Source organism: Ranitomeya variabilis, chromosome 5, assembly GCF_051348905.1.
Source record: "Ranitomeya variabilis isolate aRanVar5 chromosome 5, aRanVar5.hap1, whole genome shotgun sequence".
Lineage (NCBI taxonomy): Eukaryota > Metazoa > Chordata > Amphibia > Anura > Dendrobatidae > Ranitomeya > Ranitomeya variabilis.
Genome location: NC_135236.1, coordinates 15,431,717 through 15,503,805, shown reverse-complemented (window position 1 = coordinate 15,503,805; position 72,089 = coordinate 15,431,717). Strand labels below are relative to the sequence as shown.

At 44.1% G+C, this 72,089-nt stretch overlaps 1 protein-coding gene across 1 annotated transcript; it reads left to right on the top strand.

Moving 5' to 3' along the window:
* Positions 1-39,538: 39,538 nt before the first annotated feature.
* On the top strand, positions 39,539-70,358 carry LOC143774629 (olfactory receptor 10A7-like). Its single transcript, XM_077262382.1, has 3 exons — positions 39,539-40,014; positions 41,777-41,924; positions 69,420-70,358. The coding sequence occupies exons 1-3, from the start codon at positions 39,539-39,541 to the stop codon at positions 70,356-70,358; spliced, it is 1,563 nt and encodes a 520-aa protein (XP_077118497.1).
* The last annotated feature ends 1,731 nt before the right edge of the window (positions 70,359-72,089 follow it).

Below are 72,089 nucleotides of genomic sequence, written 5' to 3'. Positions count from 1 at the left end.
TCCTCACAGCTGCTCCCACAACCTTCCTGTACCTCATGCCATGATGGGTCAAGAACCTCATCATATACACTACCCTTTTCCAACACCTGCTTCTCCTAGGTAGTCTCGGCACCAGAAAGTGGCACCTGAGTCTCATTATCAGATGCGTACTGAGGTGTGGTGACCGAAGGCTCTGGCCTACCTGCCTCTTCAGATTCAGAGAGACAAAGCAGTTAGGCATCACTGCATACTGCCTCTTCTTCCATTTCTCGAATGCTGCTTGGCTGGCCCCCTCTTTCCAAGCCAAGAGATTCAGAGAACAGAAGTAGAGATGGCTCCTGTCCAGGGCTCTCTGACTGTATGGGTAATTTGGCAGGTGGTGAAGAGACAGATGGGTGCTCTCCAGTGCTCTGGACCTGAGATAATGTGGCACTAATTGAAGTCGATGCATTAGCTGCCATCCATCTGACAACAGCTTTAATTTGTTCGTCCCGCAGCAGTGGAGTACGGCGAGCTCCAACAAAGCTGTGCATAAAGGACTGTTCCCTGGTAAAACTGGGGGATGCTGAGTCACCGGTGCCCGCAGCAGGCACAGAATCCCCACGTCCTCTCCCTGCAGAAACTCCATGCCCACGACCACGTGCCTTACTGCCTGCCTTCTTCATCTTGGTAGACTGATAAAGATAGGTAGAAAAGTACTAAGGGCTTAGTGTGTTTATTCCTGAACAGCTGCTAACAGGCATAAGAAACACTAATTTTATACAGTGTGGACTAGAATTTAATATGAGCTAATGTGGCCGACACAACTGTAAAGCGGTGTGTTCGGTGAACTTCATTTAGGGGTTTTTTTGACAAAAAAAATGGATGTGCCCAAATATGTAAAACCGATAGTATAACAAATTTTTGTAGCTATTACAATGCAGGAAGGTAACCTACAATGTAATAGATGAGACTCCAAAAAATAGGCTAATACTAATCTGGCTGGGGCTGCAGGGCACAAGGCTGCAGAAAGGCTCCTCTATCTACTCCTATATAGTGCATGCAATCTAGCTGGATACGGATGGAAACACACCACTAATAGGAGAAATGAGAAAAATGGGCTGCACTAATGAAAAAAAGGACAATGTATTGAGGCAGTGATGTACACTGAGCGGACTTCAGCCAGATGTGGCTGCAGAACACACTGCAGCGAGAGCTGCACTCACACACACAGACCTTGCAGACAGCTGTGAACGGTGCTTGAAGGCTGCAGAAAAGCTCCTCTGTCCACTCCTATATAGTGTTTACATGCTATCTAGCTGAATACGGATGGAAACACACTAATTGGAGAAATCAGGAAAAATGTGCAGCAGCACAAATGCAAAAAAAGACAATGTAACAGTATGAGGCAGTAACGCACGCTGAGGGAACTACAACCAGATGTGGCTGCAGAACACACTGCAGCGAGAGCTGCACTCACACACACAGAGACCTTGCAGACAGCCATGGACAGCGCTGCAAGGCAAAAACAAGGTTCTCACACAGCGGTTGCTATATTAGCCTGGGTAAAGCACAATGAAGCAATTCGCTAGCTCAACCTGGCCCTCAGTCAGAACACAGCGTCCTGTCCCTAACTGAATTCACAGCAGAGTGAACCAAAACTGGCGGCGGCGGCTTTTATAGTGCATCATGATCACTTCAGCAGCCAATCACAGCCATGCCAGTAGTTATATGCCTAACATGCATAACAGGATATGCCCACACTTCTTAGGATTCCCCATTGGCTGAATTAAATCAAACTGGCTCATAGCATTATGGGAACTTCCGATTCCGGTATTCGATACTGCAAAAGTATCGGAACTCAGTATCGGAACTCCGATACCACAAATATCAGCCGATACCCGATATTTGCAGTATCAAAATGCGTCAACACTACTCACAAAGCCTAGCGAACAATGCAAGAACTGCCAAGAATTAGAATGTCTTCTTTTAGACATAAAGGAGGCCTCATACACATTATGTTACAATTGTAAGGTAGTGGGATTCTTAGACTCATACAATCTATGAACTAAGTGCAACAACTGCCAAAAATAAGTTAGAGAGACTGCAATACCATGGAAGACATTTAGAGGAGGGCTTAAGAAAACTTTTTTTTCCCATTTTAAGGAGAAGGACGCAAAGTCTGATAAAGGCTATGCACTAAGTACAAAGGCTGAAGAACATTTACCACTTAGGGGTATACATACATACAGTGGTATGTGAAAGTGGTCAAAATTACTGTTATTGTGAACAGTTAAGTAAGTTGAAAATGAAATGATCTTTAAAAGGTCTAAAGTGAAAGATGACACATTTCCTTTTTGTTTTAGGCAAAAAAAAATTTTTACATTTTAATTTTTTTTTTTTTTAAATGGGCTGATGCAGTTTGAACATTCTGCATGGTAGTACCTAAAAGCACCACCTTTTGCAAGTATAACAGCTTGTAAATGCTTTGTGTAGCCAGTCAAAAGTCTTTCAGTTCTTGTTTGAGGGATTTTCATCCATTCTTCCAAGGAAAATTCCTCCAGTGTTGTGAATTTCCTGTGACGTCTTGCATGCACTGCTATTTTGAGATCTAGCCACAGATTTTTAACGATGTTCAAATCACAGGACTGTGAGGCCATTATACAACCTCCAGCTAGTGCCTTTTGAGGTTGTGTATTTTGGATTTTGACGTGTGTTTAGGACCATTCTCCTTTTGTAGAAGCCATCCTCATTTCAACATTAGCTTTTTTACAAATGGTGTTATGTTTGCATCAAGAATTTGACAAAATTTCATTGAATCCATTCTTTCCTCTACCTAAATAAATCTAAATGTTCCCAGTGCTATTGGCTGCAACACAGCCCCAAAGCAAGATTGATCCAAGCTCCATACTTAATCGTTGACAAAATGTTCTTTTCCTGAAATTAGGTGCCTTTTTCTCCACACCTACCTTTGATCATTGTGGCTAAAGAGGTCTATTTTAACCTCATTTGTACACAAAACTTGTTTCCAAAATGCATAAGGCTTGTTTAGACATTCCTTTGCATACATCTGACTGAATTTTATTGTGAGGATGCAGGGGAGGTTTTCTTCTGATGACTCTTCCATGAAGACCATATTTATGCAGGTGAAGGTCTTGAAGGTATGAAGGTCTTTTGCAGTCAAGCTGGGGTTCTGATTTTCCTCTCTAGTAATCCTATGAGCAGCTCTCACTGAAATTGTGCTCACTCTTCCAGACCTTATTTTGACCCTCACTGTTCCTGTCAGCTACCATTTCTTAATTACATTTCAAACTGTGGAATGGGCAATTTAAACTCTTTGCTGTTTTCTCATAGCCTTCATCTGCTTACTGAGCCTCCACTATTTTAATTTTTCAGAGAGCTAGGCAGCTGTGTGGAAGAACATATGTGTGCTGTTTTTTGATACAAGATTAGAGGAGGCTGGGTTTTTATAAAGCTGGGAATTTTGCATCACCTGACCTTTCCTAATGATGATAGTGAACAAGCCATAACCTTAACGGACTAACTAAGATGAACTAAGATAAAGTGTTAACGTCCCTGCACACTTCCCATCCTCCTCTTGTCTGACAGTGATGCCGACTCAATGACCTCCCCGCCCACGTTTCCTTATCCTGATCCTGCCAGGGACTGCGTACACCTGGTAGATCTCTGAGCATTGCACTTAGGGTGCGTGTGTGCATTTCAGGTCTCTTAAAGAGACAATGCATGCCATCCTAAATTGTCCCCTGCCAATGGCTGGGAAGCACTTAAAATTTAAGGCACCTTCACCTGTTGCCTGATTGACGTGTTCACTCTGCTATTTTGCATGCTTGCTTGCTAATTCTGAGGTCCTCTGTTTCAGTATATCTTCCAGTACCAGCCAAGTTTACTCACACCTTCAGGGGCTCTATCGAAGAGTGAGGCAGTCACATAGTTATGCCATACAGGCTCTCATCGGTCCACGGCACAGTGGTTCCACCATCGTTTCCATTACATAAGGTCTGAAGCCTTTGTCAAATTTATCTGACCACACAAATGTCTAAGGGTGCTAAAACTTTTGCATTGGCTCTTTTTCCTGCTTGTTAAACAATATTTTTCTTTTTTTGCCTAAAATACAAAGGGGTATCCAAACTGTTACATAATACTGTATATGTAAGATAATTGTAGAAGTCAGCCTCATGCACATCCTGTAGAAATTATGAAGGAGGACATCATACATACCCTGGAAAAATTGAGAGACAGTAGCATGATGACCCTCTAAAAAATTTGATTAAGGACCAAATTGTTGTGAACTGTGTTTCTGGGCTCCCTCTGGTGGTCACTAACGGTACTGTGTTAGGCATGTCTTGTTGCAGGCCTGGGCTCCAGCTGGGTCATTAAGCAGCGGGTGTTCCCTATTTAGGTCTCCTCTGGACTCAGTCTCTTGCCTGGCATCGTTGTATCCAGTCCTATATGGTTTCCTCTGGATTCCTTTCTGTCTGTCTCATGCAAGAAAAGCTAAGTCCGTTTTGAATCTTGGATCATTTGCATTTTTTTGTGTTTTTGTCCAGCTTGCTTAATTTGTGATTTTCTGCTCGCTGGAAGCTCTAGGGTGCTGATATTCTCCCTCCGCACCGTCAGTCAGTGTGGGGGTTCTTGAATATTCAGCGTGGATGTTTTTGCAGGGTTTTTTGCTGACCGCATAGTTCACTATCTATTTCTGCCTATCTAGACTAGTGGGCCTCACTTTGCTGAATCTAGTTCATCTCTACGTTTGTGTTTTCCTCTTGCCTCACCGTTATTATTTGTTGGGGGCTTTCTATACCTTTGGAGTTCAATTTCTCTGGAGGCAAGTGAGGTCTTATTTTCCCTCTAGGGGTAGTCAGTTCTCCGGCTGGCTCGAGACGTCTAGAACCAACGTAGGCACGTTCACCGGCTGCTTTTAGTTGTGTGTTAGGATCAGGTTTGCGGTTAGCCCAGTTTCCACCTCCCTACAGCAGTTTTTATGTTTTTGCTATCTTGCCGGAATACCAGAGATCCTCTGCCACTGGGATCATAACAGAATGCCAGGCCAAAAGAAAATGTTTATTGCATCGCAGAAGCGGGATTAAAAAGAAGTTCTGAGTTTTTTGTTTTTTTTGTGTTGCTGCAGTTTGCCTAGCTTCTTCCATCCCCTTTTACTCTGAGTGGCTGGAGCTCTGCTGCAGATATGAATGTCCAGACTCTGACTTCTAGTGTGGATCAGCTTGCTGCTAGGGTGCAAAGCATTCAGGATTTTGTTATCCATAGCCCTATGTCTGAACCAAAAATACCTATTCCTGAGCCGTTTTTTGGAGATAGATCTAAGTTCCTGAATTATAGGAATAATTGCAAATTGTTTCTGTCTCTGAAACCTCGTTCCTCTGGTGATTCCGCTCAGCAAGTTAAGATTGTTATCTCCTTCTTGCGCGGCGACCCTCAAGATTGGGCCTTCTCTCTGGCGCCAGGAGATCCTGCATTGGTGAATGTTGATGCGTTTTTTCTGGCACTTGGTTTGCTTTATGAGGAGCCTAATCTTGAAAGTCAGGCTGAAAAGATGTTGCTGGCTATCTCTCAAGGTCAGGACGAAGCTGAGGTGTATTGTCAAAAATTTCGGAAATGGTCCGTGCTTACTCAATGGAATGAGTGTGCCCTGGCCGTAAATTTCAGAAATGGTCTTTCTGAAGCCATTAAGAATGTGATGGTGGGGTTTCCTATCCCTACAGGTCTGAATGATTCAATGGCTCTGGCCATTCAAATTGATCGACGTTTGCGGGAGCGCAAATCTGTTAATCCTTTGGCGGTGCTGTCTGAACGGTCACCTGATTCTATGCAATGTGACAGAATTCTGACCAGAGCCGAGCGGCAAAATCATAGACGTCAAAATGGGTTGTGTTTTTACTGTGGTGATTCAACACATGTTATCTCAGCATGCTCTAAACGCTTAAAAAAAATGTTGTTAATCCTGTCGCCATTAGTACTTTTCAGCCTAAGTTTATTTTGTCTGTGACTTTAATTTGTTCATTATCTTCTTACTCAGTTATGGCTTTTGTAGATTCTGGTGCTGCTCTGAGTCTTATGGATTTATCGTTTGCCAGGCGCTGTGGTTTTGTCCTGGAGCCTTTGGAAAATCCTATTCCTCTTAGAGGAATTGATGCTACGCCATTGGCAGAGAATAAACCTCAGTATTGGACGCAAGTGACCATGTGCATGACTCCTGTACATCAGGAGGTGATTCATTTTCTGGTACTGCATAAAATGCATGATGTTGTTGTTTTGGGTCTGCCATGGTTACAGGCCCATAATCCAGTTTTAGATTGGAAAGCTATGACTGTGTCTAGTTGGGGTTGTCAGGGGATTCATGGCAATTCTCCATTGGTGTCTATTGCTTCTTCTACTCCTTCTGAGATCCCTGAGTTTTTGTCAGACTATCAGGATGTATTTAATGAACCCAGGTCCAGTGCCCTTCCTCCTCATAGGGACAGTGATTGTGCTATAGATTTGATTCCTGGTAGTAAATTTCCTAAGGGACGACTCTTTAATTTATCTGTGCCAGAGCATGCCGCGATGCGGAGTTATATAAAGGAGTCTTTGGAGAAGGGACATATTCACCCATCCTCTTCTCCTCTTGGTGCGGGATTCTTTTTTGTGGGCAAGAAAGACGGGTCTTTGAGACCTTGTATAGATTATCGTCTTCTGAATAAGATCACGGTGAAATTTCAGTATCCTTTGCCATTGTTGTCTGATTTGTTTGCTTGGATTAAGGGTGCCAGTTGGTTCACCAAGATAGATCTTCGCGGTGCGTATAACCTTGTGCGCATAAAGCAGGGAGATGAATGGAAAACAGCATTTAATACGCCCGAGGGTCATTTTGAGTACCTGGTGATGCCTTTTGGACTCTCTAATGCTCCTTCTGTGTTTCAGTCCTTCATGCATGACATCTTCCAGAAATATCTGGATAAATTTATGATTATTTATCTGGATGATATTTTGGTTTTTTCTGATGATCGGGAGTCCCATGTGAACCAGGTCAGGATGGTGTTTCAGGTTCTGCGTGAGAATGCTTTATTTGTGAAAGGCTCAAAATGTATCTTTGGGGTACAGAAGGTTTCTTTTTTGGGTTTTATTTTTTCCCCTTCTACTGTGGAGATGGACCCAGTCAAGGTCCGTGCCATTCATGACTGGACTCAGCCCACATCTGTTAAGAGCCTGCAGAAGTTCTTGGGCTTTGCTAATTTTTACCGTCGTTTTATCGCTAATTTTTCTAGCGTGGTTAAACCTTTGACGGATATGACCAAGAAGGGTTCTGATGTTGCTAATTGGTCTCCTGCGGCCGTGGAGGCCTTTCGGGAGCTGAAGCGTCGGTTTACTTCAGCGCCAGTCTTGTGCCAGCCGGATGTCTCTCTTCCCTTCCAGGTTGAAGTTGATGCTTCTGAGATTGGTGCAGGTGCCGTTTTGTCGCAAAAAAGTTCTGATGGCTCCGTGATGAAGCCATGCGCCTTCTTTTCAAGAAAATTTTCGCCTGCTGAACGGAACTATGATGTTGGTAATCGGGAGTTGTTGGCTATGAAGTGGGCATTTGAGGAGTGGCGACATTGGCTCGAGGGAGCTAAACATCGTGTGGTGGTCTTGACTGATCATAAAAATCTGATTTATCTCGAGTCTGCCAAGCGCCTGAATCCTAGACAGGCTCGTTGGTCGTTGTTTTTCTCCCGTTTTGACTTTGTGGTCTCGTACCTGCCTGGTTCGAAGAACATGAAGGCTGATGCACTTTCTAGGAGTTTTGTGCCTGACTCTCCTGGAGTCTCGGAGCCGGTTGGTATTCTCAGAGAGGGAGTGATTTTGTCTGCCATTTCCCCAGATTTGCGACGAGTAGGGTTGAGCGACCTTCATTTTTTTAAGATCGAGTTGGGTTTTGTGAAACCCGACTTTGTCCAGAGTCGAGTCGAGTGCAGTCGGCCGATTATCGCTAAAAGTCGGGGATCGACCGAAACACGAAACCCAATGCAAGTCAATGGGAAAGCAAAGTCAGCAGTGAGTGGAGGCCAGGAAAACACCTACAGTGCCCATTTTAATGCCAAAAACATCCATTCTTGGTTCTGAAGCTTGTCAATCTTAATTAACTTTATAATAATAGTTGTTCAATGGAACTTGGGGGTCATTTGGCAAAAGTTGTGGGGGGTAGGGCTGGTTCAAGGTTTTAGTGGGCCCAGGAAACATGGACTACGTCACGGCGGTGGAGCAGGGAGAGGTAAGTATTTCAACGTTGCAAGTGCTGTGATCCTGAGCAAGCAGGGGGGCCCACTCGTTCGCATTGGCACTGGCACAGGGCCCCTCAAAGTACAGCGGTGTGTTTGCACGGTGGGGGCGCCTCCCACCAGCAGCGACACTTTTGCGTACTCTGAGGGGCCCTGTGCCAGTGACGTCGCCAACGAGTATGCCCCCCCACCTGATGAAGGAACCTGCACTTTCATCTGCACCTTCCTCTTTGTCCCTGTGTAAGGTGGTATAACATGCGGGAAGGGGAACCTTACTTTCAGCAGGGTCAGATTCTGGCTGTGTAGAGTGCAAGGGGAATGTAGTGGTCTAGGTCAATGTACCAGCAGACTCATCTAGCAGTGGCTGGGCAATGGTCAGGATGAGGAGGAAACAGATATAGGGCCAAAGAATAAAGTAGGCTAAATGCAGTTCAAAATTGGTAACAGGACTAAACAGGCGGCATTGCTTTGTTCAGTGGAGTAGCAAACCCAGGAGCAGCAGACACTGTTTTAAGGGCCCAACCACAGTAGTAGGCCAAATGCAGTTTAATATCTGCTACTGTAGGCCAAAAGCCAGAAGGTTGAAGCTCAGCTTTATTCAGTTGAGGGCAAACACCAGGGAGCGGCAGACACCGTTAGTAGGCCGTAACCAAAGTTGAAGGCCAAATGCAGTTTAATATCTGATACTATAGGCCGAAAGCCAGAAGGTTGAAGCTCAGCTTTATTCAGTTGAGGACAAACACCAGGGAGGGGCAGACACCGTTAGTAGGCCCAAACCAAAGTTGAAGGCTAAATGCAGTTTAATATCTGATACTATAGGCCGAAAGCCAGAAGGTTGAAGCTCAGCTTTATTCAGTTGAGGACAAACACCAGGGAGGGGCAGACACCGTTAGTAGGCCCTAACCACCAATTTTTAAAAAAACAGCACTTCATGAGAGCCAGAAGGTTGAAGCTCAGCTTTATTCAGTTGAGGAGAACACCAGGGAGCAGCAAACAGAGGTATTAGGCCCCAACCACCAATTTATAAAAAAAAAAAAAAAATGAGAGCCAGAAGGTTGAAGCTCAGCTTTGTTCAGTGGAGGACAACACCAGGCAGGAGCAGACACCGTTAGTAGGCCCTAAACAACCAATTTTTTATTTAAAAATCTTAATAGGAGCCAGAAGGTTGAAGCTCAGCTTTGTTCAGTGGAGGACAACACCAGGCAGGGGCAGACACCGTTAGTAGGCCGGAACCACCAATCTTTTAAAAAACAGCACTTAATGAGAGCCAGAAGGTTGAAGCTCAGATTTATTCATTTGAGGACAACTTGAATTAGGGACTGCAGACAGACTTACCAGGCTGTCCCCTGTGTGGACCATGCATCCAATACATTAACCCATTGCGCCACAAAGGACACGTAACCTTCCGTGGCCATGCCTACTGGTCCATGTGTCTGTTGTCAGGTGTACCTTTGGACTCACAGATTGACAGAATGCATGGACAATGCGGTCTTTAACATGGTGGTGGAGGGGTGGGATGGCTTTTCTCACAAAAGAATTGTAAACTGGGAAGCTCATAGCGTGGTACAGCGTAGTCCATCATGGCTTTATTAATATTAAATAAAATAAAAAAATAGGCTCTATGCACTGTAAAATAGGTTCCAGGGGCACACGGGCAGCAGTGGTCTGGTCAGTGGAGGCCTAGTGAAAGGAGGGACCGCAGACAGGCTTCGAAGGCCTAACATAATAAAATGGGCTGGCTGTAGGCACTTTAACATTGGTTCCAGGGGTACACGGGCAGCAGTGGTCTGGTCAGTGGAGGCCTAGTGGAAGGAGGGACCGCAGACAGGCTTCGAAGGCCTAACATAATAAAATGGGCTGGCTGTAGGCACTTTAACATTGGTTCCAGGGGTACACGGGCAGCAGTGGTCTGGTCAGTGGAGGCCTAGTGGAAGGAGGGACCGCAGACAGGCTTCGAAGGCCTAACATAAAAAAATGGGCTGGCTGTAGGCACTTTAAAATTGGTTCCAGGGGTACACGGGCAGCAGTGGTCTTGTCAGTGGAGGCCTAGTGGAAGGAGGGACCACAGACAGGCTTCGGAGGCCTAACATAATAAAATGGGCTGGCTGTAGGCACTTTAACATTGGTTCCAGGGGTACACGGGCAGCAGTACACTGGTCAGTGTAGTAGTAGTAGAAAGAACGGGCCGCAGACAGGCTTCGAAGGCCTAACATAATAAAATGGGCTGGCTGTAGGCACTTTAACATTGGTTCCAGGGGTACACGGGCAGCAGTGGTCTGGTCAGCGGAGGCCGATTGTAATGAGTGTCTGCCAGTTAGTAGTCCAAAACAATAAATAAATGTGAATGTCTCGCATTAAAACAAAACGAAAACACTAAAGAGTGCAATCATTAGGTTTAGGGGTGGGATCCTCTGCGTAGTTTCAGACCTACTAATTTAGCGCAATTTATTTACTGTGGTAAATAGAGGACACTGCCCCTGACTATGTTAAGTACCATCATACATGTCAACACAATGGTATTGTCAGTGGCAGGAATGGAAGGATGTCAGCGCATAGACTAAACATTGGTGGAAGTGTGAGAGATAACTGTGGAAGTGGTAGAGCAATGTTTGACCTGGGGGTGGGTGAACTCTCTTGTGGCCAGCGGTACAGGCCCAGGGCCCCTCATGTTACAACAGTGTGTCTGACGTTGGGTGCGCACCACCACCACCAGAGACACTTTATTGTACTATGAGGGACCCAGTGGCAATGCCGTCGACCAAAAGCGGGCACACCCACCTCTTCAGACAAACAGCAGTCTCACGGGTGCTTGCGCCAAGTCGCGATACCACGGCCCCGTGTGGGGAGTTTGGCCATTTAGGGAGGTGTAAACATGTTGTATGCTGGACAATCAGCTGCAGCAAATTAGACATTAGAAAAGTAATTCACAGTAGTCCACAGGCAAGATCTTTTCATAGGAAAGCTAGGTGTCGGCCGGGCAAGGTGGGGCAAAAGAATTTGAAATCCAGTTGTGGTTCATTTTAATGAATTAACGTTAGATCATCAACATTTTGGGTAGCCAGACGAGTCCTTTTTTCGGTTAATATTGAACCTGCAGCACTGAATACTCTTTCTGATAGGACACTAGCTGCCGGGCAAGCAAGCTCCTGTAATGCATATTCTGCCAATTCTGGCCAGGTGTCTAATTTTGATGCCCAGTAATCAAATGGGAATGACGGGTGAGGGAGAACATCGATAAGGGATGAAAAATAGTTAGTAACCATACTGGACAAATGTTGTCTCCTGTCACTTTCAATTGATGCAGCAGTACCTGTCCTGTCTGCGGTCATAGCAAAATCACTCCACAACCTGGTCAGAAAACCCCTCTGTCCAACGCTACTTCTGATGTGTGCACCCCTAACACTCCTGGTCTGCTGCCCCCTGGAGCTCGTGTGAGAACGATCACGTGCGCTGTGTGCTGGGAATGCCTGAAGCAAACGGTCAACAAGAGTTGATTGTTTGGTTGCTAATATTAGTTCCAAGTTCTCATGTGGCATAATATTTTGCAATTTGCCTTTATAGCGTGGATCAAGGAGGCAGGCCAACCAGTAATCGTCATCGTTCATCATTTTCGTAATGCGTGTGTCCCTTTGGAGGATACGTAAGGCATAATCCGCCATGTGGGCCAAAGTTCCAGTTGTCAAATCTGCGGTTCTGATTGGTTGAGGGGCAGTTTCAGGCAAATCTACGTCACTTGTGTCCCTCAAAAACCCAGAACCTGGCCTTGCCACGCAACCAATTTCCAGTGCCCCCGGGAAAGCTTCCTCATTAAAAATATACTCATCCCCATCATCCTCCTCATCCTCCACCTCCTCTTCGCCCGCTACCTCGTCCTGTACACTGCCCTGACCAGACAATGGCTGACTGTCATCAAGGCTTTCCTCTTCCTCTGGTGCAGACGCCTGATCCTTTATGTGCGTCAAACTTTGCATCAGCAGACACATTAGGGGGATGCTCATACTTATTATGGCGTTGTCTGCACTAACCAGCCGTGTGCATTCCTCAAAACACTGAAGGACTTGACACAGGTCTTGTATCTTCGACCACTGCACACCTGACAACTCCATGTCTGCCATCCTACTGCCTGCCCGTGTATGTGTATCCTCCCACAAAAACATAACAGCCCGCCTCTGTTGGCACAGTCTCTGAAGCATGTGCAGTGTTGAGTTCCACCTTGTTGCAACGTCTATGATTAGGCGATGCTGGGGAAGGTTCAAAGACCGCTGATAGGTCTGCATACGGCTGGAGTGTACAGGCGAACGTCGGATATGTGAGCAAAGTCCACGGACTTTGAGGAGCAGGTCGGAGAACCCAGGATAAGTTTTCAATAAGCACTGCACCACCAGGTTTAAGGTGTGAGCCAGGCAAGGAATGTGTTGCAGTTGGGAAAGGGAGATGGCAGCCATGAAATTCCTTCCGTTATCACTCACTACTGTCATGATTCTCAATGGCGAGAGAACATAGCCCAGCATATATGAGAACTAGCTCTTGGAAGATGGAAACTATACTGACCATGAACTAAACCTGCCGCACAACTAGAAGTGGCCGGGTAGCATGCCTACGTTTTTTATCCCTAGATGCCCAGCGCCAGCCGGAGAACTACCTAATCCTAGCAGAGGAAAAGACAGTCCTGGCTCACCTCTAGAGAAATTTTCCCAAAAGGCAGACAGAGGCCCCCACATATATTGGCGGTGATTATAGATGAAATGACAAACGTAGTATGAAAATAGGTTTAGCAAAATCGAGGTCCGCTTACTAGATAGCATGAAGACAGAAAGGGCACTTTCATGGTCAGCAGAAAACCCTATCAAAACACCATCCAGAAATTACTTTAAGACTCTAGCATTAACTCATAACACCAGAGTGGCAATTTCCGCTCACAAGAGCTTTCCAGACACAGTAACGAAACAGCAGCTGTGAACAGGAACAAACTGCAAAAACACACAAGGACAAAAGTCCAACTTAGCTAGGAGTTGTCTAGTAGCAGGAACATGCACAGAAGGCTTCTGATTACATTGTTGACCGGCATGAAACTGACAGAGGAGCAAGGTTATATAGCGACTCCCACATCCTGATAGGAGCAGGTGAACAGAGGGGATGATGCACACAAGTACAATTCCACAAGTGGCCACCGGGGGAGCCCAGAATCCAATTTCACAACAGTACCCCCCCCTCAAGGAGGGGGCACCGAACCCTCACCAGAACCACCAGGGCGATCAGGATGAGCCCTATGAAAGGCACGGACAAGATCGGAGGCATGAACATCAGAGGCAGTGACCCAAGAATTATCCTCCTGACCGTATCCCTTCCATTTGACCAGATACTGGAGTTTCCGTCTGGAAACACGAGAGTCTAAGATCTTTTCCACAACATACTCCAACTCACCCTCAACCAACACCGGAGCAGGAGGCTCAACGGAAGGCACAGCCGGTACCTCATACCTGCGCAACAATGACCGATGAAAAACATTATGAATCGAAAAGGATGCAGGGAGGTCCAAACGGAAGGACACAGGGTTAAGAATCTCCAATATCTTGTACGGGCCGATGAACCGAGGCTTAAACTTAGGAGAAGAAACCCTCATAGGGACAAAACGAGAAGACAACCACACCAAGTCCCCAACACAAAGCCGAGGACCAACACGACGACGGCGGTTGGCAAAAAGCTGAGTCTTCTCCTGGGACAACTTCAAATTGTCCACCACCTGCCCCCAAATCTGATGCAACCTCTCCACCACAGCATCCACTCCAGGACAATCCGAAGATTCCACTTGACCGGAGGAAAATCGAGGATGAAACCCCGAATTACAGAAAAACGGGGACACCAAGGTGGCAGAGCTGGCCCGATTATTGAGGGCGAACTCCGCCAAAGGCAAAAAAGCAACCCAATCATCCTGATCCGCAGACACAAAACACCTCAAATATGTCTCCAAGGTCTGATTAGTCCGCTCGGTCTGGCCATTAGTCTGAGGATGGAAAGCAGACGAAAAAGACAAATCTATGCCCATCCTAGCACAGAATGCCCGCCAAAATCTAGACACGAATTGGGTCCCTCTGTCAGAAACGATATTCTCCGGAATACCATGCAAACGAACAACATTTTGAAAAAACAGAGGAACCAACTCGGAAGAAGAAGGCAACTTAGGCAAGGGAACCAGATGGACCATCTTAGAGAAACGGTCACACACCACCCAGATGACAGACATCTTCTGAGAAACAGGCAGATCCGAAATAAAATCCATCGAGATGTGCGTCCAAGGCCTCTTCGGGATAGGCAAGGGTAACAACAATCCACTAGCCCGAGAACAACAAGGCTTGGCCCGAGCACAAACGTCACAAGACTGCACAAAGCCTCGCACATCTCGTGACAGGGAAGGCCACCAGAAGGACCTTGCCACCAAATCCCTGGTACCAAAGATTCCAGGATGACCTGCCAACGCAGAAGAATGAACCTCAGAGATGACTCTACTGGTCCAATCATCAGGAACAAACAGTCTACCAGGTGGGCAACGATCAGGTCTATCCGCCTGAAACTCCTGCAAGGCCCGCCGCAGGTCTGGAGAAACGGCAGACAATATCACTCCATCTTTAAGGATACCTGTGGGCTCAGAATTACCAGGGGAGTCAGGCTCAAAACTCCTAGAAAGGGCATCCGCCTTAACATTCTTAGAACCCGGTAGGTAAGACACCACAAAATTAAACCGAGAGAAAAACAACGACCAGCGCGCCTGTCTAGGATTCAGGCGCCTGGCAGACTCAAGGTAAATTAAATTTTTGTGGTCAGTCAATACCACCACCTGATGTCTGGCCCCCTCAAGCCAGTGACGCCACTCCTCAAAAGCCCACTTCATGGCCAAAAGCTCCCGATTCCCAATATCATAATTCCGCTCGGCGGGCGAAAATTTACGGGAAAAAAAGGCACAAGGTCTCATCACGGAGCAGTCGGAACTTCTCTGCGACAACACCGCCCCAGCTCCGATTTCAGAAGCGTCGACCTCAACCTGAAAAGGAAGAGCAACATCAGGCTGACGCAACACTGGGGCGGAAGAAAAGCGGCGCTTGAGCTCCCGAAAGGCCTCCACAGCATCAGGGGACCAATCAGCAACATCAGCACCCTTCTTAGTCAAATCAGTCAATGGTTTTACAACATCAGAAAAACCAGCAATAAATCGACGATAAAAGTTAGCAAAGCCCAAAAATTTCTGAAGACTCTTAAGAGAAGAGGGTTGCGTCCAATCACCAATAGCCTGAACCTTGACAGGATCCATCTCGATGGAAGAGGGGGAAAAAATGTATCCCAAGAAGGAAATCTTCTGAACCCCAAAAACACACTTAGAACCCTTCACACACAAGGAATTAGACCGCAAAACCTGAAAAACCCTCCTGACCTGCTGGACATGAGAGTCCCAGTCATCCGAAAAAATCAGAATATCATCCAGATACACAATCATAAATTTATCCAAATAATCGCGGAAAATGTCATGCATAAAGGACTGGAAGACTGAAGGGGCATTAGAAAGACCAAAAGGCATCACCAAATACTCAAAATGGCCCTCGGGCGTATTAAATGCGGTTTTCCACTCATCCCCCTGCTTGATTCGCACCAAATTATACGCCCCACGGAGATCAATCTTAGAGAACCACTTGGCCCCCTTTATACGAGCAAACAAATCAGTAAGCAGTGGTAACGGATATTGATATTTAACCGTGATTTTATTCAAAAGCCGATAATCAATACACGGTCTCAAAGAGCCATCTTTCTTAGCCACAAAGAAAAAACCGGCTCCTAAGGGAGATGACGAAGGACGAATATGTCCCTTTTCCAAGGACTCCTTTATATATTCTCGCATAGCCGCGTGTTCAGGCACAGACAGATTAAATAAACGACCCTTAGGGTATTTACTACCCGGAATCAAGTCTATGGCACAATCGTACTCCCGGTGCGGAGGTAGTGAACCAACCTTGGGTTCTTCAAAAACGTCACGAAAGTCAGACAAGAATTCAGGAATCTCAGAGGGAATAGATGATGAAATGGAAACCAAAGGTACGTCCCCATGAGTTCCTTTACATCCCCAGCTTAACACAGACATAGCTCTCCAGTCGAGGACTGGGTTATGAGATTGCAGCCATGGCAATCCCAGCACCAAAACATCATGTAGATTATACAGCACCAGAAAGCGAATAACCTCCTGGTGATCCGGATTAACACGCATAGTCACTTGTGTCCAGTATTGTGGTTTATTACTAGCCAATGGGGTGGAGTCAATCCCTTTCAGAGGTATCGGAGCCTCCAATGGCTCCAAATCATACCCACAGCGTTTGGCAAAGGACCAATCCATAAGACTCAAAGCAGCGCCAGAGTCGACATAGGCGTCCGCGGTAATAGATGACAAAGAACAAATCAGGGTCACAGATAGAATAAACTTAGACTGTAAAGTGCTAATTGAAACAGACTTGTCAGGCTTCTTAGTACGCTTAAAGCATGCTGATATAACATGAGTTGAATCACCACAATAGAAGCACAACCCATTTTTTCATCTAAAATTCTGCCGCTCGCTTCTAGACAGAATTCTATCACATTGCATATTTTCTGGCGTTTTCTCAGTAGACACCGCCAAATGGTGCACAGGTTTGCGCTCCCGCAGACGCCTATCGATCTGAATAGCCATCGTCATGGACTCATTCAGATTCGCAGGCACAGGGAACCCCACCATAACATCCTTAATGGCATCAGAGAGACCTTCTCTGAAAATCGCCGCCAGGGCGCACTCATTCCACTGAGTAAGCACAGACCATTTGCGGAATTTTTGGCAGTATATTTCAGCTTCAACTTGCCCCTGAGACAAGGACATCAAGGCCTTTTCCGCCTGAAGCTCTAAATGAGGTTCCTCATAAAGCAACCCCAAGGCCAGAAAAAACGCATCCACATTGAGCAACGCAGGATCCCCTGGTGCCAATGCAAAAGCCCAGTCCTGAGGGTCGCCCCGGAGCAAGGAAATTACAATCCTGACCTGCTGTGCAGGGTCTCCGGCAGAGCGAGACTTCAGGGACAAAAACAATTTGCAATTATTTTTAAAATTTTGAAAGTGAGATCTATTCCCTGAGAAGAATTCAGGCAAAGGAATTCTAGGCTCAGACATAGGTGCATGAACAACAAAATCTTGCAAATTTTGTACCTTTGTGGCGAGATTATTCAAACCTGTAGCTACACTCTGAAGATCCATTTGAAACAGGTGAACACAGAGCCATTCAAGGATTAGAAGGAGAGAAAGAGAGGAAGGCTGCAGCATAGGCAAACTAGCAAGTGATTCAATTAAGAGCACACTCAGAACTAGAGGAAAAAAAAAAAAAAATTGTAGCAGACTTCTTTTTTCTCTCCTTTCTCAGCCAGTAATTTAACCCTTTTTTGGGCCGGTCAAACTGTCATGATTCTCAATGGCGAGAGAACATAGCCCAGCATATATGAGAACTAGCTCTTGGAAGATGGAAACTATACTGACCATGAACTAAACCTGCCGCACAACTAGAAGTGGCCGGGTAGCATTCCTACGTTTTTTATCCCTAGATGCCCAGCGCCAGCCGGAGAACTACCTAATCCTAGCAGAGGAAAAGACAGTCCTGGCTCACCTCTAGAGAAATTTTCCCAAAAGGCAGACAGAGGCCCCCACATATATTGGCGGTGATTATAGATGAAATGACAAACGTAGTATGAAAATAGGTTTAGCAAAATCGAGGTCCGCTTACTAGATAGCATGAAGACAGAAAGGGCACTTTCATGGTCAGCAGAAAACCCTATCAAAACACCATCCAGAAATTACTTTAAGACTCTAGCATTAACTCATAACACCAGAGTGGCAATTTCCGCTCACAAGAGCTTTCCAGACACAGTAACGAAACAGCAGCTGTGAACAGGAACAAACTGCAAAAACACACAAGGACAAAAGTCCAACTTAGCTAGGAGTTGTCTAGTAGCAGGAACATGCACAGAAGGCTTCTGATTACATTGTTGACCGGCATGAAACTGACAGAGGAGCAAGGTTATATAGCGACTCCCACATCCTGATAGGAGCAGGTGAACAGAGGGGATGATGCACACAAGTACAATTCCACAAGTGGCCACCGGGGGAGCCCAGAATCCAATTTCACAACACACTACCTTGCCTGCCTCAAGATCTACTGTGCCCAGCCACGACTGCGTTTCTTGTTGCAAGAACTCGGACAGAACTTCCGCGGTGTGTCTGTTGTTGTCCAAACACTTCATAGCCAATACAGCCTGCTGACGCTTGCCAGTAGCTGGCCCATAATGGGACAACTGGTGTGCAACAGTGTCAGCTGCCGATGGAGTAGTTGGCCGACTGCGGTCTGTGGAAGAGCTGTCGCTTCTGCAGGAGGACGAGGAGGAGGAGGAGGGGGTGGTGCGAACGCCTACAGCCAACTGTTTCCTAGACCGTGGGCTAGGCACAACTGTCCCGAAAATGATGTCCCTTGTGGACCCTGCATCCACCACATTCACCCAGTGTGCCGTGATGGACACATAACGTCCCTGGCCATGCCTACTGGTCCATGCATCTGTAGTCAGGTGCATCTTTGTACTCACAGACTGCCTGAGTGCATGGACGATGTGCTGTTTAACATGCTGGTGCAGGGCTGGGGTGGCTTTTCTGGAAAAAAAGTGTCGACTGGGTAGCTCGTAGCGTGGTTCAGCGTACTCCATCAGGGCTTTGAAAGCTTCGCTTTCAACTAACCGGTAGGGCATCATCTCTAACGAGATTAGTCTAGCTATGTGGGCGTTAAAACCCTGTGTACGCGGATGCGAGGATAAGTACTTCCTTTTTCTAACCAGAGTCTCATGTAGGGTGAGCTGGACTGGAGAGCTGGAGATCGTGGAACTTTCGAGTGTGCCGGTGCACATGGCAGACTGAGAGACGGTTGGAGACGGTATTGTTTCCGCCGGTGCCCTAGATGCAATATCTCCTCCTACAAAAGTGGTGTTTCCCTGACCCTGACTGCTTTTGGTTGGCAAAGAAACCTGCACAGATACTGCCGGTGGTGCGGAAAAGGGTGGCCTTACAGTGATGGAAGGGATGTTGCGTTGCTGACTAGCTTCATTGGCCGAGGGTGCTACAACCTTAAGGGACGTTTGGTAGTTAGTCCAGGCTTGAAAATGCATGGTGGTCAAATGTCTATGCATGCAACTTGTATTGAGACTTTTCAGATTCTGACCTCTGCTTAAGCTAGTTGAACATTTTTGACAGATGACTTTGCGCTGATCAATTGGATGTTATTTAAAAAAATGCCAGACTGCACTCTTCCTAGCATCGGATCCCTTTTCAGGGATTGCAGACTGAGCTTTAACCGGATGGCCACGCTGTCCTCCAACAGGTTTTGGCTTTGACACGCGTTTTGGGCAAGATACGGGCCCGGCAGATGGAACCTGTTGAGATGTTGATGCATGCTGCGGCCCCTCCTCCACCTCCGCTTCTGAAATACTGCCGCCTGCACCCTGCTCCCCCAATGGCTGCCAATCGGGGTCAACAACTGGGTCATCTATTACCTCCTCTTCTAGCTCGTGTGCAACTTTGTCGGGGTCACCGTGTCGGTCGGTGGTATAGCGTTCGTGGCAGGGCAACATAGTCTCATCAGGGTCTGATTGTGGATCAGTACCCTGAGAGGGCAATGTTCTGGTCTGTGTCAAAGGAGCAGCATAGTACTCTGGCTGTGGCTGTGCATCAGTGCACTCCATGTCAGAATCTACTTGTAATGGGCATGGCCTGTTAAGTGTTTCACTTTCTAAGCCAGGGACGGTATGTGTAAAGAGCTCCATGGAGTAACCCGTTGTGTCGCCTGCTGCATCCTTCTCTCTTGTTGTTGTTTTTGCTGAAGAGGACAAGGAAGCGACTTGTCCCTGACCGTGAACATCCACAAGCGACGCGCTGCTTTTACATTTACCAGTTTCAGAAGAGGAGGCAAAAGAGCTAGAGGCTGAGTCTGCAAGGTAAGCCAAAACTTGCTGTTGCTGCTCCGGCTTTAAAAGCGGTTTTCCTACTCCCAGAAAAGAGAGCGTTCGAGGCCTTGTGTAGCCTGACGACGAACCTGGATCCACAGCTCCAGACTTAGGTGGAATATTTTTATCCCCACCACCACCTGATGCTCCACTACCACTACCACCATTACCAGCTGACAATGAACGCCCACGGCCACGACCTCTTGCACCAGACTTCCTCATTGTTTTAAAAACTTAACCAAAGTAACTTTATTTGTTGCTGTCAAACAACTTACACGGTGAGCTATAACTTCAGTATGATTTCAATATCCCTTTACAGGTTGGTGAGACCACAAGGAAAATCAGGAACAATGTTACACACTTTGTTTTCTGTGGCACCAAATCACAGAGATGCCACACACGCAGGACTGTCACTCAAGCACAAATGTCAATATTAATCTCCACCTTTTTTTTTTTTTTTTCCCAGGGAGACTTTAGAAACCAAATAAAATAAAATGATTTTTTCAGGGACAATTTAGAAACCAAATAATAATAAAAAAGGCTTTCTATGCCCCACTGAGTGAGAGATGTCACACACAGGAGTCAGGAGTGGCACACAAGCCCTGAGGCCAATATTTTTCTCCCACTGATTGATGTAGTGATGTTTTCAGGTAGATTTTAGAACCCAAATCAAGCAAAAAAATAAATAGGCTTTCTATGGCCCACTGAGTGAGAGATGGCACACACAGGAGTCAGGAGTGGCACACAAGCCCAGAGGCCAATATTTTTCTCCCACTGATTGATGTAGTGATTTTTTCAGGTAGATTTTAGAACCCAAATCAAGCCAAAAAATAAATAGGCTTTCTATGGCCCACAAATTGAGAGAGAGAGATAGATGGCACACCCAGGAGTCAAGACTGGCACACAAGCAGAAAGGGCAATATTAATCTCCCACTGTTTTTTTTTTTTTTTTTTTCAGGGAGACTTTAGAAACCAAATAAAATAAAATGATTTTTTCAGGGACAATTTAGAAACCAAATAATAAAAAAAGGCTTTCTATGGCCCACTGAGTGAGAGATGGCACACACAGGAGTCAGGAGTGGCACACATGCCCAGAGGCCAATATTTTCCTCCCACTGATTGATGTAGTGATGTTTTCAGGCAGATTTTAGAACCCAAATCAAGCAATAAAAATAAATAGGCTTTCTATGGCCCACTGAGTGAGAGATGGCACACACAGGGATGGCACTCTAGCAGAAATGCCAATCTTAATCTCCCACAAAAAAAAAAACAGGGACTGTCCTACAATTACTATCTCCCTGCAGTAATCTCAGCCAGGTATGGCAGGCAGCAATAAGGAGTGGACTGATGCACAAATTAAATAAAAAGTGTGGACAAACAAAAAAGATAGCTGTGCAGAAAGGAAGGAACAAGAGGATTTGTGCTTTGAAAAAAGCAGTTGGTTTGCACAGCGGCGTACACACACAGGCACAGCAATGCAGCTATCAGGGAGCCTTCTAGGGCAGCCCGATGAGCTACAGCGCTGAGAAAAAAAATGTCGCTTCCACTGTCCCTGCACACCGAAGGTGGTGTTGGACAGTGGAAATCGCTACAGCACAAGCGGTTTGGTGGTTAATGGACCCTGCCTATCACTATCCCTGCTTCTGACGAAGCGGCAGCAACCTCTCCCTAAGCTTATATCAGCAGCAGTAAGATGGTCGGGAACGCCCCTTTATAGCCCCTGTGACGCCGCAGACAGCAAGCCAATCACTGCAATGCCCTTCTCTAAGATGGTGGGGACTGACATCTATGTCATCACGCTGCCCACACTCTGCGTTCACCTTAATTGGCTGAGAAATGGCGCTTTTAGCGTCATTGAAACTCGACTTTGGCGCAAAAGTCGCGTACCGCATGGCCGACCACGCACAGGGATCGGCTCGGTTTCAATGAACGACCCGTTTCGCTCAACCCTAGCGACGAGTGCTGCAGAAATTTTAGGCTGATAGGCCTGATCGTTGCCCACCAGAGAGACTGTTTGTCCCTGACAGATGGACCAGCAGAGTTATTTCTGAGGTTCATTCTTCGGTGTTGGCGGGGCATCCTGGGATTTTCAGTACCAGAGATTTGGTGGCTAGGTCCTTTTGGTGACCTTCCTTGTCGCGGGATGTGCGTTCTTTTGTGCAGTCCTGTGGGATTTGTGCTCGGGCTAAGCCTTGCTGTTCTCGTGCCAGCGGGTTGCTTTTGCCCTTGCCTATCCCGAAGAGGCCTTGCACGCACATTTCCATGGATTTCATTTCGGATCTCCTGGTATCTCGGAAGATGTCTGTCATCTGGGTGGTATGCGATCGTTTTTCTAAAATGGTCCATTTGGTGCCCTTGCCTAAGTTGCCTTCCTCCTCTGATTTGGTTCCTTTGTTCTTTCAGAATGTGGTTCGTTTGCAGGGCATCCCTGAGAATATTGTGTCTGACAGAGGATCCCAGTTTGTGTCCAGATTCTGGCGATCCTTTTGTGCTAAAATGGGTATTGATTTGTCCTTTTCGTCGGCTTTTTATCCTCAGACTAATGGCCAGACCGAGCGAACTAATCAGACATTGGAGACTTATTTAAGATGTTTTGTTTCTGCTGATCAGGACAACTGGGTTACCTTTTTGCCACTGGCTGAGTTTGCCCTTAATAATCGGGCTAGTTCTGCCACTTTGGTTTCACCCTTTTTCTGCAACTCTGGTTTTCATCCTCGTTTCTCCTCGGGCCAGGTTGAACCTTCTGACTGTCCTGGGGTTGATTCTGTGGTGGATAGGTTGCAGCGGATTTGGAACCATGTGGTGGACAATTTGAAATTGTCACAGGAGAAGGCCCAGCGTTTTGACAACCGCCGCCGCGGTGTGGGTCCCCGACTTCGTGTTGGGGATTTGGTTTGGTTGTCTTCTCGGCATGTTCCTTTGAAGGTCTCCTCTCCTAAGTTCAAGCCTCGCTTTATCGGTCCTTATAAGATTTTGGAAATCCTTAACCCGGTGTCTTTTCGCTTGGACCTTCCAGCGTCATTTGCTATTCATAATGTGTTCCATAGGTCCTTGTTGCGGCGGTACGTGGTGCCTATGGTTCCTGCTGTTGAGCCTCCTGCCCCGGTTTTGGTTGAGGGCGAGTTGGAGTACGTGGTGGAGAAGATTTTGGATTCTCGTATCTCTAGACGGAGACTTCAGTATTTAGTTAAGTGGAAAGGCTATGGTCAGGAGGATAATTCCTGGGTTATCGCCTCTGATGTTCATGCGGCTGATTTGGTTCGTGCCTTTCACGCTGCTCATCCTGATCACCCTGGGGGTCTTGGTGAGGGTTCGGTGACCCCTCCTCAAGGGGGGGTACTGTTGTGAACTGTGTTTCTGGGCTCCCTATGGTGGTCACTAACGGTACTGTGTTAGGCATGTCTTGTTGCAGGCCTGGGCTCCAGCTGGGTCATTAAGCAGTGGGTGTTCCCTATTTAGGTCTCCTCTGGACTCAGTCTCTTGCCTGGCATCGTTGTATCTAGTCCTATATGGTTTCCTCCGGATTCCTTTCTGTCTGTCTCATGCAAGAAAAGCTAAGTCCGTTTTGAATCTTGGATCATTTGCATTTTTTTGTGTTTTTGTCCAGCTTGCTTAATTTGTGATTTTCTGCTCGCTGGAAGCTCTAGGGTGCTGATATTCTCCCTCCGCACCGTCAGTCGGTGTGGGGGTTCTTGAATATTCAGCGTGGATGTTTTTGCAGGGTTTTTTGCTGACCGCATAGTTCACTATCTATTTCTGCCTATCTAGACTAGTGGGCCTCACTTTGCTGAATCTAGTTCATCTCTACGTTTGTGTTTTCCTCTTGCCTCACCGTTATTATTTGTTGGGGGCTTTCTATACCTTTGGGGTTCAATTTCTCTGGAGGCAAGTGAGGTCTTATTTTCCCTCTAGGGGTAGTCAGTTCTCCGGCTGGCTCGAGACGTCTAGAACCAACGTAGGCACGTTCACCGGCTGCTTTTAGTTGTGTGTTAGGATCAGGTTTGCGGTTAGCCCAGTTTCCACCTCCCTAGAGCAGTTTTTATGTTTTTGCTATCTTGCCGGAATACCAGAGATCCTCTGCCACTGGGATCATAACACCAAATCATTTGTGCTAAAACTGTGTTTCAGTGGCTAATCAGAAGGACAGATTTCCACTTAAAAATCATTGGTATTAATATTGAAGTCATGAGGCTCAAATAACTACTCCAAATCATTTGTGATAAAATTGTGTTTCAGTGAAAATTCAGAAGTCCACATTTAAAAATGTAAATTATTCCTGCTAATACCTTTGTCCTGAAGCAATGCCACATTTTGGTAGAATAATGTTTTGTGCTGTAATATTTTGGCCTAGGCAGGAGTCCACATTTCAAAATATAAATTCTTTGTGGCAATATTGTGGTCCAGAAATACGGCCAGATTTCTCCAAATAAATATTTTTTCTTCTTTTTCCGCATTGGAAAACACAAATTATTTGAGCTAATAGCATGTTCCTGTAAGAAGGCCATATTTAAGTTCATAAATATTTAATGTGACTAGTCTTTCTTCAGCCAGGAGTACACATTTCTGAATCTAAATTGTTAGGAATAATAGCGTGCTACAGAAAGCACATATAAATCCTTTGTGCTAATTGTGTGCTCCAGCCAGCAGGCCACATTTCACATTTCAGCATGGGACAGGGCCTCGGACAGAGCTTGAAGCAGCATTTCCAGCTTAAACAATGATCAGTAACAGGTGGATGAGTGACTGGTGTAGGCCTGGTGGTCTGAGAGCCCTGCCAAGTTCAGGCAAGACACATGAAGGAGACCCAACTTGGAGTCCAAACATTTTAAAAAACTACAGGCAGAAACCACTAAAGTGGCATCAATTTATTTTATGTATTTTACTCACTTATATAGTGTCATTACTTTCACAGCAATTTAAAGACATGATCAATTTCCCCAGAGTAGAAACATTAATATATGCCTCTGACACCCTTCCACCACAAGCAACCCATCAGATGGAGACCCAGCACTATTCCATTTTTGGATAACAAAAAGCAAAGAGTGAACCCCACTAAGGGCATTGACATTGAGCTTAAAATATTCCTGCACCATCTTCTCCAGTCGTTCATTATGTGTCAGAGTTGTAATCTGTTCTGTTGGTGCACTTGCTGGTCTGAAAAATTTGTGCAACGACTCCCAGAAATAGCTTATTTTAATTTTCAGTTATTTTGCTCACTTACCTACCACTAATAATTACATGGTGCTTCACAGACATTTTCGGTACTGTACCCATTAGAGCTCACAATCTAAATTTTCTATCAGTATATCTTTTGAGTGTGGGAGAAATCCAGAGTAACAGGAGGAAAACCACACAAACACAGGGAGAACGTACAAACCCGTAGCATATGTTGTCTTTGGCAGGGTTTTATCCCAGGTCCCCAATGCTGTAAGGGTGCAGTGTTAACTACTAAGTCACCGTGCTGCCTCTGCCACTTACACTTTTGCATTGACTAGTCAAAGTTACCTGGCTTGGAAGTTTAAAACTGCGATCTACGCTGTGTGCCTCACTGCTGTCTGTGAATAATCACGCTTAAGATTCTCTACAAGAGTGTTTCAATACTCCAGCATGCAAATGTACTCTTGTATCGTGGATCTAACAGAGTGCAACCCAGTAATCAGCACTATTTATAATCATAAATATAGACAAAAATCATGTTGCAGTTAGTCCAGAAAGAAGACGCTCATCTGTAAGACACTTCCATGAGATCCAAGTACATGGTGTGCTGGTGGTGAGGAAAGACTTGAACTTGCTTCCTCCATCCTCTCCCGCTAACCACAAACAACAGAGTGGGGATCATTATCCTCTTCATCTCCTCACTGTTGCATGCCCATGAACTCTTCCTCCTCGTCCTCCTCGTCCTCCTCCATTTGTTCCTCGGTTCCCACACCTTAAATAACAGCTTGCCTTTTATCTAGAGCCCCCCTCGATCACTGTAATCCACCTTCCCATGGCATCCACCTGTGCGATGACAGTGCAAAAGTTGGAGATATTGTTATCATTTCAGCATCCTCCTTTGCGACCACCACTTCCTCCTGCAGACTATTCAAAGCATGCTCCAGCATGCAGATCACCGGAATAGTGATGCTGATGATGGCCACATCAGTGCTAACCATGTTAGTGGCCATTTTGAAACTGTACAAAAGGATGCAGAGGTCCTTCACCTGTGCACACACCACAAATGTGATTTGTTACACGTTCATACTGCATTTGGCCAGAGTTTGCAAAATATCATACTTTACCAGGGTCATTGCTGCTGCCACAGTCACTGCAACATGTGCACAGTGTAATTTGCAAACAACCTTCACTGACTCAAGGTTCAGTGGAGAAAGCCATTGCACAAACTTGGCCTGGATAGCTGTCCACAACACTTGCGCTGTGTGACTGCGATCTCCAAGGCATATTAATTTATATACTGCCTGATTGTGGTTTTCCCTAGCTGTGCAGTGCAGAGTTCATCCAGATTCTCTCTATGGTGTTGGAAAAATGTGTTTCTTTAAGGGAGAGGTTAAGGGCTCAGGTGGAGGTCCTAGAGGAGGTGGAGGAGGCAGGAGCAGTGAAGAAACGGTTAGATACAGAGGTTTGTCCTGCAAGCCTTGGGGATTCCAAGATTTGATGTCTAGTGACACCATCCCTTTGGTATGTAGTGGTTTAGTTCTCCAAAACTAGGTGTTCAGTAGTTTAGTTTTCCTTCTTATGGTGTGCATTGATTTAGTTCTCCATCCCCAAGTGCCCTGCAAGCCTTGAGGATTCCAAAACTTGTGGTGCAACCCCTTCCCCACCTGCGCTCACAGCCACCAGAATCACCTGGTGCCAAGCCAGCAAAATGTAATGCCCCTGTTCATGCTTGCTCGTCCAGATGTCAGTGTTGAAATGCACCCTGTCACACAGATTTTTTCAAGGAACTTGTGATATTGTCTGTGACAAGCTGGTGTAGCGCAGGCACATCTGTTTTAGAGAAGTTATGCCGACTGGGCAACTGGTACTGGATGATGGTCATCAGCTTTCGGAAACCATCCGTGTCCAACAGGTGGAAGGGCTGCATTTCCGTGGCTATCTCATTGTAACTGTTACCCTTGTAAACATGCTAAATTTGGGGCTAAATGATCATTTTTGTGTTAAAAATGAAAATGTTACTTTTTTCCCTAAAGGGTTAATAAAGTTATTGAATGTGGTTTTCAGCACTTTTATGGGTGCATTTTTTAAAATGGTGTCAATTTAGGTATTTTCCTTCATATAGGCCCTTTAAAGTTATTTCAAATGTGAATTGGCCTCTAAAAAAACAGTATTGGAAATGTTGTTGGAAAAATTAGAAATTGTTTATACATACATTACATTGTTTGTATATTTCTAACCCATATAACTTATTAATAAAAATTATGTTTTAAAAATTATGCCTACTGTATATAAACTAGACATATGGGCAATGCATTTATAAATTATTTTGTAAAGCATAATAAACTAATTTAAGGATATAAAAATTCTAAATTGCTAAATTTTTTTTTTGCCAGTATTCTGATATTGCACAAATAAATGCAAAAAAAATTGACTAAAATTTACAACTAACAAAAAGTAAAATGTGTCATGAAAAAAGATTCTCAGAAACACTGGGATTTGTTTAAGTCCCGCAGTAAACAAGACCTCACATGACTCTGTGGGCCAAAATCTGGAAAAATTATAGCTCTCAAAATATGGTGATGTAATAAAAAGCATCTGCCATGCGCCCAAACAGTGGTTTACCCCCACATATGGGGTATCAGTGTACTCAGGAAATATTGTACAACAACTTTTAGGGTCCAATTTCTCCTGTTACTATTGGGAAATTAAAATATTCGGGCGATTGTGGAAAAAATTTGATTTTTATTTTTACGGCTCTACTTTATAAACTTTATTGAAGCACTTGGGGGTTCAAAGTGCTCACCACACATCTAGATAAGTTCCTTAGGGGGTCGACTTTCAAAAATGGTGTCACTTGTGGGGGGTTTCCACTGTTTAGGCACATCAGGGGCTCATCAAATGGGTCATGGCGTCCGATCTCAATACCAGCCAATTCTGATTTGAAAAAGTCAAACGGTGCTCATTCCTTTCCGAGCTCTGCCATGCACCCAAACAGTGGTTACCCTGCATATGGTTTATCAGTGTACTTTTGTCATCCAATTTCTCCTGTTACCCTTGGTAAAATAATAAAAATTGGATCTGAAGTAAATATTTTGTGAAAAAAAGCTACATCTTCATTTTTTTCAGATTTAAGGGCATTAACATTCAAAGCTTGAAAATTGAAAAAAAATCTAAATTTTCGCAATATTTACATTTCTTATTAAATAAGTAAGTTGTATTGAATAAATTTTACCACTAACATGAAGAACAATATGTCAGGAGAAAACAGTGTCAGAATCGTTAAGATCCATTGAAGTGTTCCAGATTTATAACCTCATAAAGGGACAGTGGTCAGAATTGTAAAAATTGGCCCGGTCATTAACATGCAAACCACCCTCAGGAAGGGTTAAAAAAGGGGGTACAGGGGTAAAGAAATGCAAACTATGTTTGCCCAGAAAAGACGACAATGTGTCTATGGTGTTAATAAAGTAATACATTTTCTGAGAAAAAAGAAATTGAGAAAAATGGTTGTAGAAAACATATTATGAGATAAAAGTACATTTTATAGATGCACAACTTGTTTCAACATCCCATCAATATACTTGAATGCGGGATTGTTTGGTTTTGCCTTTTGACCTGAGATTTTTATGACTATTCTTTGGAGAACATACAACATTTTGACCACTTTTTCCTGTTTTGGTGTTCATTGCATGAGATACATATTTTTTTAGATTTTACTAGTTTGGGGAACAATACACACATCAATACTATGTTTTTTTCCTTGGCGTGTTTGGTTACGTTGATGTCCTACACTTCAAAGTTGTCATAATGGAGCTTCTGGAAGCAACAGTCATAAGTAAATTTAGGGCAGTGCATCAGATCATTTACATTGTGCTCCTATTAGAGTTGTGTATGTGCGGGGTTGTGATTCGGCAAGGGGCGTCTGCCACCTGAGATGAGGAGTTGTGGCATCAAAGAAGGTTGTACTGACCTGGACAATCTGGAGCAGCAACAAGTCAGGTTAGAAAAATCTCTAGGTGGTAATTAATTGGGCTGCATGCTTAAGAAGGGCTTTCCTAATGTCTTGGTTTCTCAGACTGTATGTAATGGGGTTGATAAAAGGAGTAAACACGGTATATAGCAGAGATAGGATCTTACTGACGGTGAGTGTTCCATCTTTTGTTGGGAAAATATAAACACCAAATATGGTCCAGTAAAATATGGAGACCACAATGAGGTGGGAGCTACAGGTGGAGAAGGCTTTCTGTCTACTGACATTAGATTTAATCTTTAAGACCGCTGACACAATAAAAGTATAATACAATACAATAGTAATAGTTGGTATTATTAAGATTGGAATGATCAAGACAGCAATTTCCAAGTGAACAATGAAGGTGTCAGAGCAGGAAAGTTCCAGTAGAGGAACAATATCACAGAATAAATGGTCAATGATATTTGGACCACAAAAGTTTAGCTTTGCCATTGTTACAATGTAAATCAAAACAATAGAAAATCCAAACATCCAACACATAATTGATAATATGACACAATGTGCTGTAGTCATGATGGTGGAGTAACGGAGGGGATTACAGATGGCCACATATCGGTCATAAGACATCACTGCTAGAAGGAAACATTCAAACACTTCTGGAGCACATAAAAAGTACAACTGAGTGAAGCAATCAATAAATGCTATGGATCCCCCATTATTGAGTAGAATTTGGAGCAAATTGGGGACAATATTGGTAATCACCAGAATGTCACTGAGGGATAGTTGAGAAATGAAGAAGTACATTGGAGTGTGCAGGTTTTTTGTGGTGGACACCAGGGTGATGATCAGGGAATTTGCACATATTGTCCCACAGAAAACCAGAAGGAGAAGACAGAACAGTGAAACTCTTAAACTTTGTCTGATTTGAAATCCTAAAATGAAAAACTCAGTGACCACGGTCAAATTGCTCTAAATATGGAACAAATTTTAGATAAACTGTAGTAAACTGAAAACAGCAATATATAATATCTTGACAGTTACAAAATTCCTGCTCTAGATAGTTATAGAATTCCAGGTCATACAATCCCTCCTAATCACTGAAACAAAGGAGTAGAAGACTTCAGATGAAGGCAGCACTCTTTAGGCACTGAAGACAAGCTCCATAGACTGTCTCTTCAGGCCACCAGTAGAGTTAGAAAACAGCAGAGCTCAGAAAAGCACCACAATCCCTTCATTTTATCAGGAGGAGGCAGAACGTTTCATGGTAGCCAAAATTCCATCAATCAAAACTGTTTCTATATAATGTAAATAGTTTTTTGCATAGAAAGCAGCTCTGTAGCTTCTTATTTTTTAGGGTATGTTTCCATGTGGCAAATTGGCTGCGGATTGGACGTTGCGTACAGCCGCAGCATCCAATCTGCAGTGTCCAGATGTTACAGCATACTGGACGGATTTTATGAAATCCCATACCACTATACGTACAAAGATACAGGTGGTAGACCTGTGTATACACACATGCGGCGCGTCTTTATAGACTTCAGCTTGTCTATCGCAGCAGAGATGCACAGTGTCTACAAGATAAATAGTACCTTTCTATGTATAGGATGTGGTTACATAGTTACATAGTTACATAGTAAGGCCGAAAAAAGACATTTGTCCATCCAGTTCAGCCTATATTCCATCATAATAAATCCCCAGATCTACGTCCTTCTACAGAACCTAATAATTGTATGATACAATATTGCTCTGCTCCAGGAAGACATCCAGGCCTCTCTTGAACCCCTCAACTGAGTTCGCCATCACCACCTCCTCAGGCAAGCAATTCCAGATTCTCACTGCCCTAACAGTAAAGAATCCTCTTCTATTTTGGTGGAAAAACCTTCTCTCCTCCAGACGCAAAGAATACCCCCTTGTGCCCGTCACCTTATACATGGTTATTAGATCGCCCCTCAGTCATCTTTTTTCTAGACTAAATAATCCTAATTTCGCTAATCTATCTGGGTATTGTAGTTCTCCAATCCCCTTTATTAACTTTGTTGCCCTCCTTTGTACTCTCTCTAGTTCCATTATATCCTTCTTGAGCACCGGTGCCCAAAACTGGACACAGTACTCCATGTGTGGTCTAACTAGGGATTTGTACAGAGGCAGTATAATGCTCTCATCATGTGTATCCAGACCTCTTTTAATGCACCCCATGATCCTGTTTGCCTTGGCAGCTGCTGCCTGGCACTGGCTGCTCCAGGTAAGTTTATCATTAACTAGGATCCCCAAGTCCTTCTCCCTGTCAGATTTACCCAGTGGTTTCCCATTCAGTGTGTAATGGTGATATTGATTCCTTCTTCCCATGTGTATAACCTTACATTTATCATTGTTAAACCTCATCTGCCACCTTTCAGCCCAAGTTTCCAACTTATCCAGATCCATCTGTAGCAGAATACTATCTTCTCTTGTATTAACTGCTTTACATAGTTTTGTATCATCTGCAAATATCAATATTTTACTGTGTAAACCTTCTACCAGATCATTAATGAATATGTTGAAGAGAACAGGTCCCAATACCGACCCCTGCGGTCCCCCACTGGTCACAGCGACCCAGTTAGAGACTATACCATTTATAACCACCCTCTGCTTTCTATCACTAAGCCAGTTACTAACCCATTTACACACATTTTCCCCCAGACCAAGCATTCTCATTTTGTGTACCAACCTCTTGTGCGGCACGGTATCAAATGCTTTGGAAAAATCGAGATATACCACGTCCAATGACTCACCGTGGTCCAGCCTATAGCTTACCTCTTCATAAAAACTGATTAGATTGGTTTGACAGGAGCGATTTCTCATAAACCCATGCTGATATGGAGTTAAACAGTTATTCTCATTGAGATAATCCAGAATAACATCCTTCAGAAACCCTTCAAATATTTTACCAACAGTAGAGGTTAGACTTACTGGCCTATAATTTCCAGGTTCACTTTTAGAGCCCTTTTTGAATATTGGCACCACATTTGCTATGCGCCAGTCCTGCGGAACAGACCCCGTCGCTATAGAGTCCCTAAAAATAAGAAATAATGGTTTATCTATTACATTACTTAGTTCTCTTAGTACTCGTGGGTGTATGCCATCCGGACCCGGAGATTTATCTATTTTAATCTTATTTAGCCGGTTTCGCACCTCTTCTTGGGTTAGATTGGTGACCCTTAATATAGGGTTTTCATTGTTTCTTGGGATTTCACCTATAGCATTTCATTTTCCACCGTGAATACCGTGGAGAAGAAGGTGTTTAATATGTTAGCTTTTTCCTCATCATCTACAACCATTCTTTCCTCGCTATTCAATGAACACATGAGGAATCACCGCTCGTAAAAAAGACGGCAGCGCTTTAGACGGGGCGAGTGTCTGCTGCACCCAAAGCGCTCAGCATACGCCATGTGGAAATATATGCTAAACGTAAGCCCCCTGCCCTACATCATATACTCACCTTCCGGTGTCTTTATCATTTTAGGCACCGCACCGGTCCCACAGCTCCATCTTGGAGGGAAATCAGAAGCTACATCACAGGCTCTCAACGCAAGTCTTTGAGAGCCAGAACGAGGTTCTCATAGACTTGTATTTTAAAGAGACCTCTTCACAGTTCTGTGAAACACTGGAGTAGCAGGGAGGTAACTTTTTGCCAAAAACCAATGGTAGTGACAGTTGGAAATTGGCAGGTGAATTACATTTAAACCAGCACTGCAGTGGGGCATTGAAAAAAAAACTCTGGAGTGGTGCTTTAAAGGAAATAAATATGAAATAATATTTACCTTGGAGCTTTTTTTATGTTGTTTAGAAATGCTGAAAAGCATCTAAAATATAGTAAGAAGAATGAACAATTTTATATTAAATAATTGAATTTGTTTAAATTTCCCAATGTGAATTTTTCATAACTTGACTTGTGTAAATACAGTAAAATTCTGGTCAGTGAGCGGCTGTTTACTGGATAAATATGGGACAGGAATGTTTTTTTAAAAAAAACGTAACAAGTCCCTCTCGCCAAGTCCTCCACCCGTCCCTGCTACAACGGCTTCCTGACGGTTCTCTGCTAACGTCCTCAGGCACCAGCTCCGCTCAAGTGCTATTGAACTCTTTTCCGATGATTTTGGCACTAGCTAGGTCTAGGCAAATGTTCTGCTATTATCATGACATACATCAGACCACATTAACCACAGAGGACCGAGGTGCTGGAGAAGATTGAAGAGGAGACCAAGCACTGGAGCAGGGGAACAGAATCCAGAGCTAGCAGGGAGCTGTGGCAGTGCGTATGTGTGAGGAGCAAGGGGAGCATGATTGGTTTTAACCCTTTTCACCCATCAGTTTATTATACTTTGGTGTTAGGAGACTTCCAAATGCAGTTGGGGCTCAGTTGAGTAGCATTGTATCAGTTTGAAGCAAAATGAATTTCCTGGCTGAATTTTTGAGAATTTGCCGAATTTTAATTTTGGCAGATTCGCTCACCTGTATAACATAGTCCAAAGCAATAAAGTTTCAATCTAACTTTAGTTGTCAACAATCAGAATTCATTTTGATAGTTAAATTTTAAGTTAGACAATACAAATTTTTTTCTCCTGTTTTTTTTTAATAAATCAATAATTTGGAAAATAATCTTAAGCAAACTGCATTAACTATTATTACAAAGATGCAATACTTACAGAAGCGGTTTCTTTATTATTCATTATTACTAAATATCAAATGGATGATATATTATTTTTTACAAATTTCAATTGTTGTGTGATGAATTTCCCCAGGGTAAATAGACAGCATCACCGTCGCGCCTCTGTACTTAGTCGTTAGACAAATGAATGTGAGCCGTAATGGATGCAAGTCTGGAGATTTATATATGAAATTGATGGCCGGTACCTGGTAACACAAATCATGGGAGACTCATCCATTGTCCCACAAGTCGCCTTCTATTCAGACAATTCAGGCAATTAAACGTGTTAAAAATAAAGCTTTCATTAATCGCTTGCCCTATTATATTCACCTCTATAAATGTGTTCAAAATGTAGCAGTGATTATAAGGTTTTAAAGGTATATTCCTATTATTATAACTAAATATTTCAGATCTGCGATGGTAAAAATAAGCATCTTTGCAATGTAAGTGAAGTCATGTCACAATTAACCCCTTCAGCCCCCAAGCCTGTGTTCACCTTGACGACCAGACTAAATTTTGAATTCTGACCATTATCAATTTATGAAGTAATAACTCTGGAACAATTCAATGGAACTCAGTGACTCTGACTGCTTTTTTCATGACACATTGTACTCCATGATAGTGGTAAAAAGTTATTCTATATGATTTGCGTTAATTTGTGAAAAAAATCAGAAATTTGGAAAAAAAAATATTAAACATTTTGGAAATTTTTAAATTTTAATTTTAATTCTCCTAAGTCAGAGAGATATGTCACACAAAATAGTTCATAAATAATGTTTCCCACATGTCGACTTTACATCAGCACAATTTTTGAAACATGATTTTTTTAGGAAGTTATAACGTTTAAAATTTGACCAGCAATTTCTCATTTTTGTTAACAATATTGACAAAACCATTTTTTTTTTTAAAGACAACATTACATTTGACTTTGAGGGGTCTATATAACAAAAAATACCCAAATCTGACACCCTTCTAAAAACTGCACCCCGAAAAGTGCTCAAAACCACAATCAAGAAGTTTATTAACCCTTTAGGTGCTCCACTGGAATTCTTACAATATGGAACGAGAAAAATAACATTTACTTTAACTTTTTTTTTTACAAATTTTTTTATACTCAAATTTCTTTATTTTCACAAGGGTAGAAGAGAAAAAAAGACCCTAAAATATGTTGTGCAATTTGTCCTAAGCATGCTGATACCCCATATTAGGGGAAAACCCTTGTTTAAGTGTCTGACATAATAAATCAGAAATAAAGGAGCTCCATTTGACTTTTCAATGCAACATTTGCAGGAATAATTAGTGAACGCCATGTCATCTTTGGAGAGTCTCTTTTGCCAAGGAAATGTGTCATCTTTAACTTTAGGCCTTTTTGAGATCAATTCATCTTCAATTTGCCTAACTGTTCATAATAACAGACATTTTGAACAGGGGTATCCAAACTTTTACATAATACTGTATTTGTAAGATAATTTTAGAGTTCGACCTCATACACATCCTGTAGAAATTATAAAGGAGAGCATCATACGTATACTAGAAAATGAAGAATGAGGGTAGCAAGATGACCCTCTAAAAAATTTAAGTAAGGACCAAATCATTTGTGCTAAAACTGGGTTTCAGTGGCGAATAAGAAGGACAAATTTCCACTTAAAAATCATTGGTTCTAATATTGAATTGAAGTAATGAGGCTCAAATAGGTACTATAAATCTATTGTGATAAAACTGTGTTACAGTGACAAATCAGAAGTCCACATTTAAAAATATAAATTATTCCTGCTAATACCTTTGTCCTGAAACAATGCCACATTTTGGCAGAATAATATTTTGTGCTGGTAATATTTTGGCCTAGGCAGTAGTCCACATTTTAAAAATATAAATTCTTTGTGTCAATACTGTACTGTGGTCATGAAAAAAAAAATTCTCAAAAAAAAATGTTGTTCTGGTAATATTTTTTGCCATGCATGAGTCCACATTTTAAACACAAATTGTTTGCGCTAATAGCATGTTCCTGAAAGAAGGCCACATTTAAGTATATCAATATTTAGTGCTACTAGTTTTTCTCCAGCCAGGAGTCCATATTTCTGTGTCTACACTGTTTGGAATATATTGGGTATCCAAGCTGGACATGTGGCATGAACTGGCTCTCTATGCCTTGAAGGTTCTGGCCTGCCCTGCTGCTAGCGTTCTGTCAGAGAAGGTTTTTAGTGCCACTGTTGGAATTATAACAGATAAATGCTGACAGGCTGACTCTTATAAAAATGAACAAGGGCTGAATTGGGAAAGACTTCTGTACACCACCAAGTGAAAACAGCGAAACATGACCTCAAATACATTCTCTCTTTTGGGGAGTTGTATTCTCATGCACCTCTTCACAACCACACATGGGTATACGCTACCAAATTTGGTCTGTTTGTTTTTATCCTCCTCCATATCCTTATCCTCATCATCCAAAGTCAGTATATCACCAGGGTGAACGTGGTCTGTACTGTGCATTTTGGCCAAGGGGGCTGTGATGGCACTCTTTTATTTTTTTTTACAAAAGGATCCCACATTGGGGAATTGGGCATGACATTACTTTGTGCCTACTTCTTAACTCGGTCTCGTGCAATCTTTCCTGTACCTGCCAGTAGATCAACAGGATGAACATGCTCTGTACGGTGCATGTTGGCCAAGGAGGCTGTGATGGCACTCTTTTAATTTTTTAAAAAAGGATCCCATATTGGGGAATTGGGCATGACATTACATTGGGCCTACATCATAGCTTGGTCTCCTGCAATCTGTCCTGTTCCTGCCAGTCGATCACCAGGGTGATTGTGCTCTGTACAGTGCATGTTAGCCAAGGGGGCTGTGATGGCACTCTTTTCTTTTTAAAAAAGGATGTTACATTGGGGAATTGGGCATGACATTACATTGGGGCTACTTCTTAACTCGGTCTCCTGCAATCTGTCCTGTACCTGATAGTAGATCACCAGGGTGAACGTGCTCTGTACTGTTATAGGCCAGTGAATTTGGGGTAAGTGGGCTGTGATAGCACTATATTTTTAAGTCCAAAAAGGACAACACATTGGGGAATTGGGCATGACATTACATTGGGGCTACTTCTTAACTCGTTCTCCTGCAATCTGTCCTGTACCTGCCAGTAGATCACCAGGGTGAACGTGCTTTGTACTGTTATTGGCCGGTGAAGTTTAGCCAAGGTGCCTGCGATGGCATTAGTCTATTATTAAAAAAGTTACCCCCAATGGGGAATTGTTTGGCAGATCATGCACTGCATTTCAAGTCTCAGACACATACAACACTACATTGGGCCTAATTCTTAACTCTGTCTCCTGCAATGTCTCTTGTTTAGCTGCCATTAGATCACCAGGGTGAACGTGCTCTGTACTGTTATAGGCCGGTGACATTTGGTCAAGGGGGCTGTGATGGCACCAGTCTATTTTTACAAAAGGTACCCCCATTGGTGAAACCACATCCTTGTTGGAAAAGACTTCATAACATTTGTGTACCTTAAAGAGCTCACTTGAAAAGTTCCTTTTTGTGTTGCCTGGTTGCTTACATTGGACACAATACACTTAATATACAGTAAATTTGAAAAAGCAATGCTGTTAGTTTGGCTAAGTAGTTCTTTGAAAATATTTCTTTGTCCACTATATTTGTTTCTCTCCTTGCGAGCCTTAACTTTCTCTGCCTCAAATGTACAAATGGCGAATATACAAATGACGATTTGTAAACAAGATTGAAATACAGTATACCGAATGCATTCTAAGCCTCTATATGTTTGCTGTTTGTCATTGTAAAACATTAACGTTTACTCAAGCTATGCCGGGGGTGGTTTGATCTAAATCCTTGTGGCTTTTATTTTCTAGGGGTTTATGGCCCCTCATCTGATGAGTCCGTGATATCTCAGTTTCATCCAACCTTGAAAAGTGGCCATTCAAAGGTCTGGGTGAAACTAGATGTCACGGGTCTACCGCGACAGAGAGGTTCCAGAGAACCGCAGCGCTCTGGGCTTCGTTCACACACAGTGAACAGAAGCTCTTCACCTGTGTTCTAACCTGGCTGCTTTGTGCCAGCAGTGCAGGAGTTAACCTTATTGCTGAGTTGCTGAGAGCTGGGTATCTCAGCTGTACTGGATTTTGTAATCGGATCCTCTATATAGACTCAGTCCTGACTTCAGCTATTGTCAGTGAACAGTTCTGCTGCCTGGCTTGAAGGTTGAAGGAGCATAGTATTGGAGTTGGACGTTTATTTACAGAGATTGGTGTCTGCTGTTTTGGTTGCATGTTAAATCTGTTTTCCTTCCTAGTTTATTCCTTCTCTTCCCTTCTCTGTTTCCTCTGTGGTTGTGTGAGCATTTGGCGAGTTTGAGACTTTTAGTTACCTTGTCTTTATACCCTGTTTAGTTGTATTGTTATACTGGTGCAGTTTACCTCCTTTGGGGGAGAGGGGGCCACTGATAGGGCCTGCACAGGAGACAGGGATATGCTGGCGGCTCAGGCCTCCTAACCATCATAGGTACGCCTGAGATAAGAGAAAGTCAGGGCCCCTTTATAGTGGCAGGGACAGGTGCGTGTTCCAGTACACCATCCTGCCCCTTTATCGCCGCATACGGTGTGACAGTATCACTGACCTTAAAAATTTTCTTGGTCCAATATGGACCCCATTGCTGCTTTAGCTGGACAAATGCAGCAACTCAGTCTAAAGGTGGCTGACCTCCGCTTGGCGGTTGTGCAGCGCACTTCAGTGGCCACTGCAGTGTTTGCTACACCTCCACAAGCTTTGCTGGAGCCTAAACTTGCGTTACCTGACAGGATCTCTGGGGTGTGTGACAAGTTTGTTACATTCTTTGAGGCCTGTAAATTGTATTTCAGGTTGCATCCTCACACTTCAGGTTCAGAAGAGCAGAGGGTTGGTATTATTGTATCGCTTTTACAAGGTGACCCTCAGGCCTGGGCATTTTCACTTCCCGCTAACGCTTTGCCGTTACAGACTGTGGAGGAGTTTTTTCAAGCCTTAGGTCAAGTGTATGATGATCCTGACCGTGTCTCCCTCGCCATCTTACACAAGGAGACCGGCCAGTAGAGGAATACTGCTCTGAGTTTCGGAGATGGGCTACTAACACAATGTGGAATGACCCTGCACTCCGCAGTTTCCTCTCCCTCAGTCCCTGGGAACCATCCAGGATCACTTCCGATATTTGTGTCCCATTGACTTGTATTGGTATCGGGTATCGGTATCGGCGATTTCCAAAAAAATTTTCGGAAGGTATCGCTCAACACTATCTGGGATTCTTTCCTGCTCCTTCTTATTCCGGACCTCTTTAACCAAATTGTGGGGGCTAAATGGTTCTCCAAATTAGATCTCAGGGGGGCATATAATCTCATTCGGAAGAAGGAGGGGGATGAATGGAAGACGGCGTTTAATACTCCAGAGGGACATTACGAGAACTTGGTTATGCCTTTTGGGTTAAGCAAAGCTCCTGCTTTGTTTCAACACTTTGTCAATGATATATTTAGCCACTTAATAGGTAGGTTTGTAGTGGTATATCTTGATGACATCTTAATTTACTCCCCTGACCTCGAGTCTCATCAGGATCATGTACGACAGGTCCTTCAGGTACTCAGGGACAATAAACTGTTTGCCAAACTTGAGAAATGCATGTTCGCGGTCAAAGAGATTCCGTTTCTGGGTTATTTCTTATCCTCCACAGGTTTTTGTATGGATCCGGCTAAGGTCAGGGCGGTCTTGGAGAGGGATCGTCCTGAGGACCTTAAGGCTTTACAGAGGTTTTTAGGTTTTGCAAATTTCTATCGCAAATTTATTAAAGATTTTTCAGTGGTAGCCAAACCATTGACAGACATGACCAATAGAGGCACGGATTTCTCCATATGGTCCAGTGCGGCCAGTAAAGCTTTTGAAACTTTGAAAAAGTGTGTTTCCACTTCACCTGTATTAATACAGCCTGACATCAGAGCCATTTGTTGTAGAGGTGGATGCCTCTGAGGTAGGGGTGGGAGCTGTATTGTCTCAGGGGATTTCTCCATGTAAGTGGCATCCGTGTGCATTTTTCTCGAGAAAATTATCTCCTATGGAGAAGAATTATGACATTGGTAACAGGGAGCTGTTGGCAATTAAATGAGCATTTGAGGAATGGCATCATTTTTTGGGAGGAAGCACTTCACCCTGTCATGGTGATCACAGATCACAAAAACCTCTTGTATTTAGAATCTGCAAAGAGTCTTACACCTAGGCAGGCAAGGTGGTCTCTGTTCTTCACCAGGTTCAATTTCTACATTACGTACCGACCAGGAAATAAGAATGTCAAGGCTGATGCATTATCCCGTTGTTTCCCTATGGGGTGGGGATAATTGTCAACCAGGTCCTATACTGCAGAAGGATGTAGTAGTCACCACAATTAATTCTGATCTTGAGAAAGAGGTGGTAGAGGCACAGGGGGACACCCTAGCAGCCTGTCCGTTAGGTAAACTTTTTGTTCCGGCTAATCTCCGTCTCAGGGTCATAAATGAGCATCATGACTCAGTTTTGGCTGGACACCCTGGAAGTAAGGTTACCGCTAGTGTTGAGCATTCCGATACCACAAGTATCGGGTATCGGCCGATACTTGCGGTATCGGAATTCCGATACCGAGTTCCGATACTTTTGTGGTATCGGGAATCAGTATCGGATCCATATTAATGTGTAAAATAACGAATTAAAATAAAAAATATTGAAATACTCACCTCTCCGGAGGCCCCTGCACCTTACCGCTGTTAACCGGCAGCCTCCTTTGCTTAAAATGAGCGCGTTTAGGACCTTCCATGACGTCACGGCTTCTGATTGGTCGCGTGCCGCTCATGTGACCGCCACGCGACCAATCACAAGCTGCGAGGTCATTCTCAGGCCCTAAACTCCTCATTCTAGGAATTTAGGACCTGAGAATGACGTCGCGGCTTGTGATTGGTCGCGTGGTGGTCACATGAGCGGCACACGACCAATCAGAAGCCGTGATGTCATGGATACTTTCAAGTATCGGACGGCATCGCTCAACACTAGTTACCGCGGGCCTACTCACTCGGTGTTTTTGGTGGTCTGGGGTAAGACATGATGTACATGAATATGTCGCTGCCTGCAGTGTGTGTGCACGTTCCAAGTCCTCTTGTTCTCACCCGTCTGGGTCTCTCCAACCTTTGGAGATTCCCAATAGACCTTGGACTCATTTGTCAATAGATTTCATCACTGACTTGCCGGTTTCGGAGGGTAATACATTTATTTTAATCATAGTTGATAGATTTAGCAAGATGTTTCATTTCATTGCGCTACTTGCATTACCAAATGCTAAGACTCTGGCACAGGTCTTTATTAAGGAGGTTGTGAGACTGCATGGTATTCCTTCAGATATTGTCTCAGAACGTGGCAGTTTATTTCCAAGTTTTGGAGGGCTTTCTGCAGCCGGCTGGGGACTCATTTGTCGTTTTCTTCAGCTTTTCATCCTCAATCCAATGGTCAGACTGAACGCGTAAATCAAAATCTTGAGACTTATCTCAGGTGTTTCATCTTAGAGAATCAGGAGGACAGGGTTAAGTACCTACCGTTAGCAGAATTTGCTATAAAGAATCGTACTCATGAGTCTACTGGTAAGTCCCCGTTTTTCGGGGCATATGCTTTTCATCCTTAATCTAGTGCATTTAATAGGAGGCATTCCTCAGGTGTTCCTGAAGAGGAGAGGTTTTCTTCATCCATCACGTCTGTATGGCAAGGAGTTCTGGATAAATTAAAGAGGATGGGTTCCAGGTATAAGAATGCGGCTGATCAGAGACGTGTGGAAGGTCTGGACCTGTGTGTGGGTGATTGGGTTTGATTGTCCTCGAAAAATATTAAGCTAAGAGTTCCCTCATGGAAATTGGGCCCTAGGTTCATTGGCCCTTATAGGATTGTGGCCGTCGTGAACTCCGTTGCTTTTCGGCTGGCTTTGCCCCAGTCATTTAAGATCCATAATGTTTTTCATCGCTCTTTACTCAAAAAGGTTGTTGCGCCATCCAATCAGTCCCCTTCACTGCCATCCCCGATCCTTGTTGATGGAAATCTCGAGTTCCAGATTTCCAGGGTTACGGATTCTCATTTAGTTCATCGATCCCTACAATATCTGGTACACTGGAGAGGGTACGGTCCTGAGGAAAGGACGTGGGTGCCTGCTGCCGATGTCCATGCCGTTAGGTTGGTTCGGGCATTTCATACAGCTCATCCTGAGAAACCTGGTCCTGAGGCTCCGGAGGTCCCTCGTAGAAGGGGGGGTACTGTCACGGGGCTACTGCGACACAGAGGTTCCAGAGAACCGCAGCGCTCTGGGCCTCGTTCACACACAGTGAACAGAAGCTCTTCACCTGTGTTCTAACCTGGCTGCTTTGTGCCAACAGGGCAGGAGTTAACCTTATTGCTGAGTTGCTGAGAGCTGGGTATCTCAGCTGTACTGGATTTTGTAATTGGATTCTCTATATAGACTCAGTCCTGACTTCAGCTATTGTCAGTGATCAGTTCTACTGCCTGGCTTGGAGGTTAAAGGAGCGTAGTGTTGGAGTTGGAGGTTTATTTTCAGAGATTGGTGTCTGCTGTTTTGGTTGCATGTTAAATCTGTTTTACTTTCTAGTTTATTCCTTCTCTTCCCTTCTCTGTGTTTCCTCTGTGGTTGTGTGAGCATTTGGCGAGTTTGAGACTTTTAGTTATCTTGTCTGTATATCCTATTAAGTTGTATTGTTATACTGGTGCAGTCCACCTCCTTTGGGGGAGAGGGGGCCACTGATAGGGCCTGCACAGGAGACAGGGATACGCTGGCAGCTCAGGCCTCCTAACCATCATAGGTACCCCTGAGATAAGGGAAAGTCAGAGTCCCTTTATAGTGGCAGGGACAGGTGCGGGTTCCAGTATGCCGTCCTGCCCCTTTATCGCCGCATACGGCATGACACTAGAGTTACTACATAGTGTAAATCACTATATAAGACCAGAGAAACATGCCTAAGACAGATGGCAAAACTGGGGTACCTGTACATGTACAGTGTGCTGATACCTGCATAATTGGGGACGCCCATGCAGTGTAGGTAATCTCCCAGGGGTTCTCTCTCTTGGTGTTGCTTCTCTGATATTCCAAATGGATGATGTTTAAAAGCCTCTTGGTGATGTTCTAATTATACTGTATGTAGTTAATCTTCATATATACGTAATCACTATATTTATGTAATCCTTATATGTACTTATTAACCTTTGTATGTTATCATATACAAAATTATACACTCTCACACTATTCAATCATACTATTCCTAGGATTTTGTAGTTTGCAATAAAATTGCACTGTATTGCAGGTATTAGCCTTTTTTAAAGCCGTTTCTGAACCTTACTGTTAAAAACATGGCAAATAAAATTGCCAAATTCACCTGTAAATAATTGTGCAAAGAGGAAACCATCATACCATTAAAAAATATGAGCGGATTTTCATGGGCTCATTCAGTATGTGGGTTCCAAGGCCTAATGGGGTGCATATGACTGACCATGCAGCAGGGCTGGCCTTGCTGCCAATGTGTAAAACAAAGGAGTACGTGAGTACAAAATGCATATTGTGAAGTGGATTTTCATGGGCCCATCCAGTATGTGGAATCCAAGGCCTAATGGGGTGCATTTTTTTCTTTTTTTTTTTTCAAAACACTAAATACTGAGTAGACCAAGGCTAGCAGACAAAACAATGCAATGTACACCTGCAAAATGAAAATTTTGACACCATAGACACACCAGGCGTCTGACAGAAATAGCAGACTGTATATATTTTTTTTTCATTATTTTTTTTTGCAAACACTAAATACTGAGTAGACCAGGGCTAGCAGACAAAACAATGCAACGTATGTAAGGACTGGGGAGTTAATATAGATGTTATAATTGGTGCATTCGCAGCCCGGGGTCCACCGTGCAGGAGAGATCCTGCCGCTAGAAGATAACGGCACTATATGGCTGTATAAGTGAACTCAGTTACTTCACTGTGTCTCACTGAAAAGAACACACTGTGCCCTGTTAGCGTCACAGAGGAACACAGCTAACTGCTGAGCTGATGGCTGTCAGTGGTCACGCACACAGAGAATCACACAAACACTCCTCTCCGGTGGAACTGGAATTCTAGTGGCTATTAGCCAGCCCTGAATACATACATACAAACTCCTCTCCGGAGGTGCCAGTATTCTAGGGGCTTATTTCAGCCAAACCCTATCCACATACAGGCGCGACCACAAATAGCAAGCTCATAACATGAAGTGATACTAGCACATGGCCGTGCGGCCATGCAAACCTTTCATAGCTACAGCAGCTTCAGGACCTTCCTAGAGGACAAATGGAAGCTGCAACAATACCAGAGCAACTTCAGGACCTTCCTAGAGGACCAATGGAAGCTGCAGCAGTACCTGAGCATGTGACCCCTGACCTCCAATGAGAGGTCTTACCTTGGGCATGCTCAGATGGGAAAAAGCAGGACTTAGTCCCAGAGACGTCTGCTTGCCGCTGACCAGTACTAGCTACAGTGGCTGAGCTTGGGAAAGCAGCAGAAACCAGCTGCACAGTATCAGGCTGAGCCAGACGCTGAGACCGACGTCTCGGCTGAGCAGGCTCCACTGCGGCTGGAGAAGATTGTGAGACCGCAGTGGAGGTGGTTCGAGATTCCCCCTGTGCAGAGGTGGGAACTCGACCCCTAATATTACCCCCTCTCCTAGGTCCTCGCTATGCTCAAAGGCAGCAATGAGCAGCGGAGCTCGAATATTCTCAACAGTCTCCCAGGACCTGTTCTCTGGGCCATAACCCCTCCAGTCCACCAAATAAAACTTTTTCCCACATACCACCTTGCACGCCAAAATAGCGTTCACCTCGTAATCATCCGAAGATGAACCTGATGTCCTGGCAGACGACTCAGAAAACCGGGACATGTGTACGGGCTTTAGGAGGGACACATGAAGGGTGTCAGTGATAAATAGGCGTGGAGGAAGGGCCAGACAGTAGACCACAGGGTTAACCTGTTCGAGAACCTTGAAAGGTCCCAAGTAGTGAGGAGCAAATTTAGTGGACTCAACTTGCAGCCTGATGTTACGGGTGGAGAGCCACACTAAGTCGCCAGAAACAAAGGTCGGAGCAGGGCACCTATGTGCATTGGTGGAGGACCTTATTCTCTTCTTGGAGGCCTGGATGGCATCTTGAGTGCGGTCCCAAATGTCCCGTGCCTCCACAGCCCAGTCTGCCACGCTGGAGTCGGTGAAAGACACGGGCATAGGCATGGGAACCCGTGGAAACTGACCATAATTAAGAAGGAATGGAGTCTGACCAGTGGAGTCTGTTACAGCGTTGTTAAGCACAAACTCCGCCCACGGTAGCAAGGATGCCCAGTCATCCTGCCTGGCAGAAATGAAATGTCGCAAATATGTGGCCAAGGTCTGATTGGTCCTCTCTACCAATCCATTTGTCTCGGGATGATATGCTGAAGAGAGATTTAACTCAAGGCTGAGTAAGCGACAAAGCTATCTCCAGAACCGAGGTGCAAACTGGGGATCCCGGTCACTGACAACTTTGTCCAGCATACCGTGTAGGTGGAAAATGTGTCTTATAAACAACGCTGCCAAGGCCCATGCAGAAGGTAACCGTGGAAGCGGCACCAGGTGCCCCATTTTAGAAAGATGGTCGGTGATTACCCAAATGATGGTGCAACCACGAGACTTGGGTAAGCCCACCACAAAGTCCATCCCGACCATCTTCCAGGGCCTGTTTGCCACCAGCAGAGGATAAAGTAACCCAGCCGGCCTTTGTCGAGAAGACTTATTTTTGGCGCAGGAGACACATGCCCGAACATAGTCTCCGACGTCACGGGCCATATGCGGCCACAAGTACGTCCTCACCAACAGCTCAGATGTCCTCTTGGTCCCAAAATGTCCACCCACCCTGGATGAATGAGCACAAGAGAGAACCTCTGGTCGCAAATTAGTAGGTACAAAAGTCTTGCCAGGGGACACCGACTCTAGCGAAACTGGAGCCATGGTTCTCAGGCTCTCAGAAGGAACAATAAGCCGAGGCTCCTCTTCCTCCTCCTCTGAAGACACAACGGAGCGAGAGAGAGCATCAGCACAAATGTTCTTCAACCCAGAGAGATAATGGAGGGTGAAATGGAATTGGGAGAAGAATAAGGACCATCTGGCCTGGTGAGAATTTAGCTGCTGAGCTGTTTGTAAGTGCACCAAATTTTTGTGGTCGGTGAAGACTTGAAAAGGAAAGCGAGCCCCTTTCAGGAGGTGCCTCCACTCAGAGAAAGCCAACTTCATAGCTAGCAACATCCTGTCCCCAATGGAATAATTCCTCTCTGCTGGTGTGAAGGTCTTAGAAAAGAAGAAGCAGGGATGCTTCCGACCTTAAGCATTCTTTTGGAAGAGGACTGCACCAGCACCAACACATGAGGCATCCACTTCCATTATGAACGGCTTATCGGGGCGATGTAGGATGGGAGCGCTAGCAAAATGAGATTTTATAGAGAGGAAGGCCTTGGAGACTTCCTCCAACCACAATATGGGATTTGCTCCCTTCTTGGTGAGGGCTACCAAGGGAGCTACCAAAGTCGAGAAATGCGGTATGAACTGACGATAATAATTAATGAACACCATAAAACGGTGTACCGCTTTGAGAGAATGAGGTTCCTGCCAGTCCATCACAGCCTGTAGTTTTGCAGGATCCATAACCAATCCATGGGCGGAGATGATATAACTAAGGAAAGGCAAGGACTCCTGCTCAAACTCACATTTCTACAACTTGGCATAAAGAGAATTTGCCCGTAAGAGGTCAAAGACCTTGCGAAACTCTCTATGGTGGGAGTCAATATCTGGAGAGTAGAAGAGTATATCATCCAGATAGACTATGAATGAGGTGGAGAGCATATCCCGGAAGATGTCTCTCACAAAGTCTTGGAAAACGGCTGGGGCATTACCGAGCCCGAAGGGCATCACCAGATATTCATAATGCCCATCCCTGTTTATTAAAAGCCGTGTTCCATTTGTCCCCCTCACGGATGCAAATCAGGTTATAAGCACCCCACAGATCTAATTTGGTAAATACCCTTGCTCCCCATACCCTGTCAAAGAGCTCAGATATCAGGGGCAATGGGTACTTATTCTTAACGGTGATGGCGTTTAGACCCCTGTAATGTATTCATGGACATAGTTCTCCATTCATCTTCTGCACCAAGAAGAACCCTGCCCCTGCAGGTGACACTGACTTCCAAATGAACCCTCTTGCCAAATTCTCCTAGATGTATTGGGACATAGACCCGTCCCCGAGGAGGTTCAGCTCCAAGCATGAGGTCAATAGGACAGGCATATGGGCGGTGAGGCGAAAGGGTCTCTGCAGCCTTTTTTTGAGAACACGTCTGCATAGGACCAATAGCACTTGGGAAGGGAAGTAAGATATGTGGGTATCTCTGTAGTGGAAACCTGAATGGACTTCCTCACACATCTGCCCTTACAAGATTCACTCCAACCCAATATCCTCCCTGTGGTCCACTCAATATGTGGAGAGTGGAAACAGAGCCAAGGTACTCCTAGCAGAATCTCGTCTATTACCTTGGGAATGACAAGAAGGGAGATAATCTCCTGATGGCAAGGGGACATAGATAATGAGAAAGGGATGGTCTGATGTGTGATTTGTGAGGGCAGTGTCGACCCATTCACCACTTGAACAGTCACCGGTTTGGCGAGCATCACCAGGGGTATTGCGTGGTGCTGAGCAGAGGCAGAAGACATGAAATTCCCCTCTGTTCCAGAGTCCACACAAAGCTCAATTGTTAGAGTCAACGAGACTAAAGAGATTGTCCCTTTAACCCCTTAAGCCCCAAGGCTGGTTTGCACGTTAATGACTGGGCCAGTTTTTACAATTCTGATCACTGTCCTTTTATGAGGTTGTAACTCTGGAATGATTCAACGGATCCTGATGATTCTGACATTGTTTTCTTGTGACATATTGTTCTTCATGATAGTGGTAAAATTTATTTGATATTACCTGCGTTTATTTGTGAAAAAAAACAGAAATTTTGCGAAAATTTTGAAAATTTAGCAATTTTCCAAATTTGAATTTTTATACCCTTAAATCACACATATGTCACACAAAATACTTAATGAGTAACATTTCCCACATATCTACTTTAGATCCGCACAATTTTGGAACCAAATTTTTTTTTTGTTAGGGAGTTATAAGGGTTAAAATTTGATCAGCAGTTTCTAATTTTTACAACACCATTTTTTTTTAGGGACCACGTCACACTTGAAGTCATTTTGAGGGGTCTATATGATAGAAAATAACAAAGTGTGACACATTCTTAAAACTGCACCCCTTAAGGTGCTCAAAACCGCATTTAAGAAGTTTATCAACCGTTCAGGTGTTTCACAGGAATTTTTGGAATGTTTAAAAAAATGAACATTTAACTTTTTTTCACAAAAAAATTATTTCAGCATCAATTTGTTTTATTTTACCAAGGGAAACAGGAGAAAATGGACTCTAAAAGTTGTTGGACAATTTGTACTGAGTACGCTGACACCTGATATGTGGGGGTAAACCACTGTTTGGGCGCATGGTAGAGCTCAGAAGGGAAGGAGCGCCATTTGACTTTTCAATGCAAAATTTACTGAAATTGAGATGGGACGCCATGTTGCGTTGGGGAGCCCCTGATGTGCCTAAACATTGAAACCCCCACAAGTGACACCATTTTGGAAAGTAGACCCCGTAAGGAACTTATCTAGATGTTTGGTGAGCACTTTGTCCCACCAAGTGCTTCACAGAAGTTTATAATGCAGAGCCGTAAAAAAAATCATATTTTTTCACAAAAATGATATTTTCACCCCCAATTTTTTATTTTCCCAAGGGTAATAGAACAAATTAGACCACAAAAGTTGTTCAATTTGTCTTGAGTACGCTGTGTGGTGCAGTGACCTCTGTGGCAGCTAAGGGGCACTGTGTGTGCTCCTTGAGATGTGCATGGAAGCATATTTGTTGTTATAATGGTGGTGCAACAGTGATTGGCAGAATTGTGAGTGGCCGACATGTGTCGCAGAGGGAGTCTGTGTGGTAAGTCTGATGCAATGTTGTTGTTCTGGGACCTGTAGTCCCTCAAGAGTGTGTATATGTATGGTGTAGTTGTAAGGGAGACTTACTATGCTAGTTGCGTGAGATGGGTGGGACAAACTAGCCACACATCCACACTCCCTTCCAGGGGAGTGTTTAAGGGTATATAATGTGACCAGGGTGTGGGTCACATGTTCCCATGTGGTTCCAGTGGAAGGTCCTGGGGAGCCTATGAGTTGGATCTCCTGGGAGTAGGAATCATGAAGAGCACGTGGTGGGGCTTTGGACCTGGTGTCCTGGGGTGTTGGACAGAGGTCCTGAATAGCACTTGGACAGGTCACATGCTTGTGTGTTGGGAGCCCATGGGAGTAGGACTGGATCCCTGAATAGCACATTGAACAACCTGTGTTGGATTTCCTGGGAGTAGGAGTCCTGAAGAGCACATGGTGGGGCTTTGGACTTGCTGGTTGCCTGGGGTGTTGGTCTGACGTCCTGAATAGCATCTGGACAGGTTATATGCCTGGGGTGTTGGATGAGGTCCTGAATGGTACCTGGACTGGTCATATGCCTGGGGTGTTGGACGAGGTCCTGAATAGCACCTGGACAGGTCACATGTGCAGTTCATGTGTTGGAAGTCCTGGGAGTAGGAAATCCTAAAGAGCTCATGATGGTGTGTTGGGAGGTTCTGGGAGTAGGACCGGATCCCTGAATAGCGCACAGTAAGACTCTGATTCTGGATGGTCTATGTTGGGGGAAGCTACTGTCCTTCGTTGGGTCTGGACTGACTAAGATATGCCACCCAGGCAAGTTGGTGATCCCTGTGAGGCAGCTTTCCTGGGAGAGAGGACTGACGAGGAGTTAGCAGGTGGAGCAGGAGCTCCCTTAAGGTACCATTGACTGTTGGTGCTTATGAGAGTCTATGAACTGTGTGGTCTCCCACGGCAACTGAACAAAGTGAGGTTCAGCGTGTTTAGAGACCGCGACCCAGTGTCATATGCGCTGTATGTGACTTGGGACATTGGTGAACTGTATGGCGTACGGACACCGATGGTAACTAGGCGAAGTGAGAGGTCCAGCATTTTTAGTGTCCGTGACCGTGAGTCAAAGCCGTAAATGAAGTGTTTAAGATAAAGCTGCAAGTTAATATCACCAGTTGGTGCCTGTTGTGTTTCTAAGAAATGTATATAATGAACTGTGCATAACCCGGTTTTTGACACTTTAATAAAACGTATAAACTGTGTTTAAGCGAAAAAAATTGTGCCTGACTACGTTAATCTCGTGCTAAGCAAGTGTCCCCCAATACACTCAATGAGAGCAATCTTACAGCTGATACCACATATGTGGGGGTAAACCACTGTTTGGGCGCATGTCAGAGCTCCGAAGGGATGGAGCGCGGTTTGACTTTTCAATGCAAAATTAACAGGAATTGAGATGGGATGCCATGTTGCATTTGGAGAGCCCCTGATGTGCCTAAACATTGAAACCCCCCACAAGTGACATCATTTTGGAAAGTAGACCCCCTAAGAAACTTATCTAGATGTGTGGTGAGCACTTTGACCCACCAAGTCCTACACAGAAGTTTATAATGCAGAGCCGTAAAAATAAAAAAATCACATTTTTTCCCCAAAAAATGATTTTTTGCCCCCATTTTTTTATTTTCCAAAGGGTAATAGAAGAAATTGGACCACAAAAGTTGTGCAATTTGTCCTGAGTACGCTGATACCCAATAAGTGGAGGCAAACCACTGTTTGGGTGCATGGCAGAGCTCAGAAGGGAAGGAGCACCATTTGACTTTTCAATGCAAAATTGACAGGAATTGAGATGGGATGCCATGTTGTGTTTGCAGAGCTCCTGACGTGCCTAAACATTGAAACCCTCCACAAGTGACACCATTTTGGAAAGTAGACCCCCTAAGGAACTTATCTAGATGTGTTGTGAGAGCTTTGAACCCCCAAGTGTTTCACTACAGTTTATAACGCAGAGCCGTGAAAATAAAAATTCTTTTTTTTCCACAAAAATTATATTTTGCCCCCAGTTTTGTATTTTCCCAAGGGTAACAGGAGAAATTGGACCCCAAAAGTTTTTGTACAATTTTTCCTGAGTACGCTGATACCCCATATATGGGGGAACCACTGTTTGGCCGAATGGCAGAGCTCGGAAGGGAAGGAGCGCTGTTTGGAATGCAGACCTAGATGGAATAGTCTGCAGGTGCATATTGCGTTTGCAGAGCCCCTAATGTACCTAAACAGTAGAAACCCCCCACAACTGACCCCATATTGGAAACTAGACTCCCCAAGGAACTTATCTAGATGTGTTGTGAGAACTTTGAACCCCCAAGTGTTTCACTACAGTTTATAAAGCAGAGCCGTGAAAATGAAAAAAAAAAATTTTTTCCCACAAAAATGTTTTTTAGCCCCCCAAGGTTTTATTTTCCCAAGGGTAACAAGAGAAATTGGACCCCAAAAGTTGTTGTCCAATTGGTCTGAGTACACTGATACCCCATATGTTGGGGTAAACCCCTGTTTGGGCACACAGGAGAGCTCAGAAGGGAAGGAGCACTGTTTTACTTTTCCAACGCAGAATTGGCTGAAATTGGGATCAGACGCCATCTTGCGTTTGGAGAGCCCTGATGTGCCTAAACAGTGGAAACCCCCAATTCTAACTGAAACCCTAAGCCTAACACACGCCTAATCCCAACCACACCCCTAATCCCAACCACACCCCTAACCCCAACCTCACCCCTAACCCCAACACACCGCTAACCCTAATGCCAACCCTAATGCCAACCCTAACCACACCCCTAACTCCAACGCACTCCTAACCCTAATTCCAACCATAACCCTAACCACATTCCTAACCCTGACACACCCCTAACCCTAATCCCAACTGTAAATGTAATCCAAACCCTAACTGTAGCCCTAACTGTCATGATCTCAATGGCAAGAGAACATAGCATCAGCATATATATGAACTAGCTCTTGGAAGATGGAAACTGAGCTGACCATGAACTAAACCTAACGCACAACTAGCAGTGGCCGGGTAGCATGCCTACGTTGATTCTAGATGCCCAGCACCAGCCGGAGGACTAAATAAAGCTAGCAGAGGAAAATATTAGTCCTAGCTCACCTCTAGAGAAATACCCCGAAAGGAGACAGAGGCCCCCCACATGTATTGGCGGTGAGTTAAGAAGAAATAACAAACGTAGTATGAAAATAGGTTTAGCAAATTTGAGGTCCACTTACTACATAGCAGAAGACAGAAAGGACACTTTCATGGTCAGCTGAAAACCCTATCAAAACACCATCCAGAAATTACTTTAAAACTCTGGCATTAACTCATAACACCAGAGTGGCAATTCCTGTTCACAAGAGCTTTCCAGACACAGTAACGAAACTACAGCTGTGAACTGGAACAAAAATGCAAAAACAAACATGGACAAGAGTCCAACTTATCTAGTAGTTGTCTAGGAGCAGGAACAAGCACAGAGAGGCTTCTGATAACATTGTTGACCGGCAAGCAACTAACAGAGCAGCAAGGTTATATAGCGACTCCCACATCCTGATGGGAACAGGTGAACAGAGAAGATGAAGACACAGTTCAATTCCACCAGTAGCCACCGGGGGAGCCCAGAATCCAAATTCACAACAGTACCCCCCCCTCAAGGAGGGGGCACCGAACCCTCACCAGAACCACCAGGGCGATCAGGATGGGCCCTATGAAAGGCACGAACCAGATCAGAGGCATGAACATCAGATGCATTCACCCAAGAATTATCCTCCTGGCCGTATCCCTTCCACTTGACCAGATACTGGAGTCTCCGTCTGGAAACACGAGAGTCTAAGATTTTCTCCACAACGTACTCCAACTCACCCTCAACCAACACCGGAGCAGGAGGCTCAACGGAAGGCACAACCGGTACCTCATACCTGCGCAACAATGACCGATGAAAAACGTTATGAATAGAAAAGGATGCAGGGAGGTCCAAACGGAAGGAAACAGGGTTAAGAATCTCATATATCTTATACGGGCCGATGAACCGAGGCTTAAACTTAGGAGAAGAGACCCTCATAGGGACAAAACGAGAAGACAACCACACCAAATCCCCAACACAAAGCCGAGGACCAACACGACGGTGGCGGTTGGCAAAAAGCTGAGTCTTCTCCTGGGACAACCTCAAATTGTCCACCACCTGCCCCCAGATCTGATGCAATCTCTCCACCACAGCATCCACTCCAGGACAATCCGAAGATTCCACCTGACCAGAGGAAAATCGAGGATGAAACCCCGAATTACAGAAAAACGGGGACACCAAAGTGGCAGAGCTGGCCCGATTATTGAGAGCGAGCTCCGCCAATGGCAAAAAAGCAACCCAATCATCCTGGTCAGCAGACACAAAACACCTCAGATATGTCTCCAGGGTCTGATTAATCCGCTCGGTCTGGCCATTCGTCTGAGGATGGAAAGCGGACAAAAAAGATAAATCTATGCCCATCCTAGCACAGAATGCCCGCCAAAATCTAGACACGAATTGGGTCCCTCTGTCAGAAACGATATTCTCAGGAATACCATGCAAACGAACAACATTTTGAAAAAACAGAGGAACCAACTCGGAAGAAGAAGGCAACTTGGGCAGAGGAACCAAATGGACCATCTTAGAAAAACGGTCACACACCACCCAGATGACAGACATCTTCTGAGAAACAGGCAGATCTGAAATAAAATCCATCGAGATGTGCGTCCAAGGCCTCTTAGGGATAGGCAAGGGCAACAATAATCCACTAGCCCGAGAACAACAAGGCTTGGCCCGAGCACAAACGTCACAAGACTGCACAAAGCCTCGCACATCTCGTGACAGGGAAGGCCACCAGAAGGACCTTGCCACCAAATCCCTGGTACCAAAAATGCCAGGATGACCTGCCAACGCAGAAGAATGAACCTCAGAGATGACTCTACTGGTCCAATCATCAGGAACAAACAGTTTATCAGGTGGGCAACGATCAGGTCTATCCGCCTGAAACTCCTGCAAGGCCCGCCGCAGGTCTGGAGAAACGGCTGACAATACCACTCCATCCTTAAGGATACCTGTGGGCTCAGAGTTACCAGGCGAGTCAGGCTCAAAACTCCTAGAAAGGGCATCCGCCTTAACATTCTTAGAACCCGGTAGGTATGACACCACAAAATTAAACCGAGAGAAAAATAATGACCAGCGCGCCTGTCTAGGATTCAGGCGCCTGGCGGTCTCAAGATAAATCAAATTTTTGTGGTCAGTCAATACCACCACCTGATGTCTGGCCCCCTCAAGCCAATGGCGCCACTCCTCAAAAGCCCACTTCATGGCCAAAAGCTCCCGATTCCCAACATCATAATTCCGCTCAGCGGGCGAAAATTTACGGGAAAAGAAGGCACAAGGCCTCATCACGGAGCAGTCAGAACTTCTCTGCGACAACACTGCCCCAGCTCCGATCTCAGAAGCGTCGACCTCAACCTGAAAAGGTAGAGCAACATCAGGCTGACGCAACACAGGGGCAGAGGAAAAACGGCGCTTAAGCTCCCGAAAGGCCTCCACAGCATCAGGGGACCAATCAGCAACATCAGCACCCTTCTTAGTCAAATCGGTCAATGGCTTAGCAATATCCGAAAAACCAGCAATAAATCGACGATAAAAGTTAGCAAAGCCCAAAAATTTCTGAAGACTCTTAAGAGAAGAGGGCTGCGTCCAATCACAAATAGCTTGAACCTTGACAGGATCCATTTCAATGGAAGAGGGGGAAAAAATATATCCCAAAAAGGAAATCCTCTGTACCCCAAAAACACACTTAGAACCCTTCACACACAAAGAATTAGACCGCAAAACCTGAAAAACCCTCCTGACTTGCTGGACATGAGAGTCCCAGTCATCCGAAAAAATCAGAATATCATCCAGATACACAATCATAAATTTATCCAAATAATCGCGAAAAATATCATGCATAAAGGACTGGAAAACTGACGGAGCATTTGAAAGACCAAAAGGCATCACTAAATACTCAAAGTGGCCCTCGGGCGTATTAAATGCGGTTTTCCACTCATCCCCCTGCCTGATTCGCACCAAATTATACGCCCCACGAAGGTCAATCTTAGAGAACCACTTGGCCCCCTTTATGCGAGCAAACAAATCAGTCAGCAACGGCAATGGGTATTGATATTTAACAGTGATCTTATTCAAAAGCCGATAATCAATACATGGTCTCAAAGAGCCGTCTTTTTTTGACACAAAGAAAAAACCGGCTCCTAAGGGAGATGACGATGGACGAATATGTCCCTTTTCCAAGGACTCCCTTATATATTCTCGCATAGCAGCATGTTCAGGCACAGACAGATTAAATAAACGACCCTTTGGGTATTTACTACCCGGGATTAAATCTATGGCACAATCGCACTCTCGGTGCGGAGGTAACGAACCAAGCTTGGATTCTTCAAAGACGTCACGATAGTCAGACAGGAACTCAGGAATTTCAGAGGGAATAGATGATGAAATGGAAACCACAGGTACATCCCCATGAGCCCCCTTACATCCCCAGCTCAACACAGACATAGCTCTCCAGTCGAGGACTGGGTTGTGAGATTGCAGCCAAGGCAATCCTAGCACCAAATCATCATGTAGATTATACAGCACCAGAAAGCGAATAATCTCCTGGTGATCCGGATTAATACGCATAGTTACTTGTGTCCAGTATTGTGGTTTATTATTAGCCAATGGGGTGGAGTCAATCCCCTTCAGAGGAATAGGAGTCTCCAAAGGCTCTAAATCATACCCACAGCGTTTGGCAAAGGACCAATCCATAAGACTCAAAGCGGCGCCAGAGTCGACATAGGCGTCCGTGGTAATAGATGACAAAGAGCAAATCAGGGTCACAGATAGAATAAACTTAGACGGTAAGGTGCAAATGGAAACAGATTTACCAAGCTTTTTAGTGCGCTTAGAGCATGCTGATATAACATGAGTAGAATCACCACAATAGAAACACAACCCATTTTTCCGTCTAAAATTCTGCCGCTCGCTTCGGGACAGAATTTTATCACACTGCATACTCTCTGGCGACTTCTCAGTGGACACCGCCAGATGGTGCACTGGTTTGCGCTCCCGCAAACGCCTATCGATCTGAATAGCCATTGTCATGGACTCATTCAGACCCGCAGGCACAGGGAACCCCACCATAACATCCTTAATGGCATCAGAGAGACCTTCTCTGAAAGTCGCCGCCAGGGCGCACTCATTCCACTGAGTAAGCACAGACCATTTACGGAATCTTTGGCAGTAAATTTCCGCTTCATCTTGCCCCTGAGATAGGGACATCAAAGTTTTTTCTGCCTGAAGCTCCAAATGAGGTTCGTCATAAAGCAACCCCAAGGCCAGAAAAAACGCATCCACATTGAGCAACGCAGGATCCCCTGGTGTCAATGAAAAAGCCCAGTCTTGAGGGTCGCCCCGGAGCAAGGAAATCACAATCCTGACCTGCTGTGCAGGGTCTCCGGCAGAGCGAGATTTCAGGGACAAAAATAATTTGCAATTATTTCGAAAATTCTGAAACCCGGATCTATTCCCCGAGAAAAATTCCGGCAAAGGAATTCTCGGCTCAGATACAGGTGCATGACAAACAAAATCTTGCAAATTTTGTACCTTCGTGGCGAGATTATTCAAACCTGCAGTTACACTCTGAAGATCCATTACAAACAGGTGGACACAGAGCCATTCAAAGATTAGAAGGATAGAGAAAAAAAAAAAAAAAATTTCAGCAGACTACTTATTTCTCTCCTTTCTCAGCCAAGGATTTTAACCCTTTAGTGGGCCGGTCAAACTGTCATGATCTCAATGGCAAGAGAACATAGCATCAGCATATATATGAACTAGCTCTTGGAAGATGGAAACTGAGCTGACCATGAACTAAACCTAACGCACAACTAGCAGTGGCCGGGTAGCATGCCTACGTTGATTCTAGATGCCCAGCACCAGCCGGAGGACTAAATAAAGCTAGCAGAGGAAAATATTAGTCCTAGCTCACCTCTAGAGAAATACCCCGAAAGGAGACAGAGGCCCCCCACATGTATTGGCGGTGAGTTAAGAAGAAATAACAAACGTAGTATGAAAATAGGTTTAGCAAATTTGAGGTCCACTTACTACATAGCAGAAGACAGAAAGGACACTTTCATGGTCAGCTGAAAACCTTATCAAAACACCATCCAGAAATTACTTTAAAACTCTGGCATTAACTCATAACACCAGAGTGGCAATTCCTGTTCACAAGAGCTTTCCAGACACAGTAACGAAACTACAGCTGTGAACTGGAACAAAAATGCAAAAACAAACATGGACAAGAGTCCAACTTATCTAGTAGTTGTCTAGGAGCAGGAACAAGCACAGAGAGGCTTCTGATAACATTGTTGACCGGCAAGCAACTAACAGAGCAGCAAGGTTATATAGCGACTCCCACATCCTGATGGGAACAGGTGAACAGAGAAGATGAAGACACAGTTCAATTCCACCAGTAGCCACCGGGGGAGCACAGAATCCAAATTCACAACACCTAACCCTAACCTTAGCCCCAACCCTAACCTTAACTTTAGCCCCAACCCTAACCGTAAGTTTAGCCCCAACCTGAACCCTAACTTTAGCCCCAACCCGAACTGTAGCCCTAACCCTAACTTTAGCCCCAAACTTAACCCTAACTTTAGCTCCAACCCTAACTTTAGCCGCAACCCTAACTGTAGCCCTAACCCTAGCCCCAACCCTAACCCTAGTCCTAACCCTAACCCTAGCCTTAACCCTAGCCCTAACCCTAACCCTATATATATATATAAAATATGGAGCAGCAGACACTAATGGAGCCTTTATATGTATGCAGTGAAAGTTATATACGCACATACAGTGCCTGCAGGCCTTTATTATATTGCACATGCACTTTTGCTTTTTTATACTACACTTAGTGAATATTAATTAGTGTCAATTACACAAATATTGTTGTATTTTTATACATACATATTTTTGTGGAACTGATTATAAGTATACCCCATTGTCCCATTTTCAGATTGATTTTTGTCTACTATACATATATTATTTATTTATATACTATATAACCATGGTACCGGTGAAAACATCATATTGTCCCGCAAAAAAACGAGCTGCCATACACCATCATCAGCGAAAGAATAAAAAAAGTTATAGTCCTCAGAATAAAGCGATGCAAAAATAATTATTTTTTCTATAAAATATTTTTTATCGTATAAAAGCGCCAAAACATAAAAAATGATATAAATGAGGTATCGCTGTAATCGTACTGTCCCGAAGAATAAAACTGCTTTAGGCTTCTTTCACACTAGCGTCGGGCTCGGTCCGTCGCAGTGCGTCGGGCCGAGGTCCCCGACGCTAGCGCTGTCTCAGCCGCACAACGGGGGCAGCGGATGCATTTTTCCAGCACATCCGCTGCCCCATTGTGAGGTGCGGGGAAGTGCGTGGAGGTGGGGGCGGAGTTCCGGCCGCACATGCGCGGTCGGAAAAAGCTGACCGTCGGGAGCAAAAAACATTACATGTAACGTTTTTTGGTCCCGACGGTCCGCCATAACACGGCGCAACCGTCACACGACGGTTGCGACGTGTGGCAATGCGTCGCAAATGCGTTGCTAATGTAAGTCAATGCAAAAAAAACCGCATCCTGCAAGCACTTTTGCAGGATGCGTTTTTTCGGCAAAACGACGCATTGCGACGTATTGCAGTAAACGCCAGTGTGAAAGTAGCCTTATCCATTTTACCAAACGCGGAACGGTATAAACGCCCCAAAAAAGAAATTCATGAGTAGTTGGTTTTTGGTCATTCTGCCTCACAAAAATTGGAATAAAAAGTGATCAAAAAATGTCATGGTCCCGAAAATGTTACTAATAAAAAACGCCAACTCGTCCCACAAAAAACAAGACCTCACATGACTCTGTGGACCTAAATATGGAAAAATTATAGCTTTCAAAATGTGGTAACGCAAAAAACATTTTTTGCAATAAAAAGCGTCTTTTAGTGTGTGACGGTTGCAAATCAAAAATCCACTAGAAAAAGTAAATCAAACCCCCCTTCATCACTCCCTTAGTTACGAAAAATTAAAACATTAAAAAAATGTATTTATTTCCATTTTCCCATTAGGGCTAGGGTTAGGGTTAGGGCTAGGGGGTCTAGTTTCCAATATGGGGTCACTTATGGGGGTTTCTACTGTTTAGTTACATCAGGGGCTCTGCAAATGCAACGTGATGCCTGCAGACCAATCCATCTAAGTCTGTATTCCAAATAGCTCTCCTTCCCTTCCGAGCTCTGCCATTCACCCAAACGGTGGTTCCCCCCACATGTTGCATATCAGCGTACTCAGAATAAATTGGACAACAACTTTTGGGGTTCAATTTACACTGTTACCCTTGGAAAAATACAAAACTGGGGGCTAAAAAATAATTTTTGTGGAAAAAAAAAGGATTTTTTATTTTCACAGCTCTGCGTTATAAAATGTAGTGAAACACTTGGGTGTTCAAAGTTCTCACAACACATCTAGATAAGTTCATTAGGGGGTCTACTTTCCAAAATGGTGTCAATTGTGGGGGGTTTTAATGTTTAGGCACATCAGGGGCTCTCCAAACGCGACATGGCGTCCCATCTCAATTCCATTAAATTTTGCATTGAAAAGTCAAATGCCGCTCCTTCGCTTCTGAGTTCTGCCATGCGCCCAAACAGTGGTTCCCCACACATATGGGGTATCGGCATACTCAGGACAAATTGTATAACAACTTCTGGAGTCCATTTTCTCCTGTTACCCTTGGTAAAATAAAACAAATTGGAGCTGAAATACATTTTTTGTGTAAAAAAGTTAAATGTTCATTTTTATTTAAACATTCCAAAAATTCCTGTGAAACACCTGAAGGGTTAATAAACTTCTTGAATGTGGTGTTGAGCACCGTGAGGGGTTCAGTTTTTAGAATGGTGTCACACTTGGGTATTTTCTATAATATAGACCCCTCAAAATGACTTCAAATCAGATGTGGTCCCTAAAAAAGATGGTGTTATAAAAATGAGAAATTGCTGGTCAACTTTTAACCCTTATAACTCCCTAACGAAAAAAAAATTTGGTTCCAAAATTGTGCTGATGTAAAGTAGACATGTGGGAAATATTACTTATTAAGTATTTTGTGTGACATATCTCTGTGATTTCATTGTATAAAAATTCAAAGTTGGAAAATTGCGACATTTTCAAAATTTTTGCCAAATTTCTGTTTTTTTTCACAAATAAACGCAGGTAATATCAAATAAATTTTACCGTGCAAACCACCCTTGGGGGTAAAGGGGTTAAAATAGTTTGTAGCATCTAGTGTGTTATAGAGGCCTGATCCTGAGGCCACCAAAAAACTCTTGTGTTCCTAATGTCATATAGTAGGGGATATCTGACTTTCAAATTGTTTGCAGCATATCTTCTTTCTCATACAGGCCTCATCCACACAATTCTTCCTTCTATGACTAACGTGATACAGCATACCATATTTCACTTTGGAATTTACTGCTGCTGAAATTCAGCTGTTTGCAGAGGTGGTGCAAAGTTAAAAATCTAATTTTTGGGTGCAAATACGGTGCTCCTACCTCATTACCTGAGCAACATTCCTGGGAAAAAGCAAGGCCATGATGGAAGGGGAATTAGGCTTGGTGTTCAAGGTGTACATGGGGTAGCTGGTATGGTTAGTGAAAGCACTAGTACACCAACAACGTCACATCCTATGCAAAGACATCTGACAACTTCTGTTACTTGACGGGCTACTCCACTACCTTTCTTTGGCAGATGCACATTGGAATGCCTTGTCGATGAGGCCCAGAAATAGCATGTGCTCGAGTGGATGGCAAGTGCAGATTCAAGTGGCCTCTCCACCTCTTCCTCCACCTAAACATCATACCCAGTACAGTCCACAGAGGTGGCACCCAAATTACCCTTGCTTCTCCCCAGGTCCCAAATCTCCAACCATACAACTGACTGCACCGAACCAGATTGGTGAGTCTGAAGAGCTGTTCACACATTCTATGCCATGGTCATCAGAAATGTACTCAAAAGTTTCACAGAGTCAAGAAGAGTAAATCTGCACTGATGCCCAATTTTTTTTGCTTGGATCGGGCACAGGACGAAGTAGGGTGCAAGCAGCTTCATGACCTTCGTCATCAGGCGTTGACCCGTGTGGAGAGGTGATCCTGGTGAGACTCAGATATCTGAGGCTCACGCAGACTGTACTGTGCTGTCATGACATAAAGAGGAGGAGGGCGAGGAATGTGATAACACAGATGATGATGATGAGGAGATGTTAGATCCCAGTTGGCATGAACATAGAGGCACATAGTTGAGTAGGTCATCTGAGGAGGAAGACGAGGAGGTTACTTTGCGCTGTACATTGCTGACATGTAGTGATGCAGTCATGATGAGCAGTGCATTCTTAGCCTCAACTGTCCCCCTGACCAGCAGCATCCACAGGTCTGCAGCTCACAGGGGTGGCAAGGATTGCCTAGCCTGCACATTTTTTGACACTGCAAAGGATGAGCCGACTCATGTAATCAGCCAACTTTGAAAATAAAATTGAGTACAGGTAAAAAGTGCATTAATTTGACTACTATATGTATGAACCTTCACATGTGCAATCAAGATGTGTTACTCTGGGAATCTAACTGCACACAAAGGCAGACCAGCAGACCTCAACAACCATCAGCAGCTCCATCATTTGCATCTGCTGCTTCTGCCTCCTCTTCTTTTACCTTTCCAACTATTGAGATGCAGGTCTTCAACTGCAGAATATCAGGTTCTTTTCCCGCTCCAGTCACGCCATCAGCTGTAAAGGAAGCAGACATACCTGCTGCTTTAGACCAATCGCAGAAAACAAGCACATTACAACTTTTGCAGTCCACCGTAACATCTCTACCTGCACCTCTCTTGGTCCAGCAGTTAGCCCAGTTCACAATATCACCCTCTCACAGCACTGGGAGTAGCCCATGGTACCGCAGTTGTGGTCATGTAAAAGTTTGTTTCATCCTACGCATGACAAAGCTAAGAGGTTGAACTCCATCATCTCCAATCTGTTGGCTACGGAAATGCTACATTTCCTCCAGGTAGATGCAGACGGTTACCGTAAGCTGATGGCCATTACAGTCCCCCAGTACCAATTTCCCAGTAGCCATTCATTTTCTAAGAAAGCTGTGTCTGGGCTACACCAGCATGTCTCAGACATCATCATCCATTGCTTGACTAAACCTCTGACTGCTAAGGTGCATTTCACCACAGACACTTGGTCGAGTAAGCATGGCCATCTCACTGAAGGTAAAATGGATGACTCTGGTAGCTGTGAGGGCAGGCGCTTCTACACATGTTTTGGAATCTCTATGGCTTGCAGGACAAACCTCTACATTTCACACTTCCACCTCTGCTTCTAACTCCTCATCTATCTCCTCTACAGGCTCCACCTGCACCCTCAACCTCTGCCTTAATGAGACATGCATTCCAACTTTGCAGAGTGAATCCACACCACCTCAATACTGCGCAGCCAGGGATCACCACAGTCAGGAAGTATTAAAATTGACATGCCTTGGAGATCACAGTCATACAGCTGAAGAATTGTAGACAGCTCTTCAGGTTCTGTTTGATCAATAGCTGTCTCCGCTGAACCTGCACCAAGGGAAGGCCGTGTCCAATAATGGTGCGAACCTGATGGCAGAATTATGGTGAGCATGGCTTACATCCTCAACCTGGTGGAACAGCATTTTCTCCACCACTGTTCTGGACTGGGTGAGCTGCTACAGAAAGCATGGAAGCCATAAAGTAAAAGCAGAGCGCAGCGGTGACGTCACCGCTGTGCTCTACTTTACGGCCGGCTCTCACAGTCAGTGCGGGAAGCAGACGGCGAGGGACGTGACACCGGAATGTGAGTATGTAGTGTTTGGGTTTTTTTACATTTACGATGGTAACCATGGTAAACATCGGGTTACTAAGCGTGGCCCTGCGCTTAGTAACCCGATGTTTACCCTGGTTACAAGCGAACACATCGCTGGATCGGCATCACACACACCGATCCAGCGATGACAGCGGGAGATCCAGCAACGAAATAAAGTTCCAAACGATCTGCTACGACGTACGATTCTCAGCGGGGTCCCTGATCGCTGCTGCATGTCAGACACAGCGATATCTTATGGATATCGCAGGAACGTCACGGATCGTACCGTCGTAGCGACCAAAGTGCCACTGTGAGACGGTACCCTAAGTTCCAGACTGTCCTCACACAGGCGGGAGCCAAGAGAAGCTTGATTATTTTAAATGATTGGGGCTGGTGATAACAGACAAACTGTGGTCGAAGGTGCAAGATCCAAGGAATAAATGGAGGAGGCAAAGTTGATGGGTGAGCAACTGTCATATGAAGAGGAAAATCATCCCCTCTCTGTTCTTTGTGGTTGGTGGGAGGGGGCGCAGGAAACAAGCATCATTATAACCCAGCCACCAACACAGCATGGGCTTGGATCTCATAGTAGAGTTCAACACATGAGTGCCTTCTTGCTGCTCTCTCTGCCTATCTGCATTATGATCATTGCATAGTTATGAATAGGTATACTGACTAATGGATTGCGACTCTGTTAGATCCACTTTATAAAACAAAATTTTGCCAGATGCTTCCATCCCCGAAAAAGGATCTGTGAATACTGGATTATTGAAACACACTTTTACACAACATTAAGAGAGCTTTTGCCCAGGACAGCAGTGAAGTACAAAGTTCACATCGCAGCTCTAGACTTCCAACCTCTGGCACAGCAATTTGTCAATGCCAAAACTGTTATGACCCCAGTGGACAGGGTCTCAGAGGAACGTGTAAGTCTGCGAGATTCAAAAATCCAGCTCATAGGGCTGTGGTAACTGGGTTGACCAAATAGCTACTCCTAACGCCAACACTAGAAGTAGCCGGGGATCATGCCTACGGTGATCGCTAGATGACTCGCGCCAGCCGGAGAATCTAACTACCCCTAGGAGAAGAAAACAAAGACCTCTCTTGCCTCCAGAGAAAGGGACCCCAAAGCAAGATACAAGCCCCCCACAAATAATAACGGTGAGGTAAGAGGAAATGACAAACACAGAAATGAACCAGGTTCAGCAAAGAGAGGCCAGCTTACTAATAGCAGAATATAGCAAGATAACTTATCTGGTCAACAAAAACCCTATAAAAATCCACGCTGGAGATTCAAGAACCCCCGAACCGTCTAACGGTCCGGGGGGAGAACACCAGCCCCCTAGAGCTTCCAGCAAAGGTCAGGATACAGATTGGAACAAGCTGGACAAAAATACCAAACTAAACAAAAGCAAAAAGCAAGGAAGCAGACTTAGCTTGAAATACAGGAACCAGGATCATAGGACAAGAGCACAACAGATTAGCTCTGATTTCAACGATGCCAGGCATTGAACTGAAGGTCCAGGGAGCTTATATAGCAACGCCCCTGAACTAACGGCCCAGGTGAGGATATAGGAAAAGACAGAAGCTCCAGAGTCAAATCACTAATGACCACTAGAGGGAGCAAAAAGCAAAATCACAACACAAAACATTAGCAGCAGCAGTACTGTAAATGGAAGAAGCAATTCCTTTGAGTCCTTTGACACTTTATTTAGACCAACTCATGCACCAGCACAACAGAGTCCAAGTCTTACACATGGAGAATGAATGGAGAGGAAGGAGCAGGAGTATGTAGAACTGAATATCAATACCATCAGGGAGGGTTTGGACCCTTTCACATTTTGGTCTTCCAAAATGGATGAGTTGCCTGAGCTCACCTCACACACCTTGGAGGTTTTATCATGCCCGGCAGCGAAAGTTCTATCAGAACGTGTCTTCAGCACTGTTGATGGTGGCTTGATGGATAATAGCAGCCAGCTGTCCCGTGAAAGTGTACACCACCTAAATTGAAACAAGATGAACAAGTCATGGATTTCAAAGGACTTTTACACCCACATTGCAGAGTGTACAGACTAGGTGATATTGCATTTTTTACTGTGATGTATTAATGTCACGTAACTGCACTCTGTGATATCTTTAGTGTGACTTCTGTGGCTGCTGCTGTTGTTAACACAAATTTGTAGAAATGTGAAGAGTCATGGTAGGTCTACATCTGCTGGGTTAGCTGTAGTGGAAGACGTGTCGGTCCCAATTATACTATTTCTATTCTCGTGACATTTATTCCACTTCGGTGGTGTCAGGACCTCATTTTTTTAAATATGAAAACTCCAGGTTGGGTGTCCATCTGCAGGATTGGACATAGTGGAAGACCTGTTGGTCCCTATTATACTGTTTCTACTGTGGTGAAATTGATGCTACTATGGTAGTGTCTGCCACTAATTTTTGGAAATGTGAACACTCCTGGTTGTGTCTCCTTCATGCGTGTTGCCTGTAGCAGTAGGCCTCCAAGGCCGTCAGGCCTCCACTACCTTGCAGTCAGCTGCCCGTGTTACAATCCTTAAATTTTCATGACAATGGTAGTCTAGAAAACTGATATTTATGCCACCTGAGTGCGGCTCAACATGAAAGCAGGTAGAGGTGTTGCATGTGGTATCAGGGCTTCCAGCAAAGGAGTCCTACACCGATCCCTCACCCACCTTATCTTACTGTGACGTTCATTGGAAAGCTGTAAATGCTGTCTCAGACCCCGATACCTCATGCCTGGCTGATTGCTGCAGTGCCAGGCTACAATTTGTACTGTGGGTGAATTGAGGCCACTTTCCTGGTGTCTGTCCCACATTTATTGAGTTTTGGCAGCATTTGGGGCAGTTATAACGTGTTGTCCATGCGTTTGTTTTTGCCTCCCATTGACTTAAATAGCGTTCGGTCATTTTTGGTGAATATTCAACAAATTAATTGGCAAATATTGCAAATTTGGCTAACATAATCCGAACCGAACATTGAAATATTTGCTCATCTCTACTCCTGAGGTCAACCCATAGGCACACACTTGATATTTGCCAAACAGTTTTAGAAAATGTCAGGAAGGGGTAAAAGGATTGTTACTTTATTTTCTAGCCTGTCTGTCCTCAGCAGCATACTACACTTAGCTGAGGAATTTAAGACTTAAGTATTTATTCGGTAATTACAGGCAATTTTATTTTTATACTTTATTGTTGGTTTATTTATTTTTCACATTTGAGACACTGGGAATACAAATCTCTAAAGATTTCATTTTCTCCATTGACCTTGTTGTCTGGTTATATAAACAAAGACGGTTATTGTAATTGTGTTATTACCGTTGTATATGTGACAGTTATTGATCTGCGTATTCCACATTTTCCAATATCGGTGTTATGGTGTGTATTCGTCTGCTGATCTTTACTTCCTTAGATCAATATTAAGAGAACAAATACAATTTCATTACTAATAAATAGAGCATGAAAATATCTGAGGTAAGTCATCTGAGAAGTCTGAAATCGAGTATTCCATATGGATTTTTCCCCAACTAGTGACCCATTTTGAGAAACATGATGTATAAACCACAGAAAAAAAATGCATAAGTTGTGTTAGGTCTAACGTCTAGCTCTTGCATATTATTAACATGGATTTCTCAGCTAAATACGTAAATACAGCCAATAAACTGATAAGTCAATGGACAGAAAAATAAAGAAAGGCATTTCTATTAATTTTTATTATTTTTTTAAAAGTATATTTACTAATACTGCCATTCCCATTCCCGTATATCACATTTCACTTTTACAGTACTGCATGTCATATAACCAAAACCCAAAACGCAATGGTAGAATTACTGATTTTTTTTTTTTAAATAGTTCTATTTTGACAGATGTTTTTTTTTTTCCATTTTCTTTTACATTAAAAAGTTGAATAAATTGAGCCACAATTTAAAATATCACTCATGACACAAATGACGAAAGTGATGGAGGATACCTAAAAAGAAGCGTGATGTAAAAGTACATATAAGGGACCAGTTACGTAGAGTCCCTGGATGGAGAACTAGATGGACATTTTCAAGAATGACTTTTAATGAATATCCACAAGATCAGGAAATGAAAGAAGTGGAGAATATTTGCTTTGACATAATTTTTTTCATCAGGTGAGACCATCATCAGAGCAAAAACGTGATAGATGATAAATCAGAATAAAATGGAGAACCTATCATATAGATCTATAAGACAGACCCTTTAGTGTGCATCAGTAATGATATCTAAGCCATTGCTCAAGACCTTGGTGTGTTCTGTCAGATGTTTAGTGCAAGAGCTAGCTGTTAAGAGTTGTAGGAGATACTTTTAATGGGAATTTTTATGGGTTGAGCAATCCTTGAGATTGAAAATCCATGTCAAAATAGCAATTATGCAGTTTATGACCAATGAAAACTCTTCCCATGTTGTTAGGGCTGGCGGAACGCACCAAGTAAATTGAGAGATATTATTTGGTGCGTTCGCAGCCCGGGGTCCACCGTGCAGGAGAGGACCTGCTGCTGGCAAATGGCGGCCCTTTATTGCGGTAGAAGCTAACTCTGTTACTTCACAGAGATGCTGTGCCAGATCTCACTCTGACCTTCAGTGGCTATAGTGCCCACACCTGAAGACGCCCCGAGTCAGCAGCTGAGACCTTGGCAACTAAAGAATGCAGAACCCTGTTGACTTCACAGGAGTATCCAGCAACTGCTGAGCTGATGGCAATGTGTGGCAACACAAACATACAATCTCCTCATCGGAGGAGCCAGTATTCCAGGGGCTTATTTCAGCCGGGGCTCTAAATCCATGCACACAATCTCCTCGCCAGAGGTGCCGGCATTCTAGGGGCTTATTTCAGCCGGGTCCCTGAACACATATAAATGTGACCACACTGGCGCATGCACATAACTGATTCAATACTAGCGCATGGCCGTGCGGTCATGAGAGCCTTAAATAGCTGCAGCAAGTACAGGACCTTCCTAGAGGGACCAATGAGAGGCTGCTACAGAGCCTAAGCACATTCAGGACCTTCCTGGAGGACCAATGGCCTTAGCTGCAGTATCTGAACATGTGACCCTCGATCTCCACTGAGAGATCTTACTCTGGGCATGCTCAGAACGAGAAAAGCAGGACTTAGTCCCAGAAGCGTCTGCTCGCTGCTGCCCAACACTGGCTTTAATGGCAGAAGCAGGAAAAGCAGCAGTAACCCTTTGCACAGAGTCAGACTGAGCGAGACACCTGGACCGACGTCTCTGCTGAGCAGGCTCCACTGCGGCAGGAGAAGAATGGGAGACCACAGCAGAGATGGCCCGAGATTCCCCCTGTGCAGAGGTGGGAACCTGAGCCCTAACATTTGTTGTTTCCAAAACGAATAGGTAGATCCTTTGTGCTGCTGATAGAAATCCGAGAAAATATTCCAGGAAATAGGATAGCTTGTAATGCGATTTATAATCAACATGTTTCGAAGACATGTGACTTTTTCATCAGGAAAAACTCCCTCAAACTTTGTGTTTCCCATGAAGTAGAATGAATTCAAAAAGCGCAGAATTTAAACCGCATTCCTTCCCATCTTGTTTACTGGAATCTTCCCTTGCATTTCAATAAGCAGGGCTGAGGAACTGCTATTTAATTTTTGGCACTTTACCATTTTTTTTAATCTGGAGGCTGTAGAAGCAGATAATATTATTTTGTATTGCATAACCGAACTAGGTAAGACCAACTTCACCCTACTTTTTTATCCTCGGTTAATACCCTATTGGGCTCCTTTATTTCTCAGTCTCTTCTTCATACTCATTTTAGTGATAAACTTACGTTATGGTGATATCAAGTGTAGCCACATTAATTTGTAATTGATTTGCTGTTTGAGCCACCGATTTCATAAACTGTCCCCGAAGAAAAATAAAAGGAAGGTCCATTGCTTCTAGGGAAGACTTGGGGTGAATTATAATGATCATTTCTTTTTCATTCCTCAGATGATCAAAAAGCAGCATGGGAGTTAAGTAACCTGATACGGGGGCTTCTCTATGAGATTTTAACGTCAGCCAGCAGTGAGAGAGATGGTTTGCCTCAAGCCATATTTTGAAGTTTCTGTTTCATGCTTGAAGAAGTCCATAAAGCGAATGTGTCTTTCCTTTTTTTGTGAGCAAAACACTTTGCATTCAGTCTCTGTATTTGTATCTTATTGTAATATAGTTAAGGAAAGAAGCCAACAAGTATGTAATTTTATTTTGTTATTTTTGCAGAACAATCTGACTTCAGTCATCGAGTTTTTCTTGGTAGGATTTCAAAGTAACCAATGTTCAGTAGTGTTACTGTTTTGTCTTCTCCTGGTGGTTTACTCTGGGACAATATGTGGGAATCTCCTGATCATCACCCTGGTGTCCACCAGTAAGAACCTCCACACTCCAATGTACTTCTTCCTCACACAATTGTCCATCAGCGACATTGTGTTGACCACAGATATTGTCCCCAACACTCTACATGTTCTCATGAATAATGGCGCGACCATTACTTTTATTTACTGCTTTACTCAGTTTTACATTTTTGGTGCTATAGAAGCATCTGAATGTTTTCTTCTCACGGTGATGTCTTATGACAGATATGTGGCCATTTGTGATCCTCTCCATTACACATCTATCATGACTAGTGCCCATTGTGTAAGGTTGTCCATATCTACATGGTTACTCAGTTTTGGCTGTTCTCTTATTTTAACCTTAACAATATCGATGTTGACTTTTTGTGGACCAAATATCATTGACCATTTTTTTTGCGATACTGTTCCCTTACTGGAACTCGCCTGTTCTGATACTTATATTATGGAGTTAGAGATCTATATACTGAGTTTTCCTACACTTGTGATCCCAACCACAATTATAATAATCTCTTATATTAATATTATCGTGACTATCCTACGGTGTCAGTCTCGCATCAGTAGACAGAAAGCCTTCTCCACCTGTAGCGCCCACCTCACTGTGGTCTCCATTTTCTACTGTACTCTACTAAGTGTTTATGTTTTCTCGATGGGAGGACAAACATTGACTATTAGTAAACTTCTCTCACTGATGTACACTGTAGTTACTCCATTTATTAATCCAATCATTTACAGTCTGAGAAATAAGGAAATCAAGAATTCTATTCAAAAACTCATCAATAGATGTATGACTTGTATTGAATTTATTTAATCTGTATAGTAAGGGGCCTAAAAGGAAGACATTTTTGTTGCCTTTGGGATCATTGTCAAGCTAGATGATGGCATTTATACTTTGGTGATTTTTGCCAATGTGTTGATTGGGGTCTGCTTTCATGGATGTCAAATTTAGCAACACACAACACATTAACTATGCCATGGTGCAGATAACTAACTGTATACTAAACCCAACACAAACCATTGAACAAGTTTGATGTCGTACCACACTTTTTTGCATCTAGATATTTGATTGCATTGTGTTTTATGTGTCCTGATAGAAAATGCAACATTTGTATTTTTACAAATAAAATAATAATAGGTCTGGATTTTCATTCATGAAAAATCTAAACCTGGGTTCATGTTTATCCTATAGTCTCCCCCTTGCTTTCGAGCCTATTTATGATCTTGGATCTTGGGAAGGTAGAATGCAGGCAGACATAAAGCAATCACAATGGAAAAAAGTATATAAAAACATTATTCATTAGTAACTATTAAAATATCAAAATAGAAAAAATAAAATAAACACACTAGGCCTACGCATTTTGAGCACCAAGTTTCTTAATCATAGTATTCAATTAAGAGCCTTAGTGCTCAAAATACATAGGCCTAATGTGTTTATTTTATTTTTTTCTTTTTAATATTATAATAGTTTACAATAATATTTATTTTGACCTTTCCTTTTTGTTGAATAATTTAATTTTTTTTAAGGAAGTAAAGTGTCTAAGTCATCTATATGGTAAAAATCTTATACAGACTTTATACTTGAATTGTCACCAGGTTGGCCGGATATGCTCCAGTTCTTTCAGCCACTAATTCTGTTAAAAAAAAAAAAGATTGTCAACTACTTTCTCTGAAACCCCCCGCAAAATGGGATTCGGGCGGATGTGCCGATGAAGCTGTACAATATAACGGTGTTCACAGAATTAATGTATACTCTGATTTACATCATTTTGTGGTGTACATGCCTAATGAAGGTTGACACTCAGACTTAGGAGACTGCATCTTTGTATCCGTCTCCAGCAGACGAACAAGCCTGAAAGTGATGCACAACAGAGCATATGTTTGCTCTCTCGGCACCATTAAAGTCTATGTTCCTGTCACCACTTAAGCCCGAATCCCATTTTGATGGAGGTTCAGATGTAAACTCAGATGGGACCAATGAAAGGGTGCCAGAATGCTGTGTGAAAGCATGTCCTTTTTTTTGTTCAGAAAAATGACAGCCACCATTTGCTAAACTCAAGCAGAAGCAAATTCCGAATTCCACTTGAATATAATTGTCCATCTCAATTTAGTCGCTCATTTTTGGTTAAGATTAGTGAAGACTAGAGTGAAAGTGCTCGCTAGGGTTGAGCGAAACGGGTCGATCATTTTCAAAAGTCGCCGACTTTTGGCTAAGTCGGCGTCTCATGAAACCCGATCCGACCCCTGTGCTTGTCGGCCATGCGGTACGCGACTTTCGCGCCAAAGTCGCGTTTCAATGACGCGAAAAGCGCCATTTCTCAGCCAATGAAGGTGAACGCAGAGTGTGGGCAGCGTGATGACATAGATCCTGGTCCCCACCATCTTAGAGAAGGGCATTGCAGTGATTGGCTTGCTGTCTGCGGCGTCACAGGGGCTATAAAGGGGCGTTCCCGCCGACCGCCATCTTACTGCTGCTGATCTGAGCTTAGGGACAGGTTGCTGCCGCTTCATCAGAAGCAGGGAGAGCGTTAGGCAGGGTCCACTA

Bases quoted from the DNA above. Each gene is read 5' to 3' on its own strand.
- LOC143774629 (XM_077262382.1), top strand. From the start codon at position 39,539: ATGCCTTTTGGGTTAAGCAAAGCTCCTGCTTTGTTTCAACACTTTGTC. The intron at 40,015-41,776 runs GTGTGTTTCCAC...TGCATTTAATAG, and splicing joins GCTTTTGAAACTTTGAAAAA to GAGGCATTCCTCAGGTGTTC. The intron at 41,925-69,419 runs GTGGGTGATTGG...TTATTTTTGCAG, and splicing joins TGGAAGGTCTGGACCTGTGT to AACAATCTGACTTCAGTCAT.